Source organism: Chamaea fasciata, unplaced genomic scaffold (genome assembly GCF_029207755.1).
Source record: "Chamaea fasciata isolate MVZ Bird 193981 ecotype frontalis unplaced genomic scaffold, bChaFas1.0.hap1 SCAF_1, whole genome shotgun sequence".
NCBI lineage: Eukaryota > Metazoa > Chordata > Aves > Passeriformes > Sylviidae > Chamaea > Chamaea fasciata.
In genome coordinates, this window is record NW_027094086.1 from 84,731,865 (window position 1) to 84,784,489 (window position 52,625).

Consider the following 52,625-nt stretch of genomic DNA (forward strand, 5'->3'; position numbering starts at 1 on the left):
ATGAAAAAGAAGGTACTTCAAAATAATAAAAATGTTGCATACACCACATAGCCCACGGCAATGATGGGCCGGCAACAATCAGTAAGACAGCAACATGCAAGACCCTCTTGGGAGACTATCAAGAGGTGCTTCTGCTGAAGATTCTTGAACTCACCTGGAAGAACTTGGTGAAGAGAGGGGAAGTTTCAAGAAGGCTGTGTGCAGGGGAAAAAAGTAATCTCAACACCAAAATGAGTTAGTCTCATACTCTTACTGTACCTGCAGGGATGCAAACAGCAAGTAGAAGCCCTCTGGACACTATTATTGATTTAAAGAAATACAAAAGCAGATCAGGTGTTAACATTTAATTTTATTTATAAAAAAATTGTATAACGTATTAAATACAAACATTTGGAAAAAGCAATCAAGGCTTCACTAAGATGCCCAGGAAGAGGAAGACAGAGAATCAAGAAGCTTACCAGATTTAGAGATTTTAAACTAGTGGAATAATTGCTATAATTTTTCACTGACATCTTCATAGGTGGTGGCCATTATAGCAACCAAAATTATTATCCCTTTTAAAAAACAGATATGATTTACTGTATCTTCCCAATCAACCACAAAATGTAAGGAAGCAACTTTTTCCAGGTTAAAAAACAGAGTAATAAATACTATTAATGCATTTACCCATTACCTACATTCTATAACACTAGACATTTGCTTATAATCACACATGGATATCAAGTTCAGCCCCAAAAAAATCGATTATACATTTCAAATCTGGATATCCAATAAGGTGTTATAAACTTTATACATTTTCCAGTGAACATCAAAATGAGGACAGTGTTTTGAAGTACAGAAACAAAATAACTGAATGCATCATCTACACTACAAAGGCCAATTACTAAGAGGTGAATTGGGTCTAGTCAAGTTCCAGATAGCTGGAAAGTCCTACAAATTGCCACTGAAAGGCTGGTTGGAAGACAAATCATGTCACATTCTCAGTCTGTGTTAGCTCCTCTCCCTCTCTAAAAGGCTAAAGGTGAGAGCTGTAGCTCACTCTTCTGCACCCGTGGTAATTAGGGAACAAACCATCATTCCACTCTCTACATGGACAAACCAGACTCAAGTTTTCTTAGACTGCATTTGCTCTTATACTGCTCTTACCTGCAGTATGCAGTACACACAGACCACTACAAAAGATGTTGAAGGTGGAGACTGCAGAAAATACCCCTTCTGCCTTTCCAAAAGAGAGAAGCACTTCCACTCACTGACAATACGGCATTCCCTCCATCTTCCCAGCTTACCCTGTATCTGCTTTGGAGCTGCAGCATAACACACACCGATGCGGCTATATGGCCCTAACACCAAACTCAGATCCAAAAAAAATCCTGTTCAGGGGACTGATTCTTTGGAGATAATCAAACTATTTAAAAAAAACAGTGCAGATTAATCTCGGACATATGAAAATTAACAGATATTTCCCATTCTGCCTCGTATGTGTCAGAACAGTAAAAGAACTGCCAACTTATCAGCACTCGCAGCATTACTACTGAAAGGACAAGAGTGCCAGGAGTGTTACAGGATACATGGTGTTGGCAGCCAGCTACAGGATGGACTGGCTGGATACCTGCAAGACCATAGGCAGAAAACTTCTGACAAAGCTGCCCTTTGGAGATGAGCTGATGCTGCCCTTCCTATCATATCATGAGTAGAGGGCTGAACAAATGGACCCACATTGTGAACGTGTGTCAGACCCTGTTACCAAGGAAAACATTTTCCAATTATCATACCTACCCTCAGAGCACAGAAGGGACTGCCAACGTGGACACTGCTGGGCTGGAACTGTTAAGCAGACAATTATTTGCAGATCAACATCTTCAAGAACAGCTAAATCCCTCTCTTACCAGGCAATCACAGAGCAACTGCTGGATATACCAAACAGGCAGTGGTTCATTTAGCTGCAAGCCTGAAAACAAAGTCAGTTCCAGCACTTTCCCTAAATCCAGCAACATCTCTTACTGAAACAAAGATATGACTATCCTGCTCTCATCGTGCTCAGTACACTTAAAGCACGTAGTGCAATGAGAACCCTGATGCAGGCTTGACCTCAGATAAAATGGACAGGTCACTTCTACACCATTCCCTTTTTTCCTTTTAGGAAATTACTGATATGCACGACCAATATTTCACAAGCCATAACGTATTTTTTTAAGATACTTAACAACAGATATTTAACAGCCAGAGTTTACTTGACCCAAAAGCCTTGCTCCCATCCAAAGAACTCACTGCCACCTGTAAGCAGGAAATCACACATAGAGGAATCTTGTGAAGGAATGGGAGGCCAGAGTACTGAAGAAATTGAAAGAGACACAACAGTCTAAATTATTTAGTATGCTGATTGCTTCTCACTCAGTGCTCAGCTTTTAGCATGATACACACCACACTTGAACAAATGAAGGGTTATTTTTAGTTTTCTATCATGGCTGTTTGGGTGGTATTTTTAATTTTCTAGAATCTTCAAGAAAAGTGGGCCTTCCACCCTCCAAGTCAAAGACAAGAAATCATGATCTTGGCATCAGGGTCACCCCACATTACACCATCAGAAATCAATACACTGCCCAGCATCCCTACTGACATGTTTGAAGTTACACTCTTACAAGCCACTTGAGTCAGGCAATGGCTCCATTGCAGAAATGCACAACATTACCAAGAGCGGAGTACGGCCCCTAGTTTCAACCTAGTTTAAAATATATTGTACAAATGCATTCCTATAAATCTGATCACAGCAAAATACATAGTGGTGTTTAAATGGCAGGACAGTTGAATTCCAACAACTCAATCTTTAAACCAGTGAGAGATATGGGCAATTTTAAAAGAAAACAATAAACTTCTCAAATACAGACATTTGTGAAATATACATGCATACGCACACTCTCACACACACACACGCACCCACTTACTTCACTCAGTGTTAGATTAAGATTACACAAGGCAATTTTCAAGGTTGCATTTACAACCACAATGACAAGAACAGCATTTTTGAGGTAGCTGAAGTCAAAGAGCAAACCACAGCAGAAGCAAAGAAACAGGTGCTCGCACTCACACCGAGCCCACTCTTTGGAGACGCATTATCATGCGCGCAGGGGCGTGTGCTGAAGAGGCACGTGTTCCATGGGGAATGAAGTTCAGCGGCTCTGGAGACATGATAAACTATTCTCCAGGAAAGCTTATGTTGGGAGACCAGATGCACAGTCAAGGGACCATGGCTTAAATCACTGCACATCAGCTGAGCTGTGGTAACAGCCTGGGGGCTCTTGGTCTGTGGCAGCTCCGCCGACAGCTCAGTCTCACGGGCACTGAAGCAAAGACAACTGTGGCGGTTGGAGGTGTTATTACTCAGAGCTGTCTGTCCCACTTCTCTCCTAGATGCCACTGCTGGGGGAAAGGTACTTGGGCCCCTGTCTCACCTGCTCCAGCTTTCAGCCTAGCATTCAAGTTCACGTCCACCTCCATGCTATTACTCGTCAATGGACTGCGAACAGGAGCAGCAGAGACACAAACTTGAGTGCCCTTCTTCAGGTGCAGTAACACCTTTGCCACACTAAGAGTGCAGAGATGCCAAACTGCCACAGCTTGAATCACCAGACTTCATCTCTCCAAGCCCTTTGCTAGCCTACAACAAGAGGAGTTAGTTAGTTGAGCTAACCTCACAGCAAATGCCAGCCAATGTGGGCAGAAAGGGATATAGCTGTGGCTGGCAGACATACTGCCTCGGCCACAGAAACTTGATCCTGTCTCTGGGCACAAACAGAGCTTGATCCTGCCCGAATTACAAAACTGTGAAACGCACTCATACACACACACACATAATGTCGTCAAGAAGCTTTCTATAAATCAACAGTTTGCATGGTTTACTGCTGAAGGTCTTGAAGATGGGATGGAAAACATGGCAAGATGTTTTGCAAAAGTAGAAAGAAAAAAAAAATTGACCTCTTGGAATTAGGTCTCTGTTGTGTAGTTGCTGTATGAGAGTGATGGCACAGATGAGAAGTTGTTATTCCATTGCCTTCCTCCAGTAGTCTGATGCAACTCTGCCTGCTCTTTGTATTTGCTCAGAAGATTTTTGGCTTCTTGCAGATCCTGAGAAGAGTTTTCCCCATATTCTTCTTTCAGCCACTGCCTGAACTGCAGAAATTAAAAATACATACACAAAATGATGAAACAGTAACATGAAATGGATGGAGAAGTAATTCTCCTTCCTGTCCTACAGAATTTCAGTAACCTTTAGGATCATACGCAGTTTAAAGAAAAGCAGTCCAAATATTGCATGTCCTTCAGCAGCAGCACAAGAATGCACAGCACAGGAACACATATTTCAAATCATTGAGACCCCTTACATCTCCTGAAATGACACATCTGTGGAACAGCTTGGCTGACTGGACTAATAGAGAGTAAGAAACACTTGCCGGGAAAGGACATCCTGAACTTAAAATCTCCCTGTTCCTGCTACATACACAAACAATAAGAGGAATTAGCATGGAAGCCAGTATGATCAGCCAACTTGCCCATGTCACAATAGGCTGCAAGAAGGTTGAAATCAGAAAGTGAACCACTCTTAAAGGTTTCTTTATCCTGAGCCCACAAACACCAGTAGTAAAAAATGTAGTGTGGATATCTTAAGATGTGTCTTATAGGAAGAAATAGTCCACGAGTTTAAAAAGCTATAGAATAGGACCCCACATGTTACTGATATGAATGACTGAATATGGTACCAGGTAACATATGTACCAGGCCCAGCTGATGGTCAGACCAGCTCTGTATCCTGCTTTGAGAGTAACCAGATATAAATGATGAGGAAAGAATCAAGCAATGGCAGGGCAATAATGCTGGGACCTCTTCCCATGTCATTTCCTCAGCTTGCAGCAATTTTCAGCTCAGGTGCTTTCAGAGGCTGAGGCAGTATCTTTGTGTTTGATAACATAAATGAATTCTTTTGTCATGAGATCTCATTTTAAACCCACTTTTTTTTACCACAAGATGCCTGTATGCTAACAGCTCCATAAGTACATATTGTATAAATGCCCCCACTCCTTTTCCCCGATTTGAACCTGCCAACAGATAACCCTGTCTCATAGGAAAGAGTGAAAATTTCACATGTTCACTTTTCCTATCCATTTGATTCTGACACTTTTTTGCCTGTTGGAGAATTTGAGTCCAGCTGAGGACAATTCCAGCTGAGGAACTGTCCAGTCCCTGACAACTTTGTTGAGCTTACCTGCAGAAGCAGCTAGGAAACACAGACTCCAACTGTTGCGTCCCAGTGGGGATAATATTAATTTTACAAACCTTAACCTTCACAGCTTTGTTCTGTTTGAAGCTCATGAAAAGCTTGATCCATAAAGATCATTTACTAGGTCATTGGGAGACAAGACCTCAACATAGATACTTCTTTCCATTCCTTAAAGAGGTCCTCAGGCAAATCTGAAGCCTCAGACTACCATGAGGAAGTCTGAAACAGGTGCAAACTATGTCGTGACCTTAGTGACTAAACCTCACCCTGTAAGACCAAGATCTGGAGGACAACATTCCAGAGAGCCCACAGGACACCAACACCCTTTAGTGGCACAGAAAAACACCAAAAGCTGCTGAAATCTGAAAAAAGTACACGCCCTTGGCAGATGGCATCATTCCACTGAAATCAGGTGTGTAAACAGACACCTGCTAAGGATGTGGTTGCTCTTAAGAGACAGTAAGAAACTACAGCCCAGCCAGTGAATACAGGTGGATACTTCTTTTTGCAACCTGCTGCCTCCCCCTCAGTGAATAAAGACAGAATGCGCAGTCCATGGTGGATGAAAAAAGAGACGTTACTGTCTTTATCAGGCTATTTGCATACAGCCTTAATTGTCATTGCTGTTAGACCAAACCAATTGGAGTAGAAATGACTGTAAGGGAGGAAGGAGACAAGTCTGGAAAGTCCCTCTCTGACTTCTGTCTCTTAAAGATCAGTTATTCTACCATTTACACCAGTTCCAAACAATCCAGGAAACATTCAGTTAAATATTAAAAAAACACAAATATTTACAGTTGCTAACTGCATCATGCAAAACAAATGGTAATTTCGGAACTCTGATCTTTCTGCAGCAGAATGACAGGGATGGGATAAAAAAAACAACAACATCCTTTGTCTCATGTATTTTGCTTTCCAACTTTGGTTTGTGCCTCTGTTGTTGTTATTTTTAATAAGCACCATAGGCAAAAAAAACCCCACACAACAACAACAACATGCTGAGCAATGGAAAATGGAAGGGATGGCCACAGTAGGTTGGTAACATAAGTGGAAGTCACCAATCACCCACAGGGAGCAGGTCTTTTGCGTAAGATGGGGTTTTTTGGAGTTAGAAACCAATTTTTGTTTTGTGAAACTCCTTTGGCAGTCCTACTCTTTTGTAGATTCTCCTAGTCCTACAAAACCTTCAAAGGCCAATTTAAAAAAAAAAATCTGAAGATTAGGTCAGATCTGAAGCTGCCCTAAACATCAGAAAATTTATTAAGCCTTAGCCACAGAAGGTGGGAGGGGGTTCACAACACACGAATCATAATGAGGACTTAGTTTAACTCCTAGACAGGAAAGATTTGTGATGATGATTTCTTTTCTGCTTACTGTTTCAAATGAATGTGTTGTGGGGAAACCCACAACTTTTATGCAACTGGTAGTTATGGGCTGGCCTTTTTGCTGTGTTCTGAAAACTCACCTTTTACCTTTCACCTCTCTAAAGGTGTTAATCTTGAACTGTGTCTTAGCAACCACAAGATTGACAGCACAGTTGGGCAGGAGGTGTTTAGATGTTGTGCTTCATCCCTTCTCCCAATCCAGCATTCCCTGCTACCTTCAGACCTACCTGTATCTTCTTCGTGGAGCAGGCTGGGCTAAGAAGCCATTCCCTCAAAGCAAAAGCAGGGAGCCAGATAAATCACACAGACCTCAAAATAAGGAGAAGGAGCCCATGATCTGACTTGGAGTTGTGTTTCACAGCTCTTTTTTGTACTTAATTTACCTGATCAACATCATGTTTTTCAAATTCCTGTAGCTGTCTCTGGAAGCCCATGTTTGGATTGGCGCAGGATCTTGCCGCGCGGACAACAGACAGCGCATCTTCCCAGCCGAAGTCTGTGATGGTCATGATGTAGGCAACCACCAGGGTGACACTCCTGGAGACACCTGCAAGGCTGCATGGAAAAGGGGGTGCAATACACTAAAGCAGGGCTGTACTCCACCTGTCACAGCTGAAAGCATCACTTCTTGACATCACGGCACACTGCTGTGTTGCTTGCCATGAGGAAGAAATATAATAATATTTGAGTTAAATGGTTTTGGTGCTGCTTTTTCAAATGCAGCAGAAAAAAATCTACTTGATCAAGAAGGTGGGTTTTGAGTGGTAATTCATATGAGACTGAAAAGGAAGATGAAAGCATGAAGTAGTCACAAAAGCAGGGGACAGTGCACATGTTCCAAGTTAGATTTGGGTTTTAAAAAGGCAGAAGTAAGTCACCCACTTTCTTTCTTCTGTTTATATAGATCAGAGCAGTGAAATAAGACAGTTTCCTCTCCACCATGAATAAAGGCTGCAATTTCACGGGGCCAAAATGAACTTTAACTGAACCAATAAGAGGTACATATGTCTGGTTGCTTGAGTTCCTCTTTCTGCTCTCCACTGCATTGTACAGCTTAAACTCTCAGGACTCCAGTTTCCCCAGATGAAAAGATGGGATGGAGTAAGAATCATTCATTATGCCTGGCTGGAAAACACTGGACAAATTCAGAACTATTTTTACTGAGAGTATAAAGAATGTGTTAGAGTTGTATTTACCACAGTAAAGAGTTACCAGATTCCTTCATAATTTTGTTACTGAAACACTTCACAAATTTAAATATATGTTTTTTAAAACTCTATCAGTATTCAGACTACTTATTCCTGTTTTCCACATACCAAGACTGACCAAACGGCTCATGCACAGCCCTGTCATGAGTCAATAACAAAGTGAGGATTTATGCTCAGGGGCTGTGTACAAGTCCAGTGTTCAAATCACGAGATGACTCCGACTCCAGATATAGACTCAGATATGTCCCTTGGACATATAGCACAAAGACCACAACCAATAGCAGGGAGCAAGAAAAAACCCAGGGTGGGATTTCCTTTTCTATTCTTTACAGTCTCAGGAGCATTCCTCCAATCAGGGTCTTGCTATTAACAAATGCAGCATTTGAATGCTTCAGCAGTTTAAAGAAAAGAAAGAGGGAAAAAATCAATTTCTGTTCAGACATGTTTTTTAAACAACTCTGAAGTCACCAAAACATCTGTTAGAGAAACTAATCAAATTATTAGGATATCATTAGGAAATCATATTTAGAAATACAGTGATTTAAAATTATGAGAAATAAATAATATGTCTTCAGCCAACACACTCCCAGTCAAATAAATCCTAAAAAAATGTTTGATAAGAGAAGGTCAAGAAGAATTTCATAGGCTCCTTTCATCTCCAAGCGGCTTCCCACCCCAGAGACTCAAAAGTCCTAGCATAAAGCTTTAATAGTATTTGCAAATCTTCTGGGGCTTTTTGAATAAAGGAGGCAATTCAGTCCCAGAGGATTTTGCTACAGAAGGGAAATGACCACTAATTTATTACAATTATCAACATCCAAATCAAGGTAGAGAAACCCTTAAAAAGTTTTTTTTAGCAAGCAGTATACATACCAGTGAACTAAGCAGCCTTCACCTGCGAGCCGGCACTCATGGATAAATTTGATGCTCTCTCTGAAATGCCTTGCTCTGAAAACAAAAGCAGAAGGGGATAAAGAAAGTGCCGTATTTAGTAAAATCACTACTTAGAAAGAGAGAAATATATCCGAAATCTCACCTCACGCTGTTTCTAGAATTTAGAACTGAATACAGGTCTTACAAAGTAAAAGTTACTGTCTGCCAATGAAACACAAACCTCACTGGCATAAGTTATTTGCCATTCTATCCGAGTAAGAAACTGGTATTTTAGGCACTACAGTGTGATAAACTTTATTCTGGTGACTGTCAACTCTACATTTCGGTTTGTGTTTGATTCTTCTTTAAAGCTGTGACACGTCCTTTTGTGCTCAGATGTCAGATGGAACTCAGCACAACTACATGAGCAGTTCTCCAGACATAACGTCTCTCACAAAGAGACATTACCCGCTACCCAAACTTATGCTTAACTTTAACTCTACCTCCTCCTTCAAGTCATGTGCTAGGGCATATCTAAACATCAAGACCTTCTGCTTGGCTATGTACAATCACTCCCTTTTGTCTCTGCTATGAAAAAATGCTCAATTCAAGCCTTATTTTCTTTAGTTCCTTCCAGTCTTCTCCTTTCAGACAGCAGTACCCCTTCTGCCCATATTCAGGGTATCAGCCTACAACCCGCCCTTTTTAAAGCAGCAGAGGAGAAAACACAGAGAAAACTCTGTTTGCAAACTTTAGGGTTTCTAATCTCATTATCCTTTCCACATGCCCCTTTCATTTTAAGTGAGGCATAGTGAAGGATAGCAAGTGGGCAGCTGTCATCATCTGAGTGACTATGCAGCTCTGCCTCTCTGCATCCCAGTTCCAAGTTGCTCACCCCTCCTTTCCGACTGCAAAGCCTTTGGCGCTGCCTGCAGTTTATCACAGTTGCAAGCAGCACCTCGTAGTTCAACAGAGCTGGAATTCACTGTGGTCCTTAAGTGCTCTTGCAATTCAAACTCAGGAGCAGTAGCAATGTGGGCAACACAGGCAGAGGCAAGAGGCTCTTAGGGGACAGTCATTACCAGACCTGTTGGCAAGGGCAAACCTGAAAGCACATTGCGCTCAACACCCATGAAACACAACGTCCTGTATTCAAGATGTTTCCCCTTTCTGGGTGAATATTACACCACAAGGGTAAAAGAAAAAAACCTCAGCCCAGCACCAGCAGCCACACAAAAATCAGGAATACCCACATAAAAGGAAGCTTCCCTTCCTGCCTAACAGTGCAGCTGCTGATACTGTAAACACTCCTGACCTGAAGGACAACACTGATGCAACAGAGTGTCACTGCCTGCAGAACTTGCAAAGGCAACAACATCTAACTGGAATAAACAAAAAGAAGATCCCAAAGCCCAGGATTCCCTCTCCAATGCAGTTCCTGCATCACTGGACATTTCATGGAAAACACAGCTTTTTCGGAAAATCTCAAGGCACAATGCATCCCCAAGCTTTAGGACAGCAAGTCAGCTCAGGGTTTTATGTTTCTCAAGGAGCTGATGAAGTATGTGGGATAAGTGAAGACAAAGCCTTACAAATGCACATGTGCTCGGACTGCCATGCCAAACCACTGTCACTGGCTGAGTGACAAATCATGGTGCTCAGGTCTGTCAGGGGAGCACAAGAGGTTTCACATAAACAAACTCAGAGGATAAATGAGATCTCTGGCTATGTGTGCAAGAGGCTTTGATATTGCACAATGAAGAGCTTAGCTGAGATTGAAAACATTCACTCAGATGCAGCTTGCTTAGGTCTGTATTGGCAACCTGATCTTCTCATCTTTTCTCTTTCTCTCTAGAAAATAGGACCAGGAGGGCAGCTTCATGTACCAGTGAATTTGCTTCAATGGTCTCACGCAAATTTTGGTAAGACACTTCCAACACTCTGGTTTGAAAAATATCTGTGACTGCACATAACACCTTTGCAAGGTACTAAACATCTTGAACTCCATTCACTCAGTTTTCTTCACCCTTCCTCACTGCTGATGCTCAGTCTGCTGATGTGCTTTCAAGTGTGTTTACAGGCATTCATGAAAATGAAAAGAGAAATAGTCACATCTAGAATTGGTGCTGCTCTATAGCACCCTGGCCCATCCCCACCTTGAGCCAGAGAAAAGGAGGTATGTATTCCTCCACAACCCTATGGCATCAGGGTCTCTTGCAGAGCCAGCAGACACAGTTGCCTTAACTCATTTTCAAGGTTATGGTAAAATCGCGTTTAGATGAAAATTAAGATTGAGGGCCAGTTAGCTGTGTGGCAAGTGCCAGACACAAAGAAGAATGGTAAGTCTTACATTAACCACAAAACAGTTGACGATCATCTCTAACAGGAAAGCACTTGACAAATGTGTTGATTTGCAGCCCATTTGTTGGACTTCAGGACAATTTATTACACGATATCTGGCTCTTACATCTCCCAGCTGAAAGTTGGGTCCTAAACTGCATCATCTTTACAGTGGGAAAACACCACAGGAAGAACCACCACCAGTACAACGCCTCTACTAGGATGTTGTAAAAGTTATCTAAACTTACGCATTAGCACGCTGCCTAATTCAAAACTAGACCAAGAGCAGAGTTATGATACCAGAGCTGAATTTTAATTCGTTGCAAGTTGGACTTCTACTAATATTTATAAAGGTTAAAATGACAGCATCCAAATCAGATAAGACAAAGCATCTCGATGTTTCTTTCCTTTGGTGGTGTAAAAGAAAAAAAAAACCTACCCAAATTTTCTCCTCTTAATAGGTCGTCTGGCTTCTGTATAATCACCACTAACCACCTGACTGTTGAAGGTTAATTCCTTAGAAACACGCAGCCAAAGACAATTAACTGGAACAGGGCAGGAAGGGAAAATTTTAGTTCTATAGAAATAATTTCTAGTGATGAGTTCTATAGAAGATGACATTTCTGGAGCAGTTACTGGCCCAAGGTAAAATTCTCACAGACCAGGGAAAAGATTGATTTAACATCTAGGAAGTACCTTGAGTCGGAAAAGCAATTGCTTTCTTCCTATGCTTGCTAGGGGCAGAACAGGGGAGTAAAATAACACCCACATGCTAACAGGGGAATCCCTACTGCATTTCCCTGGCAAGTCATCCCTCTGAGGAAAAGAACGCCACTTAACAAGTTTTCTAGGAGTAAATGTGCATTATACACACAGGAAACCAGAGGTTTCCTTCAGAAAAACTGAGCCAAAGTGCATTAAGAGCTCACAGTCCCAAAATTCAGTGGGTAAAAGGCTTCCAGTTGGTCCTTGCTGTTGGGAAACAGACAAGAGAGCAGTGTGTACCCCATCACTTGTGCCTGAGAAAGAGCTGAGATTGCTAAGAGAGCACAAGTACCTGCAATACAGAATGCTGCTTGGTTAGTTGTTTTTTTTTCTCCCTGACACCAGCAGAATCCCTCTTTCAGAAGAAGAGGTAGACACGCAAAGATGTGGCAGAGGGACCAATTCCCTTTCCTGTTCCCTAGCTATGCCTCCCTCCTCAGTGGGCACAGGCAGTATAATAACCACTCCTAGATAAGACTGCACCCAGCCCTCACAGGCTGAACAAAGACAACTTCCCCTTGCTTTCAGAAGACTGCATGTGCAAAGCAAGCAATGGTGCTATTTGTGAGCATCATGATTTGATTTTACTTGAAGGCCTGGACTGTATAAAGTCAAAGAAGAAAAATCGGTTACTCAACAAGTTTTATTTTAAGTGATTGAATGTATCAGTATTAGAAGTAATGACGTTTGCTTGCAGCCACCTGATACCAAAGCAAGTATTTTAGATGCCTGCAGCGTAACAGAAACAATACTCATGCAAATATTCTATCTTCTTACGGAAGCCTTAAGAGCCTTGGTGCTGCGCCAGACAGCTTGAGCACAGGAGCTGGTTTTTCAATATAACTCCTCGATATTTAACAGTGAGGGAATTGTACATTGATTATTGTTTATCACAAATGCCATCCTTTCTCTTTCCATTCCCAATTGATCTCTTTTAACACAGGAAGCAGATTTAGAAAACATTGTTAAAAATGCTACACACCTCAAAATGCCAATGAACAATCGAATGTTTTCCTCTAATCTTATATTAGTTTTCCTTCCCAAAAGGATATTTCTTTATTTATTTTTATTCTAAATATTAAGGTCATGGAAGTTGTCCATGACAAAGGCAGTTAGCTATCTGCCTTCTCATTACAGACCTGAAATTTAGAGGATTAGGGTGTTTTTTATTGCAGGTGGGGTGTGGTGCTCTTTATTTTCCCTTCCCCTAAAATCATGACAGAAACGCAGAATGAAAAGGCAAATCATCACACACCAAGTGCCACACTGGAATCTTTCTAGAATATGAGAAACACATGCTCTAAAAATATCCCCCAAAAGCACGAGCCGGAATATTGCTGTGATACAAGAGAAAAGCAGTGCTGCACTTCCTTCCGTACCTACCAGGCCTCTTTCCACTACTTGTTTCTCTACCAAAACTTGGTAGCAGGATGTGGCTGAAACCCCCCTCACCTCTTCCCAACATAAACAGTGAGCTCTAGAAGAAAGAGCTGGTCACCATCCAAGTTCTTTTGTTTTGATTTCTCTTTGGAATCAAGACTTGCAATGCTCAATTAAATCCAAGGCTAAGTCAATGAGCATTACGTGCACTTTAGCAGAGATGAGAAAGAGCAAGGTTTGAACACCCTAGATGCAGTATCTACGTCCTCAAGGTGAGAGTCACTGCAGGGCAGAAAACTCTCTGCCATGCCAGCTTATACTAAGAGCAGCAGGGACTTCTGAAGCAGGTTCGAGAAGTCCACAGCAGATAGTTGCAGGGGTAGTTTACACACAAGGATTTTGTTTTGAAGGCCCACTGTGAGGTATTCCTTCCAACCCTTGAGGCACCAGGCTTCAAACCTCTTTCAAATATTTTGTTTTGCTAATGGCTGTACGAAAAAAAAAAAAAAGTGAAAGTGGAGCAAAACACAAGATTTACAAAAACAGTGGCTAGAATAAACTGTGACTGAATTAGGCCCAGACTCACTAAGGAATTCCTGAAGTTTAAGGCCACAAAATCAAGAGTGTTTACATACTAAGCCTCCTGCAAACACACACAAAAAGCAGGGTGAAATGAAGTGTTACTGTGTTTTCTTAATGGATTAAACCCCACATTTGTGTAATGCTCATTAGAGATCCGAATCAGAGCTTTCAGCAAATTTTAAAATAGGAATCATTGTACCATGGGATTTCGGGGGTTTTGCATTTATTTTTAAAAATACTTACAAGTTCTGCGAGGGTGAGTCAGCAGCAGGAATGCACAGATACTTCATTCCCTGTGTAAAGAAGCAAATAGGTATGAGAAAAAAAGTTTCAAGTTAAACACATTTATCCAGCACAGCACATTTATCTAGACTGGTGGAATATTAATGATTTTGAGGGAGCAATACCATCATTCAGACAAATAGATACCATCTCTACACAGTCAGATTTTAAAATACTTGCTTTCATGTTGCTAAGACACCAGCATATAGCTTAGTCATGCTTCTCCCACGGCTCAATAGTGAGCATTTAAATAAAGGAACATCTTTACTAAAAAGATCTAAACTCCTTTCTGAAAACATAATTGTTCTTACATTTCTAGGAAAATGAAGCTGCATCTTCTCCTGCCCTTTCCTTTCTCTGAACAGATGTTACGCCCTGAAATTGTGATACGCAGTTTCTTTTAAACTCACACAATCATTTTTCTTTACTCAGTTGATAAACCAAACAAAATGTATTTCAAAGAAGAAACATGTTTGTGGTATGGATTTTGTTTTTTTTTTACTTTTGGAAACCTTTAAGGACAACCATAAAACTCACACCTTTCCTCCACAAAGTTAGCCTCTCTTTCTTAGTCAACTATCATAATATGTTACAAGGTCGAGTAGGGAAGTTAGATAACCCTTTCTGACGCATCAAAAATGTTACTGGATATATTTAAAACAACATATCTATAATCCTACACTACTGCTTTGCATTGTCAACGCTCATTTCAACTGTCATTTTATTTTCGTAGTTTGCTTTGCTCCTATGACTGTTAAGAAATAAAACACTTCTGAAAGCACATTCAGCTGACTTCTCAAATAGTTCTTGCAAGAGCACAATCTGCAGCTCAGACACACTAAAACTACATTATTCACTGGAACTCTTTTGAATTATCTCAGATGCCGAGTTATGAATTTTTCAGATGCACTTAGAGAAGAATTCAAGCAAAAGGATCATATAATATGCTTAATCTATCCTTCTGTACCGATGCACACTCCTGTAATAATCCCACATGTTGAACACCACACATGGAAAGTCACACTTTTATGTACAAGAAATCCTTTGCCAACAAGGTGGAACACAATCTGCACCTACCAGGCATTTTATTTGCCAGCTGGGGGAAGAGGAATTTTCACTGCTCAAGTGTGTGGCTACCTGAGGCAGCATCATCTACAACCCTTTTTCTTCTCTGGCTCAGAAACCCCTCCATTTTTTCCCTACACACACTTTGTTTCTTCACTTGCCATTGCACAAAGAGCAAGCCCTTTTACCAGAGATCCTGACCCCAGCACCATGACACACCTTTGCAAGGTGCACCAACTTCACCACCATGTCAGAAAGATTATGGAAAACAATCAGAAACAGTCAGTAACATTGTGGGAAACCAGGAGGTGTCCACAGCCAAAAGCTGATCCAAAACAATCTGTGCAGACACATTCATTTAGAAAGATAATGTAGCGGTAATGCTTATATTGATAGGCTGCTGAGCCAAGGAAAACTAATTATATTGACGGATTAATTACCACAATAAGCATTTGTATGACACATCTGAGAGGTTTATCTTGGACACTAGTATCACTTCAAGTGAGTCACTCCAGTAAAACGAGGGTCTGACACCCAAAAGTAAATTTACATGCTATTCTTTCCCCATCACCTCTAGCAACTCTATCCCACTGAAAAATTGAAAACTGAGGACAGGAGATGGGTTAGCTGTGGAGTGCAGTACATGCCAGAAGGTTCGCTCCTCCAGCACGCACTGACGCAAGTTGTTCCGCAGATTTCAGAAGCTACGGCACATGCTGAGTGCTTTTCACAGACTGAGTGCAGAGGGGCTTTCAGATCAGGCTCACTCTAAAAGCAGAAGTAGCGCCAGCACAAATTTAAGACCTGCAATGTTCTTTTTTTGTCATGGCTGGTTAGTTCCAACTACTGCAAGCAAGCATGAAACCAGCATATGAGAGACCACACATGGTCCAGAATGGCTCATCCAAAGCCTGATCCTGGACATCTTCAGCACTTACAACTTCCAGTGAAGCCCACCGCAGTTTTCACTACCGTGCTTGCAAATGCTCAGCATCAGGCTGTTAGCTTTATTTAATAAATGTTCTCAGAAAGGAGATGGTTTAAGTTACTGGAATCTGGTATTTTGACTGATGTATATCACCTGTGTTTTTGGAAGGCTGTGGTGATGGACTCCTCCCTGTGAGGAAATAATCACACACTCAACTCAGAAATGGTTAGAGGTGGGATTTCAAAAGTACCTAACCCATCTCCCACAAAAATCAACAGTGAAACTCTCAGCAACTTTGAGCCAAACACAGTTTGGCCGGAGCTGGTAACTCCGGAGGATCCCACCCTAGCATCTAGTTTTGCTTCTCTTGGTTGAAATAATAATTATAATAATAGGATCAAATATCATTCATCATAATTGGATACTTGAAATACAATACCACCACAAGATTGTATGAGGCAGGCATTCCTACATGAGACTCAGGATGTTTTGTGTAGATATTCCTGCGGTGATTGCTGGAATTAGATTTTCCTCACACATACTGTATAGAATTTCTTTTTTAAAAAACACATCAGCAATAGGAAAACTTAATTGCTGAACCCTGCTGTTTGTGACTCTTTTTGAAAAAAAAACTATCCAGGATATTTGTGTAACTGTGCCCCAAGACACTACTGTCTTTCCTGTGCACATACCCTGCAGGTACCGTCGAAGAACTGTCCCCAAGGGACCTTTTAAAGCAAAACAGTTTATGCCAAGCAAAAAACCAGCTACCTACAACATTTAATAAAGGGTATTAGCACGGAAGAAAGACAGAAACACCACTATTTTCTTACCAAGCAGTTTGTTTGCCATTCTCAAACTGCAAAGCATAAAATGTTAGGAGGTAACAATCATTGGAACAGTGACTACAACAGAGTAGGCTAAATCAAAGACTGTTGAAGCCAGCTTCTTGTGAAAATTTCAACAGGCTTCAAATTGGTCCCTAGTTAGCAGTTTCATTAAATAAAACTGAATCCAGTTGCAGATCCAATATCCCAGGTTGAACCAAAATTGCATATTAATAAAGACGGAAAGACAAATACAAATTTTATGCCAACCATACGGAAGTCTTTATTTACATCTTTTTAAATTAAGGACACTTTGTTCCCTAAGAATAACAATTCTGTAAAATTACTCAGTGAAGGAAGGGCAGAACAACTCAAAACAGGTATTGTGCCACTTCACCTAAACACACTAAATTAGGTGCTACAGAGCAGCTACTCATTTCAAAACATGGTATTTATTCGAAACAAAGAGAAAAGCTTGCAAAGCATAAAAACTGATGAGAAGATAGTGATAAAACACTATTTAAAATCCTATACAAAGTAATACATCCCCTTTATTTATTGAATATTCTTGCATTTATATTGTTATTCAAACATTTCTTCAGCTGACAGCTATGTCAATCATGCTTTATCTCTCCAAACACGCTTTTCCTCAGAGCACCCAATTAAAATCTATTGATCCAGCCTTTTTAATTACACAGAATCTATGTATATTATTAGGTAATATAACATCCCAAACATATGGCATGGGTACAGACCCAAGCTCCCAGGGCAATGAGATGCTGAAGACAGCATTTTTCTGCTCATCTCAATTCACTACTACTTTCCACTTGTTACTTTGAAATCACTGCTCACTTTCCTTTCTCCATCAATCACCTTTACCACCAAACACCCCTACCTTCCAACACACACACACACACACACACTTTTTCTTATTATTCACATGGTGATACTAACTGATGCCCCCATCAAATAAAAGCAGTGCTTCCATTTCTTTTGGTGTATTTAACCTGTTAACATTGTCCCCAAAAAATCAGTAAAATAAAATATAATTTACTTTTTTGTTTTCTGTTTCAGCAGAGTAACCACCAAAACTAGATTTCTCTCATAGGCCCTGAAACTGAGTGCTGCAGTTAAACGGATACAGTGAGAGCTAACAAAACTAGGGCAAGTATTCAGATTTCAAGATTGTCAAAGATGAAACAAGGGAGAGTAAAGTAAAATTTCTAAAATTCACTGTTATTTGAGAAACAGCAACAAAACTGGTGCAATTTCATCACAGATTCTGGAAATAATAAGTCAGTTCTGCTGCAGTGAAATATCAAGGGATTAAACCAGATTTCAGGTTCTTGCAGAAGAAGCTTTACACTATAGTCAATAAGGTGTTAATGGAATTCTGTCAATATTCAATTTTCTAATTATTTTAGAGGTCTATCTGCTAAGGTTGGAAACTGAACAGTTATGTCACATTTGGAAAAGTCAGTAAGACTAAAGAACAAGACTTTCCCAATATCATTAGATTTTTTAAAAGATAACTTAATCTTTGTTATTAAATACAGTATTTCATTCAGTGCTCAGGAACACAACACTCCAATATAAGGAAAACTCTATTTCTATTCTACTTAAATAGAATCTTATTTTAAAAACTCCAACTTCATTTTAACTAAACTTGTGAAAACTGGCATTTGGGGTTTTTTGGTACAACTTGTAGAATTTTGCAGTAGCAGAATGACATATCTCCAAGTGTCAAATGCCAACTAATGGGTCAATGACTGAAAACAGGACCTTTGCAGAGCACACACAAATTCAGTTTTACAATACCAAGAATTGTATCGGCTCTGAACAGGATAAAGTGCAAAAAGTACTGTAAGACAAATGCAGGACCTATACAGATGGCTGCTCCTTGGCAATGATCAAAGATATTCTGAAGTCACTGAGAATGATAATCAGTTTGATTACATCTTAATTATACTAATGTATGTTTTATATGTGAAAGGAAACTGTCTAGTGATTCTTATATAAAATGAGCACTCACAAAACAGCTTGCACGAGAATAAGAAGAACTAAAAACGGTACTCATTATTTCATGTTCAGTGGATTCTCCAAGTAATGTTTTTACAGACATTTTTCAGAACATCATCTCTGCCACTGCTGTATATACATTTCTGAGGTTCTAGTTAGCACTGGAAGCCTGTATCTAGAGCATCAGATTTTAAAAGTTGAGGAGAGGGGAAAAGAGCCTCAAACAACAAAATTTCTGCTCTCCAAGAGCAAAGAGTGGGGGGAAGGGTCCATTAAAAAAAAAAAAGTCTAAAAAGAGCAGTACTGTATTTTTGGCATTAAACTTCTTTATTTAAATTTATGTAAAGATACCATCAACGATTTCCAAGAATTTTTTTTTTAAACATAAAACCCTAAACTTGTATTTGTGAACTAAGATGCAAATAGAAAACCTCCAGCACCTGGCAAGTTCTTTCAGGTTAGTCAAAAACCATGTGTTAATTTGAGTCGTCACATCAACAGATGAGGACAGGAGGACTTATTTTTGTTTAGGGGCATTTCAGCAAAAAAGCTAAAGAGGGAAACAGCCAGCACAAAGCTTCCTCAAGCCAAACCAACAAGAGTTTATAAAGGGTTTAGTCCAGTAATGCACTGAACTGAACCTGCTAAACTGAAAACCGTTCAACCGTTTGCTTGTCCTTTCAGTTACTTTCTGTAGCAATCACCATTAGTGCTGGTTTTATTAATGACTCATAGAAAATGCATTTGTGTTTCAGCTGAGGATAACCACTAATTGACTTTAGCAAACAACACACTCAGGTTTGGCTTTGAAAAATATTATAAACGAAATTGCAATTACATGAACAATTTGAACAGCAGCAAACAGGACACTCCTGCAATAGAATCCATTCATTTCATTTGTGCTATCAGGAATAATACAAAGTCAGAGTTTTTTACAATGCTGGTTCATAGTTTTCTTAAGGAAGTAGTCTCAGTGACACTTTTGAAAAGCTCCTTAAGGTTGGAATGTGCCAATCACAAATATGAAGTGTCCTGTTAAAACCCTCCTGTCCCATCTATCCTCTCTAAAATTAAAGGAGGCAAATGTTGAAATTTTAAGGATTTTATTTTAATTGCACAGAGCTGTGGTTATTATTTCTAATTCTAACCCTGAATTCCAGTTCTAACCTATCTCATATGAAGGAATACAGAGTGGGAGAAAACACTAATGAGTTTGTATTAAATTGTGGATTATCTCCTTTAGGACACACCAAGAGTATTTACAGGACTTCAGCTGAGAGGAAGGCCTATGTTAGTCTGCCTTGACTACGTGACTTATTCAAGCTCCCAGGCACGTCAGGGCATATCTGAGCATTAACAATCACACTTGATCCCTGAACCCTCAAGGGGGTCTCTGAGTACTAAAATAAAACAATATATCCCAACAGCCTCTTTCTTAAAGGGAATGCTGGATCATGATCACTTCACCTCTGGAATATGCTCACATTAGTTTTTACAAGGGCACATAGTGACAGGACAAAGGGCAATGGCTTCAATATGAGAGAAAGCAAGTTTAGATTAGATACTAGAAATAAATTTACCACAAGGGTGATGAGACACTAGAACAGGTTACCCAGAGAAGTTGCAGATTTGCCATCCCTGGAAATGTTTAAAGCCAGGTTGGTCTAGTGAAAATTGTTCCTGCCCATCCATGGCAGGGGAGTTGGAACCAGATGATCTTTAAGGTCCCTTTCAACCCAAACCACTATGAATCTGTGATTAGAAGTGTGGCTTAACACAGTCCACATTGTGTCCTCTTCAGAGGCAGGTCAGAGCACTTGTCCTGTTCTGGTTAACACTTTAACCAAGCAATTAGAAACACCAGACACCTACTGGGTCTCAACATCCCTCAAGCAAACAGCTCACCATTGACAGCTCCAAGCAGTCCTCATCCTCTCCTCCCTGCCACCTCCCATGACAGGAACGTGCTTCCCTCGACACAGTTCGTGTGTGACGAGCAAGTCAAACTATGAACTAATTTAGTGCATCACCACAGCAGCCTCTGCCAGGGGTACCCCGTCATGAAAGCCTTGCCTGACACACTTTAAAAGCTGCTTTGTGGAAGTCTGTTGGTGGCTTCTTAGTGGGCTACTGAGATAATATTTGAAAAATTAGTCAGAGCTCCCAACTTCACAAGCAGAATCAATGCCAGGCAGGGCATTACTTCAAACTAGAATCGTCTGGTGCCGCCACACCTGAAAGATAAATGGTAGCTGTTTTGCTCAGCATGGTCTTCTGAAACATCTCATGAGGGGAAACTCTTACCATGAAAAGACAGTGAAACATCACAGAGGAAAGTTAAGGTTTTTTGTTAGAAGAACTGCTTGTACACTTTCTCTTGAAGGTAGCACAATGGCTGAAAACCAACAGCTTCTAACACTGGTGACAGATGAGTTTAGTGCTATGGATGGAAATGCAACAGTCCAACTTGACTATATTATTAATTTGTTGAGCTGGTCTTTATACAACAGCCATGACCTTGCTATATGATACTAGCACCTCTGATTTTGAAGGCTCTCTTGCCATCTCCCTCTTTAACAGTTCCCGTACGTGTTTGGGTTGGAGCTCAGTGAAAACAGAGCCTGCACAGAGAACATGTTGCCCAGTCATACCCAGTAGGGCCTTCACTTGTCATGTCATCAAAATGCAATTTTCATATATGAAAGGCCTCTTTACTTACAACATACAGCCAGGCTTGAAAAATGTGAAGCAAGATTCCATATCTTAATGCAAGCTGGTATGAATCCATTATCTATATCAGGTCTTCAGGCTACGACAATTAGATCTTATTCACATTTCTCAGTTTTTGATAGGTGTTCAGTCATTTAGTTCTTCACCTTCTTCCAACGGTCTGGATTTAGCAGCAAGTTGTACACTTTATTTTTAAATCATAATCTTGATTCAGCACTTCCTCTTTTGATTTCTCCAGCAGCAAGCTTCTCATCCTTAATACCTTATAGAACAGGTATATCACAGCATTCAGCAGTGATAAATCTGGTGCAGAGAAGTTATACATCTTCTCAATAGCATCCTTATTTTTCTACAACTTCTATACCTCACACTTACCAGTTCTGTTCCAGTTCGAGCATCTTTTTATTGCCTGTATTCTATTAATGCATTTGACTGTTTACTCAGGGAGTATGAAGGATTTTTCTAAAATATCATCACAGAGCTTTTTAAACTCTGTTATTCCCTTTCAGTTCAGCTTCTTAGATACTGAGTCTTTGAAACCCTATTTCGATTTGGACAAAAATTTTAGAAGCTGAAAAGAAAAAAGTACCTAAAATTCTTTATAAGACAACCTGACTGAGAAGTTCTTTATTTCCAAAGACACAGTTAATTTGTGCTGGCTGCATAAGCTGATAGGCTGGACAAAAAAAATTACAGAATCATAGATAGTGCCAAGTTGGAAGGGACCAATCAGGACCATTCAGTCCAACTCCCAGCCCTGCACAGGACACCCCAGGAGTTACACCATGGCCCTGAGAGTGTTGTCCAAATGCTTCTTGAACTCAGGTTTGGGGTTGTGCCCACTTCCTCAGGGAGCCTCTTCCAGTGCCCAACCACCCCTGGATGAAAAACTTTTTCCTGATAACCCAACTTAACTTCCCATGACTCAGCTTCCTGCTGTTTCCTCAAGTCCTGTCACTGGTCATGAGAGTGAAGAGATCGGTACTTGCACCTCCACTTCCCCTCATGAGGATTCTGAAGACCACAATCAGGTCTCCCCTGAGTCTCCTCTGCTCTAGGCTGAGCAGACCAAGTGACCTCAGCTGTTCCTCATAAGGCTTTACCTCAAGGCCCTTCACCATTCTCATGGCCCTTCTTTGGACAGTCTCCAATAGCTCAATGTCTATTTTAGATTGTGGTGCTCAAAATCACTCACAGTAATTCAGTCAGCAACCAGCTTTTCTCTGTCTCCCTCATCCTTCCACCCATCCACCATATCAACACTTATTTAGGTAGTCAAATTCAGGAAAAAAGCGGGGAAAACCACAGCTCTGGAGACAGCATGCACAAGATTAAGACGATATTATTAATGGCACCAGAATACAAAGAAAAAACGGACAACTGTCCTCTTAGGGTGCTCTGATTAACTCTGCAGAACCAGTAGGGAAAAATCAACATACTGAAAATAAAAACCAAACAAATAGCCACAGAAAACAAAGAAAGAAAACTGGCATGCATACAGAGGCAGCACACATGCAAAAAACTACTCTTAATGCAGTTCCTCATTAACAGAGTGAACAACAGAGAGCTTCTGTGGCAGGGGACAGTACAGGCATGCCCACATAAACTCTTGCTGATTTAAAATCTACATCACTGTGATCATTATGATGTCTACCAGATGTGTGCAGTATGCAAAGCTTCCTGTGAAACAGCAGGAGTCAGTCTGACAATGATGATGCTATAAATAAATTAATGCCAAAAAACTCCACAACCACAGGCAACTGGTAATGGAATTCATCAAACCTCTGGTGCAGGTCAAGAGCAGCAGCACAATTTCTGGTAACTGATAAATGTGTGGTGGACTGTGAGAAAGAAGCTGCTGGTTTCAGTCCATTTTCTGACTGGTGGACAGGTGTCTGCAATGCTCACAACAGTCACCACAACTGGCACCTCAAAGTGTCTCAGACAGACCAAGGACTGAGAAATGCTCTGGCTCTAAAATGCAAAGCTTAAAGACAGCTATAACCCAGCCTTACCTGAATCAACTTCCATTCAAAAATGGAGCATATGAGAAAAACCACCTCTACCTCTGGAAATATATTCTAGCAATTACCAACCCTCATGGTCAAAGTCTTCCTTACTTCTAGTCTAAATCTGTGACACGTCATTTGCCAGCCACAATGACATGCAGTCCTGATGTGGACTTTCCACAGAATGCCCATCCATCCCTGCCTCTCTTTGGGGATGACACCTCTCTGGGACAGGGTCTGAGCACCTGTTTGGCAAGAACTCAGCACCCCTCCCTCTCCCAGGACTCATGCTGTTCTCCTTCCTGCATTGCAAACAGCAGCCACTGCCCAATGCAGCATAGGAAGCATTCTTCCTTCTACCAGCATTTAAACCGGTGGTTGTGGGGAGGAATGATGAGAGGACTAAGAATGGTTCTAAGTTCAGCTGCTTGGACATGACTGTCCACCACAGGCTACACTTTACAGAATGAGATGCAGCTGTTTTCAAGCTGCTGCACAATCCACATCAACAGTCTATTTAGTTTGGGCCCACGTTCATCTCCATATAACCACCTCCAGAACAGGGTGAAATACTTGAAAAATCCAGAGACAAACACCTCAATGGACCAGCAATCATATTCTTCTGTTAAGATTAACAAGATTTACCTTTACATACTTTACTTTGAGCAACTGGAACAAAACTTTTTGTCATCTGTAAATGTGCTGAGGGTGCACTTGATCCCTCCATATCATTGATGAAGACATTAAACAGCAGTGGTTCCAATACAGACCCGTGAAGGGAACCACTCATGACTAGTTTCCATCTGGACACTGAGCTATTGACCCTCTGGATGTGACCATAAAACCAATTCCTCATCCACCAGACAGTCCAGCCCTCACATTCATCTCTCCAATTTAGAGAAGGATGTTGTGGGGTACCGTTTCAAAGGCCTTACAGAAGTCCAGATACAAGACAACCTGTTGGATGGCTCCTTCAGGTCACTGCCAGACACACTATTATCTACAGCACACTTGGAAACATGTTTCCCCATCTACCTTTCAGTGTCTCATATTCTGAATAGAAATTTTAAAACTTAAACTGAGAAAAAGGACAGAAAAAGCAGGTGGCAAGAAATCTAATTATTCTCCTGCGTTCACCGCTTTTGTGTGGATGTATAAAACATCTGTGAGTGTCCCATGGGCAGCCATCCAAAGTGCTCTGGAGGAGCCAACTTGATTCACCAAAGCTACTGCCCCTGTGCATCTGTGGGTGCTGTTGGACACTGCTCTCACTCAATAGATCTGAAATAACAATCCTGGTTCCATTCAGCATGCTACCTGTTACCCATAGGGTTTTCCAAGAGATATATATTTGTATCACAGGAGCTATAAACATGCATCTTTAAACTACAAAATTCTCACCAAAGTGGTTAAGATCCTGTATAATAATGGTCCACTTCGTTGGAACAACAATCTCAGAATACTCTCTAAATATATTTCAAAATTGGTTTTATTAGAGGAAAAACTTCTTTGAAACAGTTTATACAGAAAGAACTAAAGGGCAGTATGGCAAGATAGTTCAGACCAGATTTTGGCAGATTTCTTCCAGTGTAAACCACTTAAAGTCTTTCAAACAATTCTGTGTCTTGCACTTAATGCAAGCTAGCCATGTCTAAAGGTGTAAGAAGTTTCAGAATCCAACTAATTTTATACCTACTTTTTCCTGTTATTCCAGCTTGAAAGTACTCATGACTTCCTAAGGTGAAACTTTGATTATGAGCCACCCATGAACCAGACATCCCTAAGAGTTTGTAAATGATGATTGAGATAATGTCCAAAACTGAATTTCTATAAGAAAACTTTTTTTTAAGTGTATCTCAGTAGGCACATGTAACTTAAACCACTATAATACTTCGTTGTGAAACTCTTCGATCATTTTCTAATAGCTTACTAACTTATGAGGAACTGAAGCAACCTATACCCAAAATCTGCAGTATGTAAGTCACACAGGAAAGTATACTTTTTAAAAGGTACTGTGAGCATTTCAAACAACCAGGTAAAAACAGTCTGTAACATCCCAGAGAGGGGCAACCTTGAGTTACTACAGTAGAAAATAGTTTTACAATCTGTAGCAAGTTTACCACATAGAGTGATACTTGTTTTCATTCTTGACTATGCATGACATAGTTATATGGCATTCTTGACTATGAATGACAAAGTCAGATTGGGCATTCTCATTCTCTACCCACCAGCACTGGGTACAGAATCAGTTCTGATACACCACTTTAAGTGCTCTTTTCAGAGGTATTATTGCATCAAAAGAGTGATGAAACTTCAAAATCTGGCAAGTAAGATGTGGGTAATTTGTGACTTCTGGGATCTGAAGTATGCATCCATATTCCTTGTTTCAAAGACAGGCAGGAAAGACCAAAATGGCTTTGATAGCATGCTACTAAAACACTACTGGCTTTTCTACATCTAAAAATACTTACCTTCCCTAGCATGCACAGAAAGCTTTTTCTAATGAATTATTTGTAGCATTTCCTACAGGTACCTATATCTCCTACAGGACGAGGGAACGGGAACACTGGAGATAAAATATTGTCAGTTAAAGACAAAGGCAACTACTGCAGAAGCAAAGGCAGCTTTTTACAGGTGATCAGCATTCACATAAATGCATACATATGAAACAGGGTATCTCAGGGAAAATATCTTCCCTTATCACTGCAATTGCATGTTTAGAGGTCAGAATAACATCAGATGATTTCTGAACACAAAAGTAATCACATTCCATGAGTGAAATTTGGGGAGGAAGGTGACAAGGGATATACATAAGGAAAACATTCCTATTGGATTTCAGTGGACATGAGAACAATCCCCAAGCACAATATGGAAACACAGGCTGTAAACAAACCCACCTACAACCTGGCATGGACGTAAATAACAAAGGAAGTGACCAAACCTAACAGAGGTTTTCTTTCCTAGGCTCTTGTTCCTAGACAGAAGCATTCAGTCGCAAACAATCACTGCAGTAAGACCATGACTGATGAAGTAATCAAAATTAGCTCAGCTCCCAAACAAATGGAATTTGAAATCCTTACACTACTTTAGGAACAAGGGAGAAGTTTTAAAGGAACTATACTGCATGCAGAGAAAATTGAAGGTGCAGTTGGAAGCAGGGGTGATAAAAGGAAGTCCATGGTCAACCAGTCACTGTTTGTTCACATGCCACTCCAACTACTGAGACACTGCTGTGAACCAGATTGGGAAGAGATCTGGGTAAACATAATCCTTCATGTCTTTTGTGGTGGTAACTAGAGGAAGAAATAGTGACCTAGTTATATTTAAACCACAAAAGCTCCCAGTTCTATTTACCATGCAGCCTCACAAACAGATGCACCACCACAAGCAAGGAGGTGGTGTGTGGGCTGCCAAAACTACCAACATCACCACCAGAAGCACTGGCCTGAGGCTGCAGCCGATCTGTGCCATAATCAGTCTTCCTAGTTTTCTAATCATAATACAACAAAACAAAATTCCATTCATTTTAGAGACCAGCACCCTAGAGGTAACATAACATCTCCTTTACTCAGCACAAATGTTTATCTCTTCAACTAAGAGCACTTTGAAATTCAGTCTGTTTCAGACTTAACAAGCATCAGGCAACACAAGTCAAATGGACAGTGTAATAAAGTCAACAGCTAAAGCTCTCCTTCAGCACATTTATAAACTCAAGGTCAACCCAGAGTACAACATTACCTTGATATTGGGGTTGGTTGTGACTACTGGAGACACCTCTTGTTTGGCTTACCTATTGACTTGCCTGGGAGAAGTGGAAATTCTGTCATTTAAGGACTGAAAACACTGGAAACATTTTGCATGAAGAAAAACAAAAGCTGAGATTCCCAGCAGCATATAAGGGCTAACACCAACAACTGCCTTACCCACAATTTTGCCACATTTCATGCGAAATGGAACTCAGGAAAGGAATGAACAAATTTTAGAGGATAATAGTTCTGACATAAATCAAATAACAGGATTTTAAGATGTAATGCCCAGCCAGACTCCCCTCCAAGGTAAGTTGGTGTAAAGAAGAAACCATAGCTATCCAGCAAAGGAGACCTGTATCCTGTTCCCAGCTCCTTCCCTGCTCGAGATGACACAGCAAATACAGCTCTTCAGATTAGTTTCCCTTCAGTAAAATGGGAATACTACTTTATGTTAAAGTGCTGGAGACTACAGATGCCCTGCTATTTTAGATCTGTTATGTGAGGATCACTGGATCCTCCCACACTCCAAGCCTAAATAAGGCTATTTCACATAGAAAAGGACTACAAACCCATCTGCCATAAAGATTTGAGGAAGGGGCCCAAGTACAAAGAAGGGTTAGTTCTGGCGAAGGAATGTTTTTACGTGATGCTTAAACTCCATACCGAAGGAAACTTACCTTTACTGTTAAATTAATAACACGCTCCCGTTATTATGTTACACAGATTGACAGTGTAGCACTCTTCTTTTGTTAGTTAGATTTCTTGTTGGTTTAACAGCAGCAACAACAAAACCTGTGGCTGGATCTCCAAAATACAGCTTTCAAGAAAATCAGTCACAAAACACCAGTTGCACAGAACAAAAAATAACCCCAAGATGACTGTAACAGTCAACTGCAAAGTAAGGATTTACTGTGGAGTCCCCCAAAACTCTTACCTCAAGCATAGGGCGGGCACTGTCATGGATTGAAAGAATGTGCGTAATGTTATTCTTACTCAATTGCTCTATATCTCGGGCATCTGTGATAGAGGGAAAAAAGGAAGATAATTTTTTTTAATCTCTTGAAATAGCATTTCCATTGTGCATGCTGAAAAGTTACTTATTGTTGATATATTTCCTTTTGAAGCCGCATAAAGCCAGGCAAAACCTCAAATGCAGCTGTTCTAGAACACCATCAGCAGAGTGGGTAACGGGAAGACACACTTCTAACTCCAAAACAAATTATATACTATATAAAGACCAAGCTTAAGTGACTCAGGAATGCGTTCTCAAGTCAGAAGTTTCACGTATTTTGCATCTGAAATATAAGTCTGTGCACGTCCGTGTGCAGGTGATGGACATCTGAACACGCACTCAGAGCTTTAAAAGGAATATCTGACCTCCCCTCTACCCACAAATCCCCCTTCAGGGAATACATTTTCAGTTGGGAAACAGAACTTGTAATATCCAGGTCTGAGAAGGGAAGCTAATCATATCACTTGAACTGAGGTCCCAGCAGAGAAGCCAAGATGATAAAAAGATTCTTACTTTCTGTGAACTAGTAGAGAAAAATTTGCATTTAGCCAATACAGATGATAATTTTAAGTCTAAAGAGAGACAGATGATAACGATATTGAATGTATGAAAAAGCAAAATGCTACAGCAAGGAAGTGCAATTGTGAAAAGGTGGTTCCTAGACCTGTAACCAAGGGGTTTCAGACATTCAAAACTGGAAAGAAAACTGGGGTGAACGAAAACTTGATGCTAGATACGGCAAAACCATAGGCTTGATTCTATGAGAAAAAAGGTAAAATAGACTGTCCTCACTGAGCAACTTTCCCCATACTAAACTATCAGCATGTCAGAAAATGACCTGAAAGAACTACCAATACAGGTAAAAGTTAACTTGTGCCCATTTACTTCTGACCTTCTTGCTTGAGAATGGCACACCATGGCAAGTACAGCAGTGGTTTTGTGATGTGAACACCTGCCTTCAAAATCTGCCCATACAATCTGTTCACATTAGCCTGGTTGCACACAAAAAGAGAGGACTGACCACAAAGGTTTCAAACCGGGTCTCTCTAGGTACAAAAATAATAGCATCACCTGGATGTTCTTTATGTACATGCAAGAGTTCAATTAGCATCTCTTGTGTCGTCTTATCCACCAACTATAAAGTTTCAATGCCTTTTCTACATCACAAAGAAGAGCTGGACATTTAATTATACTGCCCCATAGACAAGATCCAAGTGAGCACAGTAACAAGAAATAAAATCTAAACTTAATCCAATTACGAAAGCTTCTCTACAGCAAATAAAATGAAGAAAAGAGTCAAAACTGCAAGGATTTTACTCACTACTGCTCAAGCCTGCATGATCAACACAGATGCCTAATCCTTCAGGAGAGAATTAACACAAATTCTGTCTGAAACAGAATTAAAGCCTAGCTTCACAGTACAAATAAAATTTCCTAAAAATCTCAGAGCAAACATTTCAAAGAAAAAATGCTAATGCTTGCCAGGCGAGGTCCTCTAATCCACCTGACCTTCAGATTATTTTAATAGTTTGCAGGGCAGACCCAATTCCTTAGGGAATGCATAAGCAGGCAAGGATTTGGAGGCCCAGAAATCAGTCTGAATGCCCCTAAAAATCACTGTTTTCTGTCTTTCAAAAACTAAGGGCAGGAACTCACAGTGTTAATGTACACCTAGCACAATGAGATGCTCTCTCTAATTATCAGTATGACCTACTGGTAAGAAATGTCTTGCCACACAAGGCAATCTGCTTCAAAAGAAGATACGATCCAAATTAAATGCTGACTGCTTTGAACCAGTTTGAGAGGCCTAATGTAACATAGTACAACTCAGAAAGACTGAAGTACCTTAGTTCTTCAGTTAATAGAGACTTAGGCCAAAGAAATTTCAGCAAATCAAAACTATATAGTGAGATTTCAGATATTCCTCGAAACAAGCTGGAAATGGCCATGCCAACCTATGTAACCGGGTAGGCAGCCAGTCCCTAATATATTTGGGAAAAAGCCATTCAATTCTTTAAAGCAGAGGAGAAAAAGCTTCCCAGCTACTATCTGGATCTAAAGTTCAAACAGTTTACAAAGGGGAAATTCCCCTGGTTTCCCAGCACCTGCCTTACATCTCTACAGATACAACAGATAAGGCTATTTAAACAGCAGTACAAATAAGATATCCTGTCACTCACAGTCTCATACCATAAATAACAAAAAATATTTAGAGGTTATGTAAAGAACTACCAAAAACCAAAAGAACCACCATCACCACGGCAATTCTAACTTCTTTGCTGTAGCACAATGCTGTACAAATACATACAGGCTCACTTTTTGAAATCACAGTGTGAAACACCCCATTTTCAAATGTTAAGATTAAACCTACCGATCAGAGCCCCTCCTGCGCATCCTCTAAAGGGTGCCTCAAATGTGGTTATTATTCTTCACAAATTATTCCTCAAATTATTCTTCACAACAGGTTACCTAACATTCTGTTTCATACACCAAAATGCTTCCCAGCTAATGCAGATGTGGACTTTTGAGTAAAGCCTTTGGGAAACTCCTCACACAAAATGACACAATTCACACTGAGGAAGTCTTCCTCTCTCCCTCCCACATTTAACCTATTTTCCCTCAGTTTCATACTACGACTCCAAGCTTAACCTCTACTTATGCAGAGAGTTGCAAACACTTAAATGCAAAAGCAATGCCAAAGTCATCAAAATGGGACCGGGGCCTGTCAGAATTTGTCTCCCTGCAGCTCTGGGAAGCCTTACTCTGTGGCAGGGGATCAAACCACCTAGTGTAGTGTGCTTCCATCCCCCATCTGCAAAAGAGACCCAGCTCCAACCACTGCAGTTAAAACACATCAATGACTGAACAACTCCAACACTACAGTGGTGAAGTCTCAAACGTACCTACAACCATTCTCTCTTACTTCAGTATTTTAGTGCCTCCACAGAAATGCAAGCTGAGGGATAAAGACTTCCTCTCAGAGAATGCAAATCAGCCCAGCATGTACAACAGTTTTAAGTCTCAATCTGCAGATGTATAGAGACTACAATTTCATCATCATCAGATCTTTATTTTTTTATTATATAAAGCAAATTTTTGTCTACATTTTATTTTCTACTTTGGAGAGAGCTGGAGAGACAGCCACCTAAAGAAGAACATCCTCTGCAGTGGTTCAGAGCACTAAAAGCTATTACTGAGAATGGCTTCCCATCAGGAGAGCTTTGTTCCTGAATCCAGTTATGTACAGTTACAGATGCACACACAATCTGTGTACATGAAAAAAGCCTCCACCTCTCCTGTCTCCACACTTTTTCCTAAAATATATTTTGTCCCATCCTCTCAGAAGGACCTTTTTGGGGAACAAGAACGGTGGGGAAAAGAAGTCAGTACTCTGTTTAATGGAGTACCAATAAATTGTCTTCCTTCAAAAGGCGAACCTGAAAAAGGAAATGGTATCTCCATCCTCTCCTGTTTTCAGTACCTGATACAAAGCCTTAGGAAATAGAACTTAAAAAAATACTAAACAGATGAGAACAGGAATTAACTGACTTAAGAAACACAGCAGAGCTACTTGGTGGACATTGCCTTTTTATACACTTAGTAATGGGAAGGGCAGAAACTTCCCCAAGATTCTCCAGACCATCCACAGCAACACTGGACTCTTTGGGGGAAATTAAACCTCATATTGTGGCTTTCCCCTTCAAATTAAAAAGCCCCCAAATAGTCCATGGGAAAAACCTTGAATGATTACAAACAAGGAAGAACACAAGCTCTTTAATATTCAAGGTAGAAACACTCTTGAGTCTCTAGTTTCTGCTACTGCCACACCTCTTGGTTTGGAAGCAAATTGAACACCCACTAAGAATTTCTCATCAGAAAAAACAGTTGGGTTTTTTTTCTCCATTAGTAGAGAGAATCAGGCTGTCCTGTCATTCCCTTAAGGAACAAAGCAGCCATTTTTGCTGTGAGCACAGGTGAGTTTCCAGGGACATCAGGTGCAAAAGACAAGTGGACATGCAGTCCCACAATAAATTCTTTGTCTTTTGAGAGGACTGCATTTCATCTGTAAGGTACAAATGAAACAAAATGAATTTTCTCCAAAACTAGAGGCAGAAAGAAGAGTTATCTTCCCCTTCCTTAATTTTTCCCTCTTAGTCCCCTACTCTCCCATTTGCAAAGAAATAACTCCTCCTTCACTTTTACACAAGAATCCCAAGAGCTCTGTTTCCTTCTGGGCTTTCAGACCTGATTGTCTTGTATTTTATTTGGACATCTGTGGTTCTTCTTGAATTTTTCTGCCCTCTAGCTGTGCAATCTCAAATATACCCTCTCAGGAGCATACCACACTTTTCATGTGCTACTGATGAGCTGAATCATACTTACAGAGCCTGTAAGATAAAAAGCACTTGAACACATGCCAAGATCTGCGCTTATTCAGGAAAGTTTTCAGAGGCACACTCAAGCTCTATGGACTTAGGGGGATTTCAGGAGATACTTCAGTGCCTTCCATAATCAGCACTACATGTAACTTTCTACCCTAAAGACCCTTAAGGTGGTTATTAAAACCCTACTCAGTTTATGTGCTTAGAGGTTTGTGCAGCAGCAAATGAAACAGAAGCAGCAAGCTCAGCTCCCATTTCTGCCACAGGTTCATTTCACAAGCTGCTTCTGGGCCTCAGTTTACCTCCCAGCCAAATGCAGAATTTTCACTGCTCTGCCACAGACTGTATTTAAGTTTACTAGGCCTAAAAGTAGAAATACAGCTGAATGGTGAATAATAATTCCCCAATCAGAACAATTGCTGAATGCCTTCTCCAGACAACAGTCCTCCAGAATTAGCATTTAACATCTCAAACATCCTACTAAACTCAGCAGAAAGGTACCCATCTAGAAGAACTGTGCCTTTCCCCAGCCTGCCAGTGCTCCTAGAGGTATCCCATGCAGCAGCAAACAGGAGTGTGAGTAGGATGGTATTCTGATTTAGCTCTGGAAATTGTGCATGCCCAGGCTCCCTGAGGAGCAGCTATCCTCCAGAGGGCAGATCAGAGTGATTTACAGACATCCCCCTGACTCAACTTCAGGAGAAGCTCCCTCCTCTCCACTGCTGCTCAGGGACTCAGACAGTGCCTCGAATTCTCAGCCCTTTGTCTGGGAAAGATGCACAACACCAGGGATTTAGTGTATCCTCCTCTTACTGACAAGATGCAACTTTATTCAGTTTCAAGCTATCAGTCTTAAGCTGAAGAATGGGAGACTGGTCAAAAATGCATTAAAGGAAATAATTTTGTAAACCTGTCTTTACGAGTAGCCAATCAGTTCAGCCACCCAAATGAGGACACTCTGACCAATCCCAACTGCACATGCTGCTGAGTATTCCTCAGTCAGTGATCCCCTTCGTGGCAGTCTCCACGCTCATTAGTCACTTCTTTAAGAAGTGTCACAAATCAGAACACGCCCCAAGAACATCAGGATCAAACTCCTCCAGAAAAGTACACTGTAATTAACCAACAGCCTGTTCTTAAATGGGATGACTTCACTGCACAGAGAGCTTGCTGCAACTGCTCCTAAGCAGTGAGGCAAGGAGGTGTTGAGGGACAAGGGATGCAGAAAAGGGTAAGAATTGTAAAAGTATGCTCTTGTATTGGTGAAGTACTGCAACACCTATCTTTTCTTTTCCAGGTGTGGTAGCTTATCTGAGATAATAACAGGTACTTGTGAGGGTAGAATGTAATGATTAAATGCAATATGAGCAAAGGTCACAACAGTAAATAAACGGACATTTTGTTTGTATTTTTAATGAATTTAAAAAACAGACTCCATAACACAAACACTGGGGTTAAAGTCAACTCATCTTTCCTCTCTTTTATGGAGGTAAGCAGAAGCATTTTACACCCTCTGCTTTCTTTCCAGCGAGGTTCCCAGGAATCCTTCCCACTGACAGCACCTCCACCTGCACACCTCTGCTCTCGGCACACCCCGTGCCATCCCAGGGCTGCACCCGAGGCACATGGAGAGCGGCTGGCAGGCCTGGCGTGGGCAGAGATGCTGACTCACTCCACAACCCTGGCCAGCCCCCCCTGCACTGCAAACACAACTGCTCCAGCAAACAGATGCTCCGGCTGAGTTTCACTCCCCTGGGCAAGCGCTTACCAGCAGGATGGCCATGGTGAGGGACCATGGGACACATGTTACCAGGGCCCACCCTGCCAGACTACCTGAAACCTCCACTATCCAACATCTTCCCAATTCCACTCCCTGTGTGAATTACTTTAGGAACAGAAAAGAGGAAGCAACATGGTGGTGACGAAGTTAGTTAATTTTGTCATCAGACCATACAGTGGTCCATCCAAAGGGTTTTCAAAACTATCCTCTTGGCCTTGTTTTCATTTTTTCCTATCATTTTTCTTTTTTCTCCTTTCATTATCAGCATGAAATCACCTCTGTCTGCTCATTTTCCTTACCATGGCACATTTAACTCCCTCACACAGTAGCCATTGCACTTGTGTTAATGGTGTGGCAAAAGGCAGCTTTTAACCTCACAGGTACCTCCGGGCTGCCTTCCAAAGTGATCAGCTCCACATCCCAAGGGGCAGCAAGCACTGGATCCACAGTATGGGTCAGCAGATCCAGAAGCAGGTAAATCAGGCATAAACCACTGAACTCAAAGGTTTGGAGATGGAGAGGCAAGGAAAGAAGAGTGGGCATGAGGCAGAGAGAAGGTGCAGCACCATCTAAATTCAGTGTAGACGTTGCCAGCCTTAAGAGACTGGGTGTGGTATCAGACAGCCCAGGAAGGACAGGATATCACAGGAGCCCCTGTGAGCCTTGCTTTGCTGTTTTACCCAAGCATAGGAAATATGGGGTCTACATCTATCAAAACAACTGTACATGCACAACTGGTTTACTTCTGAGTAGGTAGAGTCAGCCAGAACAGCAGCTAACAGAGGGCTTTGAGAACAGGCCATTTATTTGGATGTCTACATAAGGTTTTGTGTGTTTTCTAAACAAGTCTGTTTTTCTGTACACAAAAAATAAACCTCACATAAAGGAAAAAAATCCATAGAAACTTACATCTGCAACAGAGACAGTGTGAGTATCAGTGGTCAGGCTGCAACCAGCAGACCTGTCAGTCTCACAAGCAGTGATAACAGAACTCGTTAGCAGTTGTTATAAATAACCAAAATAATGAAAGCAATGAGCAGGAGGCATAGTAAGCCTTTACTTATAAGGCGGACTTGCAATAAGCCTTACAAAGAATCTGCCTGGCTCACAGGCTTGCTTGCCAAGCATGGGAATGGTTTAAGGCAGGCCAATGTTCAGGAATTCCAGCTGAAGCATGCTCCAAGGAGATGGTACTCATTTTACTTTTCTCAAAGTACTTGCAGCACAGCACGCAGACGAGAGAGCAAACGAGCTCTTCTTTAAGTGCTACCAGGTGAATCCGGACATGAAGCAAGATGGGGTTAAAAAGCTACAGAGATGCCAGAGAATTCTGAGTGCCTGCAAAACACCTTAAGACCCCTGCTAAGTAATCCTAGAGATAATAGTAAAACTAATCTTACCTTTAAAGTTGCCAATGAACAAGCCAGGCAGAATCTGTGAGAAAGAAATATAGTATCAAATATAGATATCTTGTGGCAAGACAATTTGACAAAGTTCAATTTGCATACAGGATGGAACATACTACTTTAGCAGACTATTGTGAAATGCAATCTAAAGCATGCTGACAAGATTTCGTGCCTCTTTGCAACCTCCTCAAACCAGATAGCTCTAGGCACATTGAGCTTTGACAGCATTCCTTGGCAGACAGGAGTTGTTAATCGTGGGGATTCTTTGACTTAATGGAGGCTCTCCAAGGACAGCCAATGTGGTTTACAAATTACGAAGCAGCCTCGTAACGAAGCCCTCCCCTGCCCCCCGCAGCAGGGTAAGAGTTACCCTCATGGAACTAATGATGAAACTTCACACAGCTAAGGTGATTTGCCTAAAGTTGCTAAGGAAGCTGGAAAAAGCCCTGCAAAATTACATCCTTCGAAGCTTTTGAAGTGCAAAGCCATGCAAGACAGGGCTGCAGCACTGTGGAGCTCTTAGAGGAAATCACTGCAAACAGCGACTTGTGTGTTCACATAGGAAGGAAACTGCAGAAAGTCTGTGAAATGCATGTTTCTCTCCCAGATCTACCCACTCACCCCCGCTCTCAGATGCCTGCCCAGGTGTCAGTTACAGGACATTCTTTAACTGGGGAGTTTCAAGGTCAGCCCAATGACCAGCATGTGCAGTCTGAGGGCACGTGCATGCACAGACACAGAGGCAGGTGACACCGTGGTGCTACCCCTCCCACCCTCTCATAACCCTCCCAACTTGAGAACAGCAATAAGGACAAAAAAAAAAAAAAAAAAAAAAAAAAAAAAAAAAAAAAAAAAAAAAAAAAAAAAAAACCCAAAAAAACACCAGGCACACCGAACACACATTAGCTGGCCAAGATTTTTGCTCTCTGCCACCTGAAGTCTCTGACCCACACCCACATCCTTTGAGGAGATCATTACTGTGATGGTGAAACCATAAGGATCCATTTTTCGTCAGTCCATGCTTAGCATACCACCAATACAGATATGTCAGCACTGACTTCCTATAGGCTTAGCAACACCCCCGTGTCACCACTACAGCAGCAACAGCCTCTCAGGCACAGCTATTTAAAGGGAAAACTCCACCCATTTAGCTCAATCCGGCAGCCGCGAAGTCCCAAAAGTCTTGACGGACTTTTCATCACGGGTTATTGCCACAGCCTCCGTTTCACTACAACCTACCTGCTGAAAGGCGACCCAGCTCACCATGCACAGGCTAGCAGGGCCAGCAGAAGAGCCTGTAAAAGAGCTTCTGACCTGCCCTAACTTCAGGGCTTTCATCTGCCTCAAAGCGTCATGTTTGCTGTTATTTATTGAGCCTTGAGGGAAACAGAAAGGCTGCAGCACCTCTTGCACTCCTTGCAGCTTTGGTTTGTGCAAACATTCCTCCCTTTAGGCTCTGCTGGGCAATCACTCTCTGCCTGCTGTGTCACACCAGCTCTAAACACAGGGCTCAATTCTGCCCCCGATACAGAAAGACAGCTCTCTGGGACCCTTGCTGTACCTTACTGTTTATAGACCCCTTGCTTGCAAATTAAGTCCTGATTGACAGCACTGGCTCATCAAGAAAACAGTTCTTTAGTCTTGGGCACCTGTACATTTTGCGAAGATAAGCTCAGACAGCCTTCTCCTTTTTCCTTCCCGCTTCATTCATACAAACTCAACATTCTTACAAGGACAGCAAAAATCCCCAGGGCAGTTTCCAATGCCAGGGTATCGTGTAGGATAAAGAACCTATACAATATTCTGCTGTCCCCTTCCATGTGCCCAAGAATCATGGTTTCAAGGGACAATTCAGTACTTCAAGCACTCTTAATGACACTGCTGGAAGTGCAGCTCTAATGCTGCATCCCAGGTTAAGTAAAAGAAGCCTGTAACAGTTCCAGAGAGGACAGTACTCAAGAGTCATTGCCAGAGGCTAAATTCTGCAAACAAAATCATGTTCTAAAGCAAAAGAGATCCAAGTTATGAATGAATTTCACCGAGATCACCCCAGTGAGCTCCCTCAACTTAAGCATAAAAAATGAAAAAAAAATTTAAAGATCTTCTGGTATTTTAAAATAGCTGTCCGGTATTTCCTATCTGCAGCACAAATCTTCCATCACACCACCACTGCTGTAGAGTATAGCATTTTAGACTCCAGGACATTATTTCTGCATCAAATGTGCATTCTCAAGAGAGAATAAAAGCCTAATTTCCAGTCACAATCATTAAGCTTTGACACTAGAAATTAAAGATACTGAGAAGCACTGGGGGTTGCAGAAATGAGGTTTCTTGTTGGCAAAGGAGGAAAAATCCAGAAGTCTGCATTTGTGCATCACAAAGAAATGCTGTATGCTAGACAGGTAATTAGGACACTGTGAAACCAAGGACAGCTGTTATCCCTGTCGTACCAGTCATTCTAGAAGCAAGAAACATTACTATGGGTGAAAGCTACCTGGAAAGAAGTGAATCTTCATGTCATGCTGACTAATACTTCAGCACCTAACTACGGCTGGGAACTTTCAGCTGTGTCATCTCACACTGCCTTCAGTAACTGCAACACCGGGCTGTGCAAAATGAAGGCTGATGGCTACTAGGGGTGTACGAGAGAGAAGGGGTGGGAGTCAGAAGAGTAGAAAAATAAGGTGGTTGTTTTTGTGAACTTCTCAACCACTGCTATATGAATAAAAACAGTAGCCTCTTTATGTGATCCAAAACATTGAGAAAATGACCACAGACCAAGTAACCAATGCAGAGGAATGCACAAGCAAGGGACAAGGGCACCAACGTCTGTCTCAGCTTGTACTTCACATGAGAGCAGCTCATGTCCTCCACTTCGCACAAAGACCGGGCCCCGGAACAGACAGCAGTTGCTAATGCTTCAGTCAGCCCTGTCTGACAATATAGCTCTCTGGAAAATGGCTTAAAGGGCTACTTTGCTGCTGTTTCCTGTATGAACAAATGCATAAAACAAAGCATCTAACTCCTTGCCCAACACTGCTTCGGGCTGTGTTACTACTGATGGGCACTCCAGAGAAGTCCATGGGGCTTTCCCAGAAATGGCTGGGCACTGTAAAAGGAGAAGACAAGCCTACCTTCGTCCAGTAGTACAGGAGAGTGGCACACATCAGGGAGGGGGATTTGCTGCTAACATGAACTGGCACAGCTTCTCTGACTTCCATAAAATTGGCTACCTCAGCTGTACTAGCCACACTGGTTTAAATTTCTTATGAATCCACTCCTACAACAAACAGGGCTTATCTGCCCTTTTTGTAGAGATAACACTCGAATCTTCTGAAGAGTTTACATGAATAACTGTCAGTTAACTTTAACAGCACTCAACAATAACTAAACCCCAGGAAGAGCTCTTCACCACGATCCTGTTCGCAGATAATCAAATCTTGTCGCCATCTCAGCCGCTAGACTTCAGCTCCTGGAAAACATCTTTCAACATTTAAACCACAGACTTCAACTTGAACTTTGAATACAAGTCAAAGTTAGACATTAACCATGAAAACAAATCAGACCACCGAGACAAGTTCCTAAGTCAGACCCATTCTATAAAATATACATCTTAAAAATACAAAAAAAAAAGGTGAAGTACTGAAAATTAATACTAGGCAGGTCAATGCAGAATCACAAGCCAACTCTCCTTCTCTGAATAGAGTAAGAAAGGTATGTATGAACAAAGGCTTTCAGTTTAATTTGGGAAATGTCAGAAGGCTTGGATGGGCTTTAGGAAAAAAACTAGGCCAGGCTAATTTTACAGAGAAAATTAGTAATGAAAGACAAGCCCCACCTAAAAAGAATGCCAGGCCTCCAGCCCTTATCACTCTAATAGCCACATAAAGTCATGTGCAACTGCTATTTGCTATGAAATACGTCAGTATCATGGGGCAGAAAAACAAGGAGGTGACCATGCCATTGCGAAAGGATCAGCATCCAGAGGCTGCGGCAGTCCCTGGAGCTCTTTCTTACCACACCCATTACAGGCCATCATTAATCCTCTTCCCTCGGCATCAGTACAAAGGGACTCCTTAAATGAAATAATCCACCATCAAATAAGCTGATTATTTTTTCCTATCATCCGTACACAGCTCTTCCACAGGAAACACACTTCAGCTGGAAACTAAGGCAATTTGTATTGACTAACTACACTTAGTCAAGCAAATACCCCCTACACCTCGCTGATGGCTCCATGGCTCCCCTTGCCTCTCCAGCTTTGCCGACTCACAAGATCAGAGGGAAGAGACGATCCAGGGGCAATTCAGAAGGCAGAAAGTTCCAGACCAACATGTGGGACCCCTACATATACAAACACTGATGGCCAGTACCCAACATGATTGTAGCCTCCTCAAAGGAGCCAGCCCTTCCCAAACTGTTAAACATTTCAACATCTTGGATACAGCCATAAGAAAGGGGAGAAAAATCCAAGTAGTGTTATGCTTGGTCCTGAAAGCACCAGGTGGTACATGTCAACAGGTACAGGGCAACATTTAACAGAACTGAAGTGACCAAATCGACCAGTCACAAATTGCCAATTCCTACCCACATAGTATCACAGTAAAATGTAATGCAGCTTCAAAGGGCTGAGAGTTGTCCTTTTCGTGTTTTGTTTTTTTTTTTTTCTCCCCAGACTGCAACTTAAGCATCCCATATCACATCCTCTAAACATTCTGATAATTTCAAGCATTCCAAGAAAAATACTACAAACACACCAGAAGCCTAAAGGGAGTTTTTTCTAGCTGTATTTCTTCCTAACTGGCCGTTTCTAGAAGGCTAATACTAATGAGTGGCTAATATCACAGCATTATTCCCAGACTTTGAAAGCAAAATCTGAGAAAAGGACCAAGGGAGGTTCTACCTCCTACGCACAAACTCATTTCCTCAGCAGCCAGATCTTTTCCCTGTCGAAGGTTTCTATTTCAATGTCTCTACCCAGAGGATAAGGCTTTCCCTTCCAGGTGGCACACTAAGCACTCTGGATGTTCTTCAACCTGACTTCCAGTGGCAAGGATGTCAGACTGGGACAACATGTGAGGAGCTATTTCTAGCTGTTCTCTGCTTTGTCAGAGGCCACACACAGAGCAAACCTACTCCCAAAGCACTCAAAGCAGGATGTAAGACAGAGATGACTCAACTTCTGTTCCTCATAGTAAGCTATATATAAAAGGCTAGTTACCACCACACTTTCAGACCTGGGTTTTAAACAGAGGTGGAGATACTGAGACAAATCACAGTGGTCCCTAGATAACCACTATGACACGCCAGGGGAACCGGTGCGTACAATAAGCCCCCTACTGCCAAAAGGCCAACACCCTTTGCAAAACAGATCCATCTTCCTTCCTCTTCCTCACTGCGATCCCCACTGGTGCCGAACGCTTTCCTGTCCCACCGGCACCGGGCGGGCCCAGCCCTCCAGCGACAGTCCGTGCCCAGCGGCTGCTCCGCGCCTTGAGAGCGGAGCGAGCTTTGGCCAAGCGACACGATTCAGTGCCGCGCTCGCTGACAGCCCCAGCCCCGGGTCCCACCGCAGGTCAGGGGGTGCCGGCTGTGCCCCACGGCGGCCCCCACGGCTGGGAGACACAGAGCGGGCACTGAACCCCAGTGCCGGGGACACGGCGGCCCTCGCCGACCGCCGGGAACTCGCTTCTCTCGAGAAGGGGAAGCCCAGGCACATCACCGAAACCAGGGCCCCCCTCCCGCCCGCCCGCCCGCGCTGCGGCTGGGGAGGAGGAGGCGGCGCGCCCCGAGGGAGCGGCGCGGCGGCGGTCTCCGTCCCTCCGCCCTCGCCCCGAGGCGGCAGACCCCCAAAACCGAAGGGAAAAGCCCTCTTGCCCTGGCTTTTGTTCCTGGAGCGGGTGCCCGCGGCGCAGGGGCGAGACAAAGGCGGGGGTGCCGCAGCATGCCGCCCGCCCCGAGGCGGGGAGGGACCGCCACCCCCGGCCCCGCTGCGCTGGCCCGCGCACATGCACTCGCGCACGGCGACAACGACGAGCGGGGTTACCTTGTTCATCCCATTCCCCATGGCTTAAGCGACCCGCACGCCAACACCGCGGGAGAAGCCGTCGGCCGCTGCTGCCAGCGGCGGGTCGGCGTGCATGGGATAGTGCTTGCCGAGGGGGGACCGGGGACGGGCTAATTGCTAATTAAGGGCGGCCGCTGCTCGCCGCTGTCGGACAGGGCGAGGCGCATCCCTCTCGCCCTGGCCGCGGCCGTCACCCTCCTGGATGCCGGGCGGCTGGGGGCGGGTTTCCGCTCGGCCGCCCCCGGGAGCGGCGAGAGCCGCGGGGCCGCGCTGCCAGGAACCACCTCCCACTGCCGCCGCCACCGCCCCACGCGCGGTGCGGCCCCCGCGGGCCTCCCTGGGGCTTGTAGTCCGCGCCGCCGCGCCGCGCCGCCGCCGCCCGTCCCAAGGACTACGCGTCCCAGCGACCCCCGCGCCGCAGACCTCCCCCACCTGCCGCAGCCGGCGGCGCCCGGCGGGCGTTCCGGGGAGGATGAATAAGCGGCGGCCGCGGCGGCGGAGGGGCGGCAGGGCGGTAGGGGTGGTTCAGACTCGCGTGGGTCGCTCCTCGGTACGGACCGCTCGCCGCCGGTGCGCCCGAGGAGGGCAGGACAGCAGCGTGCGGTGCGGGAGCGGGCAGGTGCCGCCCGCCCGCCTGCCTCTGCCATCCCGAAACCAAACGGGATGGCAAAAACCAAACCCGTTTGGTTTCGGCTGTGAAAGGACTCTGGCAGGAGGCACCAGGCCTTGGGCTGCTGCCACAGCCGCCCGCTGCCAGCCTGTGGCGCTCCGGTTGGCCGGTGCCCACGCGTGAAGCAGCTCTGTCATCCCAACGACGCTGCCGGCAAGCTGGGATCGCAGGTAGACAAAGGACATTCGTGTCCTTAACTCAGACAGACACACAGGAGAGAGCAAATACTTTGAAGCAAACATCGCAAGATCATAGTGTCTGAGATGAGAAAACACTTCCTGGTCCAACCATTTTCCTCAAGCAGGGAAAGATGCTTTTTGCTGAGCCGTGGCAGGCGTGGCTTCAAAGCCATGCTCACTACTTCCCCCCCCTCATGGTTTGCTCCCTAATGCACAGTTAAACATGACGTGATAGAGCCCATGGGGATGTGGTTTTTTGAGGTATGGTGATGGGGATCTGGTGGTTAGCGAGGGAAATTTTCTCCCAAGAGCTAATTTGATAGGGGATACACACGTTTCGAATATACAGGATAATATACGGCAGAATGTTTCTCCCAATAACCAGTGCAGTAACACTGCTTGAAACACCTGAAATCCTTAGTGGCTCAAGTGTAAGACAAAGGAGGATGCTGCTGTGTGGCCACCATCAGATTCCCTGTGCACTTACACCTGTGTCAGTGGTAGATGCATGTAAAAAGTGAAGATGTATTTTCTGGGCACACCTTGGTAGGACTAGCTTGGTAGGACTAGGCAGGTCAGGGGCATCTGCAGTCCCTCCCTGAGGCTTAACAGAGTTTGGGGGCTGTATCATGTCATCATCAGCCTCAAAACCATCAGAGCACTCTCTCTGTAAGGCCAGGAAGAATAGCCATGAGATTTAATGTGCTGTCCTTCTCCCTTCTCCCTCCCTACTGCTGAAAAGCATAGCAGTGAGCTTTATCTCAGATATTGGCTTTAATATTTCATTGGCAAAGCTCTCCAGAATGTAATTTACTTTATTCTCATGCCACGCAAAATATGAATGAGGTCCAAAGAGTATGAATCACAGCTCGCCATAATAACTACTAAACACATTGTATCCCCAAAGTGAAAGTTGTCAGAAACTCTGGGAAGAAGGAGAAAAAGTAAATAATAGCCATAATAACTGCAGAGATCTGTGTTGTGCTAAGAGGTCCAGGATAAATGGATAAATGGTCAATTTGCTGGGAGCCTGGATTTGTCAATTTACTTCCCCGTAGCTCAGTTCCTTTATCTGAAAAACATAAATAAGAATATTTCTGACCTTTTTTGAAAGAGCCCTGGAAAAGTACTGTGCATGGGAAGTTCATGTGAAATTATTATATTGGGCAATACAGATGTAATACAAGTATATATAACTTAGTATCTCACATTTTTCTGAATAGGAAGTGTTAAACATCCTTATTCGTCTGAATGGGAAGGGTGAGCCTCTGTTTTAATTTCAAGTTTTGTGACTCTCTTCAAGATGCCTACTTCAGCCTGCAGTGTTTTCCCATATTAAACTTTTATTGCATGCATGCAACGTTTTACAGTGAAAGAGCAAAAATTAGACTGGGAGATTATAATATACCAAAAGTAAAAAGCAGTGAGAGGAAATCCACTTCTCTCTTAAACATTTACCCTTGTATATAGTATATCGTTTGCTTCTCCACAGCTCTACAGGGCGAATCCTGGTACTGTTGCCAGACCTGCTTCTCTTACCCAGTTATTCTGGAAAGTGATTATTTTAGTTCTTCAGCCAAATGTTTAATAAAATACTGCAGAATGCATTTATGAGGGCAGGTCTTCAGTAAACCTAACTCCTCATACAGTGTTTATTCATTGTCACTTCTCAAGATTCATTGTTACTTCTCTTATTCCTTGTGCTTAGTATCTACAACTTACTATCCGTTTTTAGTATTTTGAAAGTTCATTTTAAAAAGGAAGCTATCCTGAGATGACTGGACTGAATTAATTGACTCAGAAAAAAAGCAAAAAGCTCTTGCTGAATCTCATAGTCTTCAGTCAGTATCCCTGAAAAGAGATCACTTTAGCATTGCCTGTAATCCCACAAATCCAGGGATTTTCCTACTTCTTTGTGATATGAGGATCATAAATTGAGTAATCCCCACTTCTTGACTTCACACACAAATGTATCTGCCAATGCCAAGTCTTCAACAGCAGTGACTGTATTCTAGGTAATTGCCTGAAAACTAACAACCAACCAAACTGATAACGAAACTGAACCTTCTTAAAAATTCGACGAAACTTCTGCTTTGGAAGTATGTTGAGCTTACTGTTAGAAATAAGTAAATACTTCTTATCTTCTGATCTCACTTTCTCTAAACACTAAGGTCACATGCAGCCATAGGCAGAAGGCATGTCAGCTATCCATGATCTGTCAGGAACTGATAAGGCCTGGTCTGGGTTCCTGGGAAGCAGCCTCACAACTTAGTTCTCAGAGGTGGCAAAAAGGGAGATAAAAAGGATGGTTAGTCAGAAATAGCCAGTGGGATGGTTTTCCTCTGAAACAGAGCAATTTGACAGAAAGGAAATAAATAACATTTTCATCAGAAATAAATAACAAAACTTTAACATTCATAAATAGCACTGGATTTGTTTTCTAACTGCTGAGAGGGAGATCAGTGGTAGGGAAAGACCTTGGAGGACTCATGCCCTTTCTTTTAATATTTCTACTTGATAATAAACATTGCCAAAGCATTTCAAAACCTGTTTTCTCTGGATAGAAGAGATAACACTCTGATTTACTGCCATGTAGCCTCAGACCAAAGTTCATTAATCGTTTGATAAATTCACTGTCTTAAGACCAAATTTGGCTTTTACTATATCTCTGTGAATCTGCAATAGCTTCAGCAAAATCAGTTTTTTTTTCAGCAAGCTTTAAGTCCTGAAAGTGAGGGGAATTATCACTGTGGTTTACTTCAGCAAAAATCAGCTCTCAGGAAGTTGTTCTCAACAGACAGAGTAGCTGGAAGACTACAACTCTGCCTTGGACTCCTCTTGCTTCCCCTTTCCATTAATGGATAATATCAGCAGCTTGTAGAGTATGCCAGGATGTGAGGGCTGAGCCAGCAGACGAGACCCAAGTGGCACAAAGAAAGGCTTTGCAGAAGGCAGGGCTTAAAAAAAAAAATAAAAAAATGAAAAAAGGAACCAACAATTCAGACAGAAGGAACAATGCCAGAGAATAGCTGAGAAAAGCATGTTAGATAATTTAGATGTAGGTTAGCTGCCATGGCAACCATGTACCAAATTACTTCACTTCTGTGTCTCTAAGCCTGCCAGCAGCTAATTTTGTTTGTATGTACTTCAGGCTTTAAAACAAATTAAACTACCTTAAAACTCATGAGGGATTGCAAATGATGTGCAGATACTGGGACTGCTGTGGGACGCTTGGTTTAAATATTTAGAAAATAGAAATAGAAAAATAATAGCCCTTGAAAATTTTGATTTCAATAAGTGGCTAAAAAATACATAATTTCTTTAACTTTCATAGCAGGCATTTTTAACCCTGCATTTGTACTGCTTTGCCTTGCACTTGTTTATCAGGTCAACCTGACTCTTTTACCTCAAATGTGTTTATAAGAAAGAAAGTGGTCTTAGCAGCAGCTCTGTTTATTTTTCACTGCAGGAAAATAACATGTCATAAAAAGAAAAAGACATTTTTTTGTACTCCAGGATTCTTTGGAAATACAGTAAAATCTTAGATCCCTAAGGAATAGAAACAAGGCTATCAAAGAGCACGCTGCAAGGCACATGCATATTATTAGTTACTAAGAATAGCCCGTTGCTGAGTGTGAATGAAAATATCCAAATGCATTCCCTTGATAAGTTAAGGGAATGTATTCCTCTCTCTGGGTACACGTCAAAGTGTCCTCAAATGGAAAAATAATGTTTTAATAGCCTAACCTCTACTTCCAGGCCACATACATGTATTCCTAGAGGAACACAACAGAGCCTTCACAACATCTCTATGGAGGAGGCCCACAGACCATTATAGCTATTGGCCTCCTCTTGTAAGGCCCATGAAAACTCTTCAGAACAGAAAGAGGTCAGTTTTTGATCTTCCCACTGAAACTTGGTGAACATCATTGAGATGTTTAGCCATTAGTTGAGAGGCATTAGGGCTTGACCCCCCCAACATCAGCTAAAATCTTTGAATCAAGTGCACAAAAAGCTGTGGTCAGTGCCAGGAGATAATTCTCATCCTTCCACCATCACATGATACCCACTGTAGAGTGTGGTATTCAGTAACCAGGGCCTGCCTGCAGGCAAAATGCTGGACAGAGGTCTTTATTTTGATGGCATTTTCCCAATAACTTCTCCTCATGGGATTTGTCTTAAGATCTCCTGTGTTTGAAAAACTGAAAACAGTTCTCAATTCTAGATTATGTTTTCTTGGCCAAAATTTAAGATAATAGTCCTTAAATACCACATATGAAAAACTAACAGTATCTGATTTTTCTTGCAGAGTTTTCACTTGGTTTCATTATTTTAGCCTGTTGTAGTTATCTGTGTCAGCAGAGTTGCTCCAAAGTTGCTTCCAAGCTTCATGGTTACCCAAAAATTCTGGCTCCAATGCATCTGATTCAGCATATCCAGGACACTTTATTGTGCTCTCTGGGAGTGGTGTGTAGCATAGCTGGGAACAAGAGACGAGTGGGAAGCAGAGCACAGAGCATGTTCACAGCCAAGAAACCTGCCTCTTGGAGTGTGTAGGTGTAAACCCTTAAGGTGTTCTGAGGTTAAGCAGCAAATTTAGTGCCCCTTGCCTTCCTGCCTTCTGCAATTTATAGTTAAAAATCTGTTTCTCTCAAAGTATAGGGCTATCTGAGAAGCCCTGCATCAGTATGATGGCAACTACTCTCAGCAATGATTAAGTACCTTTGTGGATGTGAATCATGTCAAGCTCAGGAAGCAATTACAATGCCAGGACTTCAAATTCTGCTGTTTTAAAATCGCTGTTCTAACATCATCCGCTGCTGAGCACTATAACTCCTGAGGAAAGTATCCACTGCTGACAAAACATCCCACTGATGTGACCCAGTTAAGTACAGATGGACACCTGATGTTGATATGTGAACCTGTGCTGCACTGCACATGGTGTAAATTCAGAGTCATTAACCAAAGATATTTTCAGATATTATAATATCCAATATGCCTTGTCCAGCACTACAGACACAGTCATCAGTAAAGCTGTGTCACAGAAGCATTACTAAGTCTGGGGTGGCTACTGTTTGCTTTCAGGTTGGCAGTTCATTGATTTTCTTTTCAACCAGTGCCTCCTTCCACGGGAAGAGCTGCTGGAACTGCTGATACTCTCTTCTCTGCTTACACTCTGCTCTTTAAGCTGATGTCTTTCTCTGCATCTGCTGGAGACCTTGCAGTTGCAGGAGACATTGCTATGTCTGTCTCTGAACTCTTCAGGTGTTACTGTGATGTTTTATTGTGGTATTTTGGACTGTCAGTCAACCCTCGTGCTAATGCACCAGAACACTCAGTAAGCTTCTAAGCTGGCAAGGGTTAATCCAGGGTCTCCTTGTGGTCTCCTCTGAGGCTTTTTTGTTTGTTCTGATGCTTTGATCTTTTGTCTGGAACTTGAGACATTGGTTCTCAGGTTGTGTACCCCTATGGTTTCACTTTCCTTTGTGACTCCCGATTAGGTCTACTCTCTCAAACTGTTAAATTGACATAAACATGTAAGAGCAGCTGTTCTAGGCCATGGCAAAGATCTATACAGCTCCATCTTCTCTCAACAGTGGCAAGTAGTGGATACCTATGAGAAACAGGGTGAGTACAGAAAGTTCCTTCCTCTTTTATATCTTCCAGTTTCTGGCAACCAGCAGGTCAAGTTTGTGAGCCAAAGGCACACCCACTCCCTGGACTGAATGTTAAGCTGGTGTTTTTGTGGTAACATTTACAGTGACTGCAAGACCTCTTTCTCAAGCGACAACTGCTCCTTCAGAAGCAGTTATTAGAGCTGCATTTATCAGGGCTGTATTTCTCACATATGCACTCTTTTGTATTTATCAGCACTGTATTTTTCTGCCATTCTACTACTCAGTCAGTTGATAATGTGAGCTCCTTATGTTACTTTCTCAGGCAGATTTTGGTTTTGACCGTTGGAAACAGTTTTGTATCATTAGCCACTTTGGTTATTCACCATCTTTTTCCAGCCCATTTGTGGATGTTTTGGTCAATGCAGGACCTGTCCTGATCTCCTGTGTTTGATTTTTAAAAATTCTTTTAATTGTGAAAAGTTATCAGTAGCTCCCAACTTTGTTTTTCATTCTCTAACCCACTACTAATTCACAAAAGGATCTTCCTTCAAACTATGCCTTTTTAATGAGCTTTCTGAGGTTTGGGGAATCTTGTGAAAGAAATTCTGGAAAATTATACAAATGCTGGGGGAAGCTGTAATAGGGAGAATGGTGGGCAAGATGTATTTGTCTTTGAGACCAGAAAGGTTTTAGTCTTATGCTTAAACTTCTCGTTAACCTGACAAAATGGTGTAGTCTTCCAGAGCACTACTTGTGAAAAGGCAGCATATTTCCACTGAAATCCATCTGGCAATGCTGATAACGTGGACTGAATGTTCAGCTTATTAGTAGAATTACTAAGGTTGTTTTTTTTTTTTTTTTCATTTACTCATTTCTTTGAACATGGTTTTGTAAGCAAGAATACTTTTGTATCTTCATAGTGAACAACTGTACTTTGTTCAGAAAGAGTCAAACCCACTGGGAGGGAATGCAATACTCAAACTCCAGTTAGACTTGGGTGAGGTTAATGCAAGTTTATGGTGAAGTCCCTGAAGGCAGTGTCAGGGTTTACATTTTTACCTAACAAGAGCAGCTTATTCTGCCTGTGAAGTCAGAGTAGCTTAGTCACTGATTTCAGTAGGAAAAGGAACACCATTTGTCATACAAGATTCACTTGACCTATCTTTTCGTAAATAATGAAAGAAGACATTCAGGAAATTTCACAGTGTCTTTTTTCATTTTATTATTATTCCACCTGCTTTGATGGTTACTTTATTTGTCATCTGTCAGAAAATGAAACTCAGTTTAGACTCTTAATATCTGAATAGAGCTATAATGCATGTACATGGGCTTGTATTTAGGAGTGGTGCCAACACTGACTAATTTTAATATATTATATGGTTGATAATATCTGAAAAAATATTCTACAATAAGGCACTATAGAAATGAAGGTAGGTTTCCTGTGTGGCTTACAATATTATACTAAAATACAAAAGAAACCTGACTGGGTTTCAGTTATGAAATAATAGATACTGAGCCATTTTCAGGTTTGTTCCATTTTGCCAAAGTGTTTAAACAGGTGTGTTTCACAAAGTTTGTGAAACAAAAGTTCACCTCAAGTAAATCAACATTAGGAAGCAAAACCAGTGCTGAGTGATAGTGCTTAAAAACTGAGAAACAGGAGTGGTTTTAAACAGCAACTGAAAAGATGCTTTGATGTTTTTTAAAGCACTCCCATATAATCTAAAAACATATCCGAGTTTTCTGTGATTCTGTACGAGACACTGCATCTCTTATTGGTGTAGTTCTGTAGTTTGGATTATGAGCATCAAAAATTAACCTTTGTATTGTAATATGAGCATGTCAGCAGTTTTTGAAGAATAAGAAAACAAGCTTACGAACCTAACTGCTAAAACCCATTATTTTTTTATCTAGAGCATTACCTTTGTGTACAAATGTGGAAAAAGGGCAATAAACCTAAAAGCCTCGCTAACTTCACTTGACCAGCAATTATGCTTATGGTTTGTAGAAACAGGCAAATCCCTTGGCAGTGAATGCAAGGGTAGGCCCAATATTTTTTGCTGAATTTAAGTGACACCTGTAATCAATACATTAATTAACTTGATGACAGCTGAGAAAGTACCTTTCCCTTGCACTGTGAGCTGAACACCTCCCATTGCCGCAGCAGGACAGGTGACCTCTCTCTGAAACACCAGGCCCAGCAGTAGCACAGGCAGGAGTATTTGGGTCAAAGACTGCTAGCAGAGGCAGAGGTGGATAACATGACCTGAGGAGAAATTAAGAAAATCTTAAGAATTCTGTCTGATTTTGCATAAGTCCCTAAAACCTTTAATTCATTTGAATTCACTGAAGGCAAATCGCTTCATGCCTTTAGGTGTATAGAAACCTTGTGACAGCAGGGCTTGCATTGTGTAGCTCTCTGACATGACTTAGGAAGATAAGACGTGAACAATGGGGAGTTATTAACATGAATAATTTTCCATGCAAATTGGAAGCACTGCAGTACAATGGGATGGCTCTGGCTTAATGGCATCAGGTTTTCTGCAGAGTTGAGTATAAAATATCACAGTTGGAAAGAAATAATGGAGTCAAAAGCTGCTAAAACAGCTTTGAAAAATTAGCTCAGGCAGGTGGACCACAAGATCCCTTTTCCTGGAAGTCTTTCCAGAGATTGGGTGCCCAGAAAACATGCCTGGAAAGCCAGAGCTAAAGACAAACCACAGATTTTCCAAACCTGAAAAAGTTTGCAAATACAATGCATGAACCTAAACATCTTCACCAGATTCACCTTCATTCCACACCTGGGGGTCAGCAGGATTATGACAGATGCATTTGCATCTATATTAATCAAGTGCGTTGCATCCTTCAATATAGGAAGCAGAGGAGTGACACAGAAAGATAAGCAAGTTAACTTTTCTCCATGTCTCTTTGTGTGTTGCCATATTCAGGAGAAAGGCTGTAGGAAGGAGGAGGTCTAGTGGAAGATGTAATGAATTCTACATGTTCCTTGGGGTAGGTAGTTGCTGATCTGATTTTCCCCTGACTGTATCTCTGTTACAGGTGATACAGGGCTGGTGCTAGTCTGGGTAGCAGTATCTTATACAGGTTGAAACACCAATCCCAAGAAGCTCAAGGGGAAAACAGTTCTCACAAAAGATAACAGCTCTTCCACTCCCTGGCTGTTCTGTCCTCTCCTTGCTGCAGCCTCCTCCACTTACACACACACCTGACACTCGTGGGAGTGATCCGACAGAAGTCTCCATTTGATATTTTGGTAGACATTCTATGGAGCAGCAGGATGCTCTCTGAAACAAGCCGACCTCTTTTGATTTATTCACTCCAACAGTGGGGATAATTTTAGAACACAAATCATAGGAAATAATTTTTTGAGCAGTTCATCAGGAAACAGAATAGGGCAAAGCACCAACTATTGAGAAAGAGGAGCTATGACATGCTGCCCATGTGCATATTTAGTGCCTCTCTGCCTGTAAAAGGAATTCAAAATAGAAAGTTCATTAAAAGGGTTGATTTTGCTGAGTCAAATCAAACTACTGTATGATTCTGTGTTCAAAAACTCCCAATGTAGTTAATGTTCTGTTGGAAGCCAAAAGGTGACAATCAGCCAGTTCCAGTCCATCAGGTGCAACGCTGACTGAGATCAGCAGAGCTGTGTCACCTGCCCCTAAGTCTGAAAGGTTTCTAACAAACTGCTGACGTAGAAGAGGTCACTCAACCATTTCTAGTAGTAGGGAAGGAGGCATGGAGAGACAGATAGGAATCATACCCTTAGAACAAGATTGCTGTATGTCTGTGTCTGGGAAGTCTACACTGCTGATGCCTCTATGAGCGTTTCTGTGGTTAGAGGGAGGATTTCAGTCTCTGTGCTCCTTCTGGTGCACTTGGCAGTCTGGCACCTTCAATGCATTCTTGATTCTCTACTGAAAGTCTTGATACTAATTCTTAAAGTTAAGAAGATGTTTTCCTCTGCCCATGTGCAACGAGAAAGAAAGTGTAAATTTTTTTGCATGTCAATTTCTGTTGTAGTGATGAATCATCACTCAATGCAACAACTTTTGTATTTTATACACAGGTTTTCT

The 52,625-nt window shown here is 42.0% G+C and overlaps 1 protein-coding gene across 3 annotated transcripts; it reads right to left on the reverse strand.

The window, feature by feature from the left end:
- Window positions 1-329: 329 nt before the first annotated feature.
- Window positions 330-42,337, reverse strand: DUSP22 (dual specificity phosphatase 22). 3 transcript variants are annotated; one of them, XM_066187266.1, is made up of 7 exons: window positions 42,041-42,337; window positions 35,989-36,022; window positions 28,349-28,431; window positions 14,049-14,098; window positions 8,739-8,813; window positions 7,041-7,212; window positions 330-4,167 (listed from the first exon to the last, which is right to left on the reverse strand). In XM_066187266.1, the coding sequence occupies exons 1-7, from the start codon at window positions 42,059-42,061 to the stop codon at window positions 3,982-3,984; spliced, it is 621 nt and encodes a 206-aa protein (XP_066043363.1). In that variant the 5' UTR covers window positions 42,062-42,337; the 3' UTR covers window positions 330-3,981. The 3 variants fall into 3 exon arrangements, with proteins under 3 accessions (XP_066043363.1, XP_066043352.1, XP_066043372.1); XM_066187255.1 differs by lacking the exon at window positions 42,041-42,337 and adding an exon at window positions 39,129-39,232; XM_066187275.1 differs by lacking the exon at window positions 35,989-36,022.
- Window positions 42,338-52,625: the final 10,288 nt, after the last annotated feature.

Coding starts and splice junctions, on each gene's coding strand:
- DUSP22 (XM_066187255.1), bottom strand. CDS start 39,215: ATGGAAGTCAGAGAAGCTGTGCCAGTTCATGTTAGCAGCAAATCCCCC. Junction 14,099..28,348: donor GTGCCCGCCCTATGCTTGAG/GTAAGAGTTTTG, acceptor TTCTTTACACAG/GGAATGAAGTATCTGTGCAT. Junction 7,213..8,738: donor GAAGGCTGCTTAGTTCACTG/GTATGTATACTG, acceptor TTTTCCATGCAG/CCTTGCAGGTGTCTCCAGGA.